Source organism: Anas acuta, chromosome 30 (genome assembly GCF_963932015.1).
Source record: "Anas acuta chromosome 30, bAnaAcu1.1, whole genome shotgun sequence".
NCBI classification, from domain to species: domain Eukaryota; kingdom Metazoa; phylum Chordata; class Aves; order Anseriformes; family Anatidae; genus Anas; species Anas acuta.
In genome coordinates, this window is record NC_089008.1 from 10,478 (window position 1) to 82,566 (window position 72,089).

General features: G+C 45.3%; 1 pseudogene; it reads left to right on the forward strand.

The window, feature by feature from the left end:
* Positions 1-25,402: 25,402 nt before the first annotated feature.
* On the forward strand, positions 25,403-32,544 carry LOC137846079 (zinc finger CCCH domain-containing protein 11A-like; annotated as a pseudogene).
* The last annotated feature ends 39,545 nt before the right edge of the window (positions 32,545-72,089 follow it).

The window sequence follows — 72,089 nt, forward strand, 5'->3', positions numbered from 1 at the left end:
TGGTCATGCACGGAAAGTCCTGGTGGGCAAGGGTGCGAGGTTAGGGGGTGGGCAGAGAGAAGGGGCTTTTGTTGTGTCCACCTGACAATGATAGCAGGGGGCCATCATTTCATGCCAAAGTAAATGAAGCTTGCCTTCCAGACTTCTTACTCTCATTACTGGCCGCCCTCTAGCAGTGGCCGTGATGGCTAGACCGATGGCCGTGACGGCGGGGTAGACCTGACGGCTCCACGAGGCGGGAGGGGGCGGGGGGGGGGGGGGGGGGGGGAGAGCGGGGAGGAGGAGGGAGAAGTAGACCTGGTGGCTCCACGAGGAGGGAGTGGGCGGGGGGAGAGAGCGGACCCCGGCTGCTTCGGGCCGCCGCTCGCTCTGACGTCAGAGGTTCTTGCTCGGCCGCGAGAGGCTCGCCACCTGTGCCGCTCAGTGCGGCTGACTGCCTGGCCGCTTTGCTTTAGCTGCTTTGGAAAATAAATGCTGTTATCTTTATGTTTGTCATTAGTTTGTTCCGTTGCCTGTTTTCTGCTGTAGCTTTAGGAATCCTGTCATTCCTTACCGTCTTTCAAAACCTCCCCCACCCCTCCACTCCTCAGCTCCCCCTCCTCCCTTCCCCCCCCCCCCCCCCCTCGCCTCCTCAGGCAAACGGCAGTTGAGCTCAGGTGGCGGCTCCCCAGTCAGCAGGGGTACTGGAATAGACTTGGCTGGGTGGCCGACCCCCACACCCCCACCTGCCAGCTGCGAAGGGACGGTTGGCGGGCTGTGGGGAGGCCGAATGAGGTGACCCAGCGTTCCCGAGTGTGTAAACACATCAACAGAGCAAAAAAGCAAAGCAGAGTAGGAACAGCAAAGCAGAGCAAAGAAAAGGATTCGGTGCCGGGAATACAAACCAAAACCCCCCAAAAATAGGCAGTTCTAAGGAAAGCATGTCGAAGCAGGTGCAGGAAAAGCAAAGCGGGGAAGAGCAACGAAAAGTAAAGCAAGGAAAAGTAAAGCAAAGCAAAACGAACCCAAATCATTGGGAATCGTGTAATGTCACTTATCGTCCTAAAAAACCTCACCCAACCCCATCCCCAGACGAACAGCAGCAGCGGGACCCACCTGGCGGCTCGCCGAACAGCGGGGGATGAGGAATAGACCATGCTGGGTGGGTGGCCAGGCTTCCTGTCCCCACCCTCCAGCTCCCAGGGGACAGTCGTCGGGCTGCGGGGAGGCCACGGTGTGCGCCTGAGGGTTTATGCCTTCATCAATACACCGATCGACTCATCGCCCAAATCGGTGCGACGGTCTGCAAAAGAAGCCTACCTAGCACGGCAAAGCAGAGCTGAGCAATGCAACGGAAAGCGGAGCGAGACAAAGCATAGCCCTGCCAGGGAAAAGAAAAAGGCAAAAGGAAAAGCAAAGCCAAGAAGGGCCGGGAAAAGCAAAACGAAGCAGGGCAAGAAAAACCAAAGCAGAAGAGGTCCAGGAAAAGAAAAGTGGTGTCACGAATACAAACTAAAGCAAAACAAAGCGAGGTAGGGCCAGCAAAAGCAAAACAAAGAAGGGCGAGGAAAAAAAAAAAAACAAAAAAAAAAAACCAACTAAGCTAAGGATTTCCTGGGGGGTGGGGGAAAGGAAAGCCGTGGTGTCCTGAATACAACGTAAAGCAAAACAAAGCAAGGCAGGGCCAGCAAAAGCAAAACAAAGAAAGGCGAGAAAAACCAAAGCAAAGGAGGTCCAGGGAAAGAAAAGCGGTGTCACGAATACAAAGTCAAGCAAAACGAAACAAAGCGAGGCCAGAAAAAGCAAAGCATGGTGAGGAACAGAAAAACCAAAGTAAAAGAGGGCCAGGAAAAGCGAAGCAGTGCCACGAATACAAAGCAAAGCAAAGCAAAGCAACGCAGGGCCAGGGAAAGCAAAGCAAAGCAAAGCAAAACGGTGCTGCCAAAACAAAATGCGTAGTTAACTTAGCGTCAGTCGAAATCGCTGGGTTATGGGGAGCTGGGCGTTTGAGAAGGCCAGGGTGTGGCAGCGGCCCCCGGTTGCCTCGGGCCGCCTCTCGCTCTGACATCAGAGGCTCCTGCTCGGCCGTGAACGGCTCCCCACCTGTGCCACTCAGTTTGGCTGGCTGCCTGGCTGGTTTGCTTTAGCTGCTTATCATTATATAAATTGTTATTGTCATTATTATTATTATTATTATATACTACTAAAAAGCTATTAGAAATAAAAGTATTAAATAGTAATAGAAATAAGTATCATTAAAACGTAATAAAAATAGTAGTAGTAGTAGTAATAATAATAGTATTTTCTCCATCTGTTTCCCCCTTTAGTTTTAGGAATCGAGTAGTTATTTATTGTTGTTCTCAACCCACACCCCTCCCCAGACGAATAGCAACAGAGCCCACCTGGTGGCTCTCCGGACAACGGTGGGCAACAAAATAGACCTGGCCCGGTAGCCAGATCCCTGTCCCTGCCCGCCAGCTCCGAGGGGACAGCTGTCGGGCTGCAGGCCGGCTAACTTTTCTATGTGTTCATAAACAAGTTTCATGAACTTGTTTATGCATTCATAAAGACAGCAAAGCTAAGGAAAGGAGCACGGGGAAAAACAAAGCGGTGCCAGGAAAGGGAAAGCCAAGGAAAGAAAGCAGTTTGAGTCAAAGCAAAGCACAGCAAGGCTAAGAAAGGTACAGAAGAGCAGAGAAGGTAAAGCAAAGCACTGACAGGAACACGAAACAAAGAAATAAAAAATAAAGCATGACCGCACAAGTAAAAACGTAGCAGGCCCAGGAAAGAAAAAGCAAAGCAAAGCAAAGCAAAGTAAAGCAAAGCAAAGTAGCACAAGGAAAAACACAGCATTTCCAGGAGAGAAAAAGCAAAGCAATCTGAGGTAAGAACAGCAGAGAAAAGGAGGTATGGAAAAGCAAAACGGTGCCAGGAAGAGCAAAGCAAAGCAAAGCAAGGCAGAACAAAGAGAAGCAAAGCGAACGTAGCGAGCTGGCGGCCAGCACTCCTTTGGGTTCCAAGTGTCTGTGGGGGGGAGACCGGAGGGCTCCATTTTGTGTACAGGTGGCAGCCAGACTTGGACAGTGGCTGTACCCTGATCGCCCTCTCCCCAGCCTCCTTCACATCTCCTGGTCCACCGTGACGGTGGGCAAGAACCATGTCTTGCCTTAGCTAGTTTTATATATCTCTATCTATTTTGTTGTTGTTGTTGTTGTTGTTTGTTGTTGTTGTGGATTTCTTCCACTGTAGTTGTGGGAATCATGTAGTTACTTACTGTCGTTGAGAACCTCAGACACACAACGAGCAGTGGGGCCCACCTGGCAGCTCGCCGCATGGCTGGGGACACAGAATGGACCATGTCGGCTGGCCAGGCCTGCTGCCCACACGTGCCAGTTCCGAGTGGACAGTCGCTGGACTGCGGGGAGGCCAAGTTCTGTTTCCGATGGTTTATGCGTTCATAAATTTACCAATCGACTCGGCAGCAAAATCAGTGAGACAGTCTCCAAAGGAAGCCTAGCACAGCACAGGAGAGGAAGGCAATGCGGATGAAAGCTGAGCAAGACAAGGAAAAGCCCTGCTAGGCATAGGGAAAAGCAGTGACCACCAGCGCCTGGAAAAGCAAAGCACGGCCTGTAAAAACACATCAGATAGGTCCAACATGAAAACAAATCATGCAAGGAACATGAAATAAATAAATAAATAAATAAATAAATTAATGAAAAAAAAAGGAAAACGAATAAAAGATGAAAGGCAAAGCAAAGCAGAGCAAAGCAAAGCTAAACAAAGGAAAACATGGCCTGATAAAGCAAACGAAAGCAAGGCCAGGGAAGGCAAAGCAGAGCTAAGGAAAGTAGCACCAGGTAAAGCAAAGCGTAAGCAGGAAAGACAAAGCAAACAAATGAAAGCAAAGCAGTTTGAGGCAAGGCAAAGCACAGCATGGGTAGGAAAGGCAGAGCAGTGCCAGGTCTATAAACCAAAGCTAAACCAAGGAAAGCATGGCCTGATAAAGCAACCGGAAGCATGGCCAGGGAAGGGAAAGCTGAGCAAGTCAAAGCAGAGCAAAGGAAAGTAGCACAAGGAAATGCAAAGTATTTCCAGGAGAGAAAGAGCAAAACACTCTGAGGCAAAGCAGGGGCAAGAACAGCAGAGGAAAGGAGGGATGGGAAAGCAAAACTGTGCCAGGAAGAGCAAAGCAAAGCGGAGCAAGGCAAAACAAAGAGAAGCAAAGCAAACGTAGCGAGCTGGCGGCTAGCCCAGTAAAACCAGTGGGACTGTCTCCAAAAGAATCCTAGCACAGCACAGGACAGCAGAGCAATGCGGATAAAAGCTGAGCAAGGCAGAGTAAAACCCTGCTAAGAAAAAGACCTAGCGGCATAAAGAAAAGCAGTAACAACCAAGGTCTGGAAAAGCAAAGCACGGCCTGTAAAAACACATCAGATAGGTCCAAAATGAAACCAAAAGAATGCAATGAACATTTAAAGAAAAAAAAATAATAATAATAATAATTAAAAAAAAAATAGATGCAAAGCATGTCCAGAAAAGGCAAAACATAGCAAGGCAAAGCAGAGCAGAGAGAAGCTAAACAAAGGCAAGCATGGCCCCATAAAGCAAAACAAAGCAAGGTCGGGGAAGGCAAAGCAGAGCTAAGGAAAGTAGCACAATGAAAAATAAACCATAACGAGGGAAGAAAAAGCAAAGCAGTCTGACGCAAATCCAAGCAAAGCCACGGCAAGAACAGCAGAGGAAAGGAGGGATGGGAAAGCAAAACTGTGCCAGGAAGAGCAAAGCAAAGCGGAGCAAGGACAAAACAAAGAGAAGCAAAGCGAACGTAGCGAGCTGGCGGCCAGCCCTCCTTTGGGTTCCAAGTGTCTGTGGGGGGGAGACCGGAGGGCTCCATGTTGTGTACAGGTGGCAGCCAGACTTGGACAGTGGCTGTACCCTGATCGCCCGCTCCTCAGCCTTCTTCACAGCTCCTAGTCCACTGTGACACCCGGCAAGAGCCATGTCTTGCTTTAGCTGGTTTTATATCTATATACATTTTTTTGTTGTTGTTTGTTGTGGATTTCTACCACCGTAGTTGTGGGAATCACGTAGTTACTTATTCTCGTTGAAATTCTCACTGAACACTATCACCACACGAGTAGCAGTTAGGGGTCCCCTGACGGCTCGCCGCATGGCTGGGGACAAAGAATGGACCATGTCGGCTGGCCAGGCCTGCTGCACCCAGCCTCCAGTTCCAAGGGGACAGTCGCTGGACTGCGGGGAGGCCAAGTTCTGTGTCTGATGGTTTATGCGTTCATAAATTTACCAATCGACTCGGCAGCAAAATCAGTGAGACAGTCTCTAAAGGAAGCCTAGCACAGCACAGGAGAGCAGAGCAATGCGGATGAAAGCTGAGCAAGACAAAGCAAAGCCCTGCTAGGGAAAAGACCTAGCGGCATAGGGAAAAGCAATGACATCCAGCGCCTGGAAAAGAAATGCACGGCCTCTAAAAACACGTTAAAAAGGTCCAAAAGGAAAACAAAAGAATGCAATGAACAATTTAAAAAAAAAAAAAAAAAAAGCAAAACATGGCCAGAAAAGGCAAAACATAGCAAGGCAAAGCGGAGCAAGGCAAAACAAAGAGAAGCAAAGCGAACGTAGCGAGCTGGCGGCCAGCCCTCCTTTGGGTTCCAAGTGTCTGTGGGGGGCAGACCGGAGGGCCCTCATGTTGTGTGCAGGTGGCAGCCAGACTTGGACAGTGGCTGTACCCTGATTGCCCTCTCCCCAGCCTCCTTCACATCTCCTGGTGCACCGTGACGGTGGGCAAGAACCATGTCTTGCCTTAGCTGGTTTTATATATCTCTATCTATTTTGTTGTTGTTGTTGTTGTTGTGGATTTCTTCCACTGTAGTTGTGGGAATCATGTCGTTACTTACTGTCTTTAAGAACCTCAGACACACAACGAGCAGTGGGGCCCACCTGGCAGCTTGCCGCATGGCTGGGGACAAAGAATGGACCATGTCAGCTGGCCAGGCCTGCTGCCCACACGCGCCGGTTCTGAGGGGACAGTGGCTGGGCTGCGGGGAGGCCAAGTTCTGTTTCTGACGGTTTATGCGTTCATAAATTTACCAATCGACTCGGCAGCAAAATCAGTGAGACAGTCTCCAAAGGAAGCCTAGCACAGCACAGGAGAGGAAGGCAATGCGGATGAAAGCTGAGCAAGACAAGGAAAAGCCCTGCTAGGCATAGGGAAAAGCAGTGACCACCAGGGCCTGGAAAAGCAAAGCACGGCCTGTAAAAACACATCAGATAGGTCCAACATGAAAACAAATCATGCAAGGAACATGAAAAAATAAATCAATAAATTAATTAATTAATAAAAAGAAAAATGAATAAAAGATGAAAGGCAAAGCAAAGCAAAGCAGAGCAAAGCAAAGCTAAACAAAGGAAAACCTGGCCTGATAAAGCAAACGAAAGCAAGGCCAGGGAAGGCAAAACAGAGCTAAGGAAAGTAGCAAAAGACGTACAATTTTCCACCATGATGACAAATGAGAACACAACAAAACACAACGGAGACCCCCAAACACCTCAAAAACTTCCCAAAACTTGACGGGACCACCCAAAAAAACCAGAAGATAACCCAAAAATCATGAATCTGCCCCAAAAGTCGCCCTAAACCTACCGGAAGTTCTCCAAAACCCACAATTTACACTTTTCCACCACGATGACCACAGAAAAAACAATGAAAACCAACGGAGACCCCAAAACACGTCAAAAACACCCCAAAAAAGAACGGGATCACGCCTAAAACTGGAAGAAAATCCCCCCAACCATAGATTCACCCCAAAACCATGCTAAACCTTCCTGATGTTCTCCAAAACCCACAATTTACATTTTTCCACCATGATGACCATGGAAAACCCAAGAAACCCAACGGAGATACCAAAACATGTCAAAAACACCCCAAAAAAGAATGGCATAACACCCAAAATTGAAAGAAAATCCCCCAAAACCATAGATCCACCCCAAAACCACCCAAAACCTACCTGATGTTCTCCAAATTCCAAAGGCCACTACCAAACACCAAAAAACCCATTAGGAACTCAACGAAAACCAATGGAAACCCCAATAATACTCAAAAACACCCCAAAAGAGAACCGGATCAGAAGAAAAAACGTGATTTAACCCCCCAAAAAATTAAACCTACCTGATGTTCTCCTAAATGTACAATCCAATCCCAACCACCAGAAAACCCAATGGAAACCCAACGAAACACAACGGAGACCCCAAAACACGTCAAAAACACCCCAAAAAAGATCTAGACGTGAAGAAAAAAAAAAACCAAAAAACATGAATTTCCCCCCACAATCACCCTAAACTCACCTGATCTTCTCCAAATCCCACAATCCACTACCATTTACCTTTACAACCAACGAGAAACCAACGAAACCCAAGGGAGACCCCAAAACACGTCAAAAACACCCCAAAAAAGAACTACATGTGAAGAAAAAAAAAAGCAAAAAACATGAATTTCCCCCCAAAACCACCCTAAACTCACCTGATCTTCTCCAAATCCCACATTTCACTCCCATTCACCATAATGACCAACAAGAACCCAACGAAACCAAACAGAGACCCCCAAAACTTCAAAAACACCACAAAAAAGAACGGCATCACCCCCAAAACTGGAAGAAAATCCCCAAAAAACATAGATCGACCCCAAAACCACCAAAAACCTAACTGATGTTCTCCAAATCCCAGGGGCCACTCCCAACCACCATAAAACCCATTAGGAAATTAACGAAACCTAAAGGACACCCCAAAACACGTCAAAAACACACCAAAAAAGAACTAGACATGAAGAAAAAAAAAAGAACAAAACCCATGAATTTCTCCGAAGAACCACCCTAAACTCACCTGATCTTCTCCAAATCCCACATTTCACTCCCTTTCACCAAAATGACCAACAAAAACCCAACGAAATCTAACGGAGAAAACCCAAAACCTCAAAAAACTTCCCAAAAAAGAAAGGGATCACCCCAAAAAAAAAGAAGAAAACCCCAAATACCATGAATCTGCCCCAAAAGTCCCCCTAAACCTACCTGATGTTCTCCAAAACCCACAATTACCCTTTTCGGCAATGATAACCATGAAACCCAACGAAACACAACGGAGACACCAAAACACCTAAAAACAGCCCAAAAAAGAACTGGATCAGAAGGAAAAATAAAAGAAATTCCCCAAATACCATAGATCCACCCCAAAACCACCCTAAACCTACATGATGTTCTCCAAAACCCACTATTTACACTTTTCCACCATGATGACCACGGAAAACCCAACGAAACCCAACAGAGACCCCAAAACGCGTAAAAAATCAAAAAAAAAAGAACGGGATCACCCCAAAACTGGAAGAAAATCCCCCAAAACCATAGATCCACGCCAAAACCACCCTAAACCTACCTGACGTTCTCCAAAACCCACAATTTACCCTTTTACACAATGATGATCACAGAAAACCGAACAAAACCCAAAGGAGACCCCAAAACACGTCAAAAACACCCCAAAAGCCAACCAGGTCAGAAGAAAAAACGTGATTTAACCCTCAGAAAATCCTTAAACCTACCTGATGTTCTCCTAAATGTACAATCCACTCCCAACCACCAGAAAACCCAATGGAAACACAACGAAACCCAAAGGAGACAACAAAACACATTAAAAACAAGCCAAACAAGAACAGGATCAACCCCAAAAAAGAAAGAAAACCCCAAAAGCCATAGATCCACCCCAAAAGTCCCCCTAAACCTACCTGATGTTCTCCAAAACCCAAAATTTACACTTTTTAACAATGATGAGCAACAAGAACCACACTAAAACCCAACGGAGACCCCAAAACATGTCAAAAACACCCCAAACAAGAAGAGGATCACCCCAAAAAAACAGAAGAAAACACCAAATACCATGAGTACAACCCAAAAGTCCCCCTAAACCTACCTGATGTTCTCCAAAACCCGCAATTTACACTTTTCCACCATAATGACCAATCCAGAAACCCAACGGAGACCCCAAAACACGTCAAAAACAACCCAAAAAAGAACTGGACCACCCCAAAAAAGGAAAAAAATAAATAAAATAAACAGAAGAAATCTCCCAAAACCATAGATTCATCCACAAACAAACCTTAAACTCACCTGATGTTCTCCAAAACCCACAATTTACCATTTTCCACCATGATGGCCAACGAGAACCCAACGAAACCAAACAGAGACCCACAAAGACCTCAAAAACTTCCCAAAAAAGAACAGGATCACCCCAAAAATTGAGAAGAAAATCCCAAATACCATGAATCTGCCCCAAAAGTCCCCCTAAACCTACCTGATGTTCTCCAAAACCCACAATTTACCCTTTTCCACCATCATGACCAAAGAAAAAGCCAACGAAACCCAATGGAGACCCCAAAACACATCAAAAACACCCCCCCCAAAAAAGGCATCACCAACAAAACTGGAAGAAAATTCCCCAAAACCATAGATCCATTCCAAAACCACCCGAAACCTACCTGATGTTCTCCAAATCCCAAAGGCCACTCCCAACCACCAGAAAAACCATTAGGAATTCAACGAAATGCAATGAAGAGCCCAAAACACGTCAAAAACACCCCAAAAGAGAACCGGATCAGAAGAAAAAACGTGATTTAACCCCCCCCAAAAATTAAACCTACCTGATGTTCTCCTAAATGTACAATCCACTCCCAACCACCAGAAAACCCAATGGAAACCCAACGAAACCCAACGGACACCCCAAAACACGTCAAAAACACCCCAAAAAAGAACTAGACGTAAAGAAAAAACAAAAAACAAAAAACATGAATTTCCCCCAAAACCACCCTAAACTCACCTGATCTTCTCCAAATCCCACATTTCACTACCATTTACCTTTACAACCAACGAGAACCCAACGAAACCCAATGAAGACCCCAAAACAACTCAAAACCACCCCAAATCAACCCAGATCAGAAAAAAAAAAAAACAAAATGCCATGATTTCAGCCCAAAAAGCCCTAAAATCTACCTGATGTTCTCCAAAACTCACAATCCACTCCTATTTAACATACTGACCAACAAGAACCCAGCAAAACCCAACGGAGACCCCAAAACACGTCAAAAAAACAAAAAACAAAAAACAAAAAAGAACGGGACCACCACAAAAACAGAAGAAAACCCTAAAAAAAACAGAAGAAATCCCCCCAAACCATAGATTCATACCCAAAGAAACCTTAAACTCACCTGATGTTCTCCAAAACCTACAATTTACACTTTTCCACCATGATTACAAACGAGAACCCAATGAAACCAAATGGCGACCCCAAAAAGCATTAAAAAAAAAAAAAAAAAAAAAAAAAAAGAAGGGGATCAAAAGAAAAAACACCAAAAACTATGAATTTCCACCAAAAACTACCGTAAACTCACCTGATCTTCTCCAAATCCCACAATCCACTACCATTTACCTTTACAACCAACGAGAAACCAACGAAACCCAAGGGAGACCCCAAAACACGTCAAAAACACCCCAAAAAAGAACTACATGTGAAGAAAAAAAAAAGCAAAAAACATGAATTTCCCCCCAAAACCACCCTAAACTCACCTGATCTTCTCCAAATCCCACATTTCACTCCCATTCACCACAATGACCAACAAGAACCAAACGAAACCCAATGAAGACCCCAAAACAACTCAAAACCACCCCCAAATCAACCCAGATCAGCAAAAAAAAAAACAACAAAATGCCATGATTTCAGCCCAAAAAGCCCTAAAATCTACCTGATGTTCTCCAAAACACACAATCCACTCCTATTTAACATACTGACCAACAAGAACCCAACAAAACCCAAAGGAGACCCCAAAGCACGTCAAAAACACCCCAAACAAGAATGGGATCACCCCCAAAAACTGGAAGAAAGACCCCCAAAACCATAGATCCACCCCAAAAGTCCCCCTAAACCTACCTGATGTTCTCCAAAACCCACAATTTACCCTTTTCCACCATCATGACCACGGAAAACACAACGAAATCCAACGGAGACCCCAAAACACGTCAAAAACACCCCCCCAAAAAAAGGCATCACCAACAAAACTGGAAGAAAATTCCCCAAAACCATAGATCCATTCCAAAACCACCCGAAACCTACCTGATGTTCTCCAAATCCCAAAGGCCACTCCCAACCACCAGAAAACCCATTAGGAATTCAACGAAATGCAATGAAGAGCCCAAAACACGTCAAAAATACCCCAAAAGAGAACCGGATCAGAAGAAAAAACATGATTTAACGCCCAAAATAACCTTAAACCTACCTGATGTTCTCCTAAATGTACAATCCACTCCCAACCACCAGAAAACCCAATGGAAACCCAACGAAACCCAACGGACACCCCAAAACACGTCAAAAACACCCCAAAAAAGAACTAGACGTGAAGAAAAAAAAAAAGCACAAACCATGAATTTCCCCCCGAAACCACCCTAAACTCACCTGATCTTCTCCAAATCCCACATTTCACTACCATTTACCTTTACAACCAACGAGAACCCAACGAAACCCAATGAAGACCCCAAAACAACTCAAAACCACCCCCAAATCAACCCAGATCAGAAAAAAAAAAAAAAACAAATGCCATGATTTCAGCCCAAAAAGCCCTAAAATCTACCTGATGTTCTCCAAAACTCACAATCCACTCCTATTTAACATACTGACCAACAAGAACCCAGCAAAACCCAACGGAGACCCCAAAACACGTCAAAAAAACAAAAAACAAAAAACAAAAAAGAACGGGACCACCACAAAAACAGAAGAAAACCCTAAAAAAAACAGAAGAAATCCCCCCAAAACCATAGATTCATACCCAAAGAAACCTTAAACTCACCTGATGTTCTCCAAAACCTACAATTTACACTTTTCCACCATGATTACAAACGAGAACCCAATGAAACCAAATGGCGACCCCAAAAAGCATTAAAAAAAAAAAAAAAAAAAAAAAAAAAAAAAAAAAGAAGGGGATCAAAAGAAAAAACACCAAAAATTATGAATTTCCACCAAAAACTACCGTAAACTCACCTGATCTTCTCCAAATCCCACAATCCACTACCATTTACCTTTACAACCAACGAGAAACCAACGAAACCCAAGGGAGACCCCAAAACACGTCAAAAACACCCCAAAAAAGAACTACATGTGAAGAAAAAAAAAAGCAAAAAACATGAATTTCCCCCCAAAACCACCCTAAACTCACCTGATCTTCTCCAAATCCCACATTTCACTCCCATTCACCACAATGACCAACAAGAACCAAACGAAACCCAATGAAGACCCCAAAACAACTCAAAACCACCCCCAAATCAACCCAGATCAGCAAAAAAAAAAAAACAACAAAATGCCATGATTTCAGCCCAAAAAGCCCTAAAATCTACCTGATGTTCTCCAAAACACACAATCCACTCCTATTTAACATACTGACCAACAAGAACCCAACAAAACCCAAAGGAGACCCCAAAGCACGTCAAAAACACCCCAAACAAGAATGGGATCACCCCCAAAAACTGGAAGAAAGACCCCCAAAACCATAGATCCACCCCAAAAGTCCCCCTAAACCTACCTGATGTTCTCCAAAACCCACAATTTACCCTTTTCCACCATCATGACCACGGAAAACACAACGAAATCCAACGGAGACCCCAAAACACGTCAAAAACACCCCCCCAAAAAAAGGCATCACCAACAAAACTGGAAGAAAATTCCCCAAAACCATAGATCCATTCCAAAACCACCCGAAACCTACCTGATGTTCTCCAAATCCCAAAGGCCACTCCCAACCACCAGAAAACCCATTAGGAATTCAACGAAATGCAATGAAGAGCCCAAAACACGTCAAAAATACCCCAAAAGAGAACCGGATCAGAAGAAAAAACATGATTTAACGCCCAAAATAACCTTAAACCTACCTGATGTTCTCCTAAATGTACAATCCACTCCCAACCACCAGAAAACCCAATGGAAACCCAACGAAACCCAACGGACACCCCAAAACACGTCAAAAACACCCCAAAAAAGAACTAGACGTGAAGAAAAAAAAAAGCACAAACCATGAATTTCCCCCCGAAACCACCCTAAACTCACCTGATCTTCTCCAAATCCCACAATCCACTACCATTTACCTTTACAACCAACGAGAACCCAACGAAACCCAATGAAGACCCCAAAACAACTCAAAACCACCCCCAAATCAACCCAGATCAGAAAAAAAAAAAAAAAAAAACAAAATGCCATGATTTTAGCCCAAAAAGCCCTAAAATCTACCTGATGTTCTCCAAAACTCACAATCCACTCCTATTTAACATACTGACCAACAAGAACCCAGCAAAGCCCAACGGAGACCCAAAACACGTCAAAAAAAAAAAACAAAAAACAAAAAAGAACGGGACCACCACAAAAACAGAAGAAAACCCTAAAAAAAACAGAAGAAATCCCCCAAAACCATAGATTCATACCCAAAGAAACCTTAAACTCACCTGATGTTCTCCAAAACCTACAATTTACACTTTTCCACCATGATTACAAACGAGAACCCAATGAAACCAAATGGCGACCCCAAAAAGCATTAAAAAAAAAAAAAAAGAAGGGGATCAAAAGAAAAAACACCAAAAACTATGAATTTCCACCAAAAACTACCGTAAACTCACCTGATCTTCTCCAAATCCCACAATCCACTACCATTTACCTTTACAACCAACGAGAAACCAACGAAACCCAAGGGAGACCCCAAAACACGTCAAAAACACCCCAAAAAAGAACTACATGTGAAGAAAAAAAAAAGCAAAAAACATGAATTTCCCCCCAAAACCACCCTAAACTCACCTGATCTTCTCCAAATCCCACATTTCACTCCCATTCACCACAATGACCAACAAGAACCAAACGAAACCCAATGAAGACCCCAAAACAACTCAAAACCACCCCCAAATCAACCCAGATCAGCAAAAAAAAAAAAACAAAATGCCATGATTTCAGCCCAAAAAGCCCTAAAATCTACCTGATGTTCTCCAAAACACACAATCCACTCCTATTTAACATACTGACCAACAAGAACCCAACAAAACCCAAAGGAGACCCCAAAGCACGTCAAAAACACCCCAAACAAGAATGGGATCACCCCCAAAAACTGGAAGAAAGACCCCCAAAACCATAGATCCACCCCAAAAGTCCCCCTAAACCTACCTGATGTTCTCCAAAACCCACAATTTACCCTTTTCCACCATCATGACCATGGAAAACACAACGAAATCCAACGGAGACCCCAAAACACGTCAAAAACACCCCCCAAAAAAAGGCATCACCAACAAAACTGGAAGAAAATTCCCCAAAACCATAGATCCATTCCAAAACCACCCGAAACCTACCTGATGTTCTCCAAATCCCAAAGGCCACTCCCAACCACCAGAAAACCCATTAGGAATTCAACGAAATGCAATGAAGAGCCCAAAACACGTCAAAAATACCCCAAAAGAGAACCGGATCAGAAGAAAAAACATGATTTAACGCCCAAAATAACCTTAAACCTACCTGATGTTCTCCTAAATGTACAATCCACTCCCAACCACCAGAAAACCCAATGGAAACCCAACGAAACCCAACGGACACCCCAAAACACGTCAAAAACACCCCAAAAAAGAACTAGACGTGAAGAAAAAAAAAAGCACAAACCATGAATTTCCCCCCGAAACCACCCTAAACTCACCTGATCTTCTCCAAATCCCACAATCCACTACCATTTACCTTTACAACCAACGAGAACCCAACGAAACCCAATGAAGACCCCAAAACAACTCAAAACCACCCCCAAATCAACCCAGATCAGAAAAAAAAAAAAAAAAAAACAAAATGCCATGATTTTAGCCCAAAAAGCCCTAAAATCTACCTGATGTTCTCCAAAACTCACAATCCACTCCTATTTAACATACTGACCAACAAGAACCCAGCAAAGCCCAACGGAGACCCCAAAACACGTCAAAAAAAAAAAACAAAAAACAAAAAAGAACGGGACCACCACAAAAACAGAAGAAAACCCTAAAAAAAACAGAAGAAATCCCCCAAAACCATAGATTCATACCCAAAGAAACCTTAAACTCACCTGATGTTCTCCAAAACCTACAATTTACACTTTTCCACCATGATTACAAACGAGAACCCAATGAAACCAAATGGCGACCCCAAAAAGCATTAAAAAAAAAAAAAAAGAAGGGGATCAAAAGAAAAAACACCAAAAACTATGAATTTCCACCAAAAACTACCGTAAACTCACCTGATCTTCTCCAAATCCCACAATCCACTACCATTTACCTTTACAACCAACGAGAAACCAACGAAACCCAAGGGAGACCCCAAAACACGTCAAAAACACCCCAAAAAAGAACTACATGTGAAGAAAAAAAAAAGCAAAAAACATGAATTTCCCCCCAAAACCACCCTAAACTCACCTGATCTTCTCCAAATCCCACATTTCACTCCCATTCACCACAATGACCAACAAGAACCAAACGAAACCCAATGAAGACCCCAAAACAACTCAAAACCACCCCCAAATCAACCCAGATCAGCAAAAAAAAAACAACAAAATGCCATGATTTCAGCCCAAAAAGCCCTAAAATCTACCTGATGTTCTCCAAAACACACAATCCACTCCTATTTAACATACTGACCAACAAGAACCCAACAAAACCCAAAGGAGACCCCAAAGCACGTCAAAAACACCCCAAACAAGAATGGGATCACCCCCAAAAACTGGAAGAAAGACCCCCAAAACCATAGATCCACCCCAAAAGTCCCCCTAAACCTACCTGATGTTCTCCAAAACCCACAATTTACCCTTTTCCACCATCATGACCACGGAAAACACAACGAAATCCAACGGAGACCCCAAAACACGTCAAAAACACCCCCCCAAAAAAAGGCATCACCAACAAAACTGGAAGAAAATTCCCCAAAACCATAGATCCATTCCAAAACCACCCGAAACCTACCTGATGTTCTCCAAATCCCAAAGGCCACTCCCAACCACCAGAAAACCCATTAGGAATTCAACGAAATGCAATGAAGAGCCCAAAACACGTCAAAAATACCCCAAAAGAGAACCGGATCAGAAGAAAAAACATGATTTAACGCCCAAAATAACCTTAAACCTACCTGATGTTCTCCTAAATGTACAATCCACTCCCAACCACCAGAAAACCCAATGGAAACCCAACGAAACCCAACGGACACCCCAAAACACGTCAAAAACACCCCAAAAAAGAACTAGACGTGAAGAAAAAAAAAAAGCACAAACCATGAATTTCCCCCCAAAACCACCCTAAACTCACCTGATCTTCTCCAAATCCCACAATCCACTACCATTTACCTTTACAACCAACGAGAACCCAACGAAACCCAATGCAGACCCCAAAACAACTCTAAACCACTCCAAAATCAACCCAGATCAGCAAAAAAAATAAAAATAAAATGCCATGATTTTAGCCCAAAAAGCCCTAAAATCTACCTGATGTTCTCCAAAACCCACAATCCACTCCTATTTAACATACTGACTAACAAGAACCCAACAAAACCCAATGGAGACCCCAAAACACGTCATAAGCAGCCCAAACAAGAACAGGACCACCCCAAAAAAAGGAAGAAAACCCCAAATACAATGAATCCACCGCAAAAGTCCCCCTAAACCTACCTGATGTTCTCCAAAACCTACAATTTACCCTTTTCCACCATGATGACCACGGAAAACGCAACGAAATCCAAAGGAGACCCCAAAACATGTCAAAAACACCCCTAACAAGAAGTGGATCACCCCCAAAAACGAAAGAAAACCCCCAAATACCATGAATCCACCCCAAAAGTCCCCCTAAACCTACCTGAAGTTTTCTAAAATGCACAATTTACGCTTTTTAATAATGATGACCACGGAAAACCCAACGAAACCCAAGGGAGACCCCAAAACACGTCAAAAACACCCTAAACAAGAACAGGATCACCCCAAAAAAACAGAAGAAAACCCGAAATACCATGAATCCACCCCAAATGTCCCCCTAAACCTACCTGAAGTTCTCTAAAATGCGCAATTTACGCTTTTTAACAATGATGACCACGGAAATCTAACGAAACAGAAGGGAGACCCCAAACCACGTCAAAAACACCCCAAAAAAGAATTGGATCACCCCCAAAAACTGGAAGAAAGACCCCCAAAACCATAGATCCACCCCAAAAGTCCCCCTAAACCTACCTGATGTTCTCCAAAACCCACAATTTACCCTTTTCCACCATCATGACCACGGAAAACACAACGAAATCCAACGGAGACCCCAAAACACGTCAAAAACACCCCCCCAAAAAAAGGCATCACCAACAAAACTGGAAGAAAATTCCCCAAAACCATAGATCCATTCCAAAACCACCCGAAACCTACCTGATGTTCTCCAAATCCCAAAGGCCACTCCCAACCACCAGAAAACCCATTAGGAATTCAACGAAATGCAATGAAGAGCCCAAAACACGTCAAAAATACCCCAAAAGAGAACCGGATCAGAAGAAAAAACGTGATTTAACCCCCCCCAAAAATTAAACCTACCTGATGTTCTCCTAAATGTACAATCCACTCCCAACCACCAGAAAACCCAATGGAAACCCAACGAAACCCAACGGACACCCCAAAACACGTCAAAAACACCCCAAAAAAGAACTAGACGTAAAGAAAAAACAAAAAACAAAAAACATGAATTTCCCCCCAAAACCACCCTAAACTCACCTGATCTTCTCCAAATCCCACATTTCACTCCCATTCACCATTATGACCAACAAGAACCCAACTAAACCCAATGAAGACCCCAAAACACCTCAAAACCACCCCCAAATCAACCCAGATTAGCAAAAAAAAAAAAACAAAATGCCATGATTACACCCCAAAAAGCCCTAAAACCTACCTGATGTTCTCCAAAACCCACAATCCACTCCTATTTAACCTACTGACCAACAAGAACCCAACAAAACCCAACGGAGACCCCAAAACACGTCAAAACACTCCAAAAAAGAACAGGATCACCCCCCCAAAAAAACAGAAGAAAAGCCCCAAAACCATGAATCCACCCCAAAATTCCCCCTAAACCTACCTGATGTTCTCCAAAATTCACAATCCACTGCCATCCTCTACAAAACCAAATGGAAACCCAACGAAACCCAACAAAGACCCCAAAGCACCTCAAAACCGCCCCAAAATCTACCCTGATTCTCAAAAAAAAAAACAAAAAGGGGGATTTCACCCCAAAAGAGCCCCCCAACAGCATGTGCTCGGCCAGCAAGCCCTCGTCATGGGCCATGCGGGAGGCGATGCGCAGATAAAGAACGGGATCCGAAGAAAAAAAATAAACAAAAAAGCATGAATCCACCCCAAAACCGCCTCCGAATCAACCCAGATCCTCAAAAAAAAAAACAAAACCCCCTGATTTCACCCCAAAAGAGCCCCCCACCAGCATGTGCTCGGCCAGCCAGCCCTCATCGCGGGCCATGCAGGAGGCCATGAACAGGGTGAAGCACTTCTTGCCCAGCAGCGAGTTGTCCCTGTAGCCGCTTCCGAAGGACGCGATGTAGCGCTTGGCGGAGACGTGGGCCAAAAGGGTGCCCTCGGGGTCGCAGGCCACCCGTTCACCAGGGGCTCCGTGAAAAAAAAGAACAGTTTTTGGGGTGAATTTAAGGGTTTTGGGGGGGGTTTGGTTTTTTTTTTTGGCTTTTTTTTGGCTTTTTTTGGCAAGCTACTTGCTTGTTTTGGGTGTTTCTTGGGTGTTTTTGCATCGTCTTGGGCATTTCTTGGGCATTTTTTGGGCGATTTTGCGTGTTTTGGGGCATTTCTTGAGCGCTTTTGTGTGTTTTTGGGTGTTTCTTGGGCGTTTCTTGGGTGTTTTGCGTGGTTTGGGGCGTTTTTGCGATTTTTTGCGTGTTTTGTGGATTTTCTTGGGTGTTTTTGCATGTTTTTGGGCTTTTCTTGGGTCTTTTTGTGCATTTTGGGGCATTTCTTGAGCATTTTTGCATGTTTTGGGGCATTTCTTGAGCGTTTTTGCATGTTTTTGGGCGTTTCTTGGGCTTCTTTGCGTATATTTGGGTGCGTTTTTGCACGTTTTTTGGTGTTTTGGGGTGGTTTTTGGCATTTCTTGGGCTTTTTTGCACGTTTCTTGGACATTTTTGTGCTTTTCTTGGGTGTTTTTGGGCGTTTGTTGGGCGTTTCTGCACATTTTGGGGCGTTTTTGCATGTTTATTGGGCGTTTCATGGGTGTTTTGGGGCGTTTCTTGGGCGTTTTTGAGCATTTATGGCTATTTTTGGGGCGTCTGCGCGTTTTTGGGCGTTTCTTGGGTGTTTTTGGGCGTTTTTGGGCGTTGCTTGGGCGTTTTTGCGTGTTTTTGCATGTTTCTTGGGCGGTTTTGCATGTTTCTTCGGCGTTTCTTGGGTGTTTTTTTCTGTTTTGGGGTATTTTGGGGGCATTTTGTGGGTTTTTGGGCTCACCTCGCAGCGGCAGAGGCCGGCCGACGGAATGGAGACAGTGGACGAAGTCTCCGGTGGCCAGCGAGGGGAAGATCTGGTGGTCCACGCGGGTCATGATGCGCATGGAGGCCATGACGTAGGGCGAGTCGGTGAGCTGCACGCCCACCTTGGCCACGGGTGATGAGGGGGGGGCCCATGCTGAACGGGATGATGTACATGGTGCGGCCTGGGGGACCCCAAAAAAAGGGTTGGAGACCCCAAAAAGGAGACCCCAAAAAGGGTTGGAGACCCCAAAGAAAGGTTGAAGACCCCAAATAGGGTGAGGAAGGAGACCCTAAAAAGGAGACCCCAAAAAGGGTGAGGAAGACCCCCAAAAAAAGTTGGAGAAGAAGACCCCAAAAAAGGTTGAGTTGAAGACCCCAAAAAGGGTTGGAGAAGACCCCAAAAAGGGTGAGGAAGGAGACCCTAAAAAAAAGTTGAAGAAGACGACCCCAAAGAGGTTGAGGAAGGAGACCCTAAAAACAGTTGAAGAAGACCCCCAACAAAGGGTTGAGGAAGGAGACGTGAAGACCCCAAAAAGGGTGAGGAAAGAGACCCCAAAAAGGGTTGGAGACCCCAAAGAAGGTTGGAGAAGACCCCAAAAAGGAGAGCCCAAAAAGGTTGAAGAAGACCCCAAAAAAAGGTTGTAAAAATGAGATGTGGAGACCCCAAAAAGGGTTAAGAAAGACCCCAAAAAAGTTTGGAGAAGACCCCAAAAAGGGTGAGGAAGGAGACCCTAAAAAGGAGACCCCTAAAAGGGTGAAGAAGACTCCAAAAAAAGGTTGAGAAAGGAGGAGATGTGGAGACCCCTAAAAAACATTGAATTGAAGGCATGGAGGCCCCAAAAAGATTGAGGGAGGAGACCCCAAAAAGAAGACCCCAAAAAGGGTTTGAGACCCTAAAATGGGTGAGGAAGACCCCAAAAAAGGTTGGAGAAGACCCCAAAAAAAAGGTTGAAGAAGAAGACCCCAAAAAGGGTTGAGGAAGGAGACATGAAGACCCCAAAAAGGGTTGGAGACCCCAAAAAGGGTGAGGAAGGAGACCCCAAAAAAGGATTGGAGACCTCAAAAAATGATTGGAGACCCCAAAGAAAGGTTGGAGACCCCAAAGAAGGTTGGAGAAGACCCCAAAAAGGAGAGCTCAAAAAAGGTTGAAGAAGACCCCAAAAAAGGATGAAGAAGACCCCAAAAAAGGTTGAGAGAGGAGACATGAAGACCCCAAAACGGGTTGGAGACCCCATAAAAGGTTAGAGAAGACCCCAAAGAAGGTTGAGTTGAAGACCCCAAAAAGGGTGAGGAAGACCCCAAAAAGGGCTAAGGGAGAAGAAATTGAGACCCCAAAAAGGGGTTGAGGAAGGAGAAAATGTGAAGATCCCAAAAAGTGTGAGTGAGACCCTAAAAAAGGTTGGAGAAGACCCCAAAAAGGAGAGCTCAAAAAAGGTTGAAGAAGACCCCAAAAAAGGATGAAGAAGAGACCCCAAAAAGGAGAGCCTAAAAAGGGTTGAAGAAGAAAACCCCAAAAACGGTTGAGTTGAAGGAGGAGACCTCAAAAAAAAGGTTGAAGAAGACCCTAAAAAAGGGTTGACAGAGAAGACCCCAAAAAAGGTTGAAAAAGGAGATGTGGAGAACCCAAAAAGATTTGAGGAAGACCCCAAAAAGGTTGAGGAAGAAAGAATCCTTTTATAGGATTTTGCCCCCTTTTTATAGGATTTTGCCCCCTTTTTATAGGATTTCTTCCCCACTCTTTTAGGATTTCTCCTTTCCCTTATAGGATTCCCCTCCCCTTTTTTATAGGATTTTTCCCCCTTTCTTTATAGGATTTCCCTGGTTTTTATAGGATTTACCCCCTTTTTTGTAGGATTTCCCCCTTTTTTTTAGGATTTCACCCTTTTCAATAGGATTTCTCCCCTTTTCTGTAGGATTTCCCCCTTTTTTTTGTAGGATTTGTCCCCTTTTCTATGGGATTTTTTCCCGTTTCTTTTAGGACTTTCTCCCTCCCCATTTTTATAGGATTTCTCCCCGTTTTGGGGTCTGACCTTCCATGCAGCCCGGGAAGTGCTGCTGTAGGGCCTGCTCCAGCTGCTGGGGGCTCATCCAGTTGCCCAGCTGCGGGGTCCCGTTTTGGGGTCGGGGGGCACGGCATCCCGCTCCCACTCCGTCACCAGCACCGTGCGGCTCTCCACCCGCGCCACATCCCGGGGGTCTGTGCGGGCCAGCCAGCTGTGGGACGGGACACAAAAACCCCAAATCAGACCCCAAAATCCCAAATCAGGGCCCCAAAACACAAAGCAGGGTCCCAAAACCCAAATGGGAACCCGAAAACCCCAAAACCCTAAAGGGAAACCCAAAACCCTAAAGGGAAACCCAAAGACCCCAAAGGGAACCCAAAACCCCAAAGCAGGGCCCAAAAAAACAAATGGGAACCCAAAAACCCCAAATGGGAACCTGAAACCCCAAAACCCTAAAGGGAACCCAAAGACCCTAGAGGGAACCCTAAAACCCAAATCAGGACCCAAAAACCCCAAAACCCTAAAGGGAATCCAAAAAAACTAAAGGGAACCCGAAGACCCCAAACCCCAAAAGGGACCCCAAAGACCCCAAATCAGATCCCAAAACCCAAATGGGAACCCAAAAAACCCCAAAACCCTAAAGGGAACCCAAAAACCCCAAATCAGGGCCCAAAGGGACCCCAAAGACCCCAAATGGGACCCCAAAGACCCCAAATCAGGCCCAAATCCCAAAAGGGAACCGAAAAACCCCAAATCCCCAAAGGGACCCCAAAACCCCAAATCAGGCCCCAAAACCCAAATGAGACCCCAAAGACCCCAACGAGGAACATAAACCCAAAGGGGAGCCCGACCCCAAAAGGAGACCCCAATTTTTATAAGATCACCCCCAAACTTTATAGGATTGCCCCCAAATTTTCATAGGATTTCCCTCAAACGTTTATGGGATTGTACCCAAAATTTTATAGGATTGTCCCCAAAACTTTATAGGATTTCTCCCATACATTTATAGGATCACCCCCAAACTTTTATAGGATCTTCCCCTAATTTTCATAGGATCGTCCCCAAATTTCCTAATTTCTTCCCCCAAAATTTGTAAGATCACCCCCAAATATTTATAGGATTTCCCCCAAACCTTAAGGGATCATCCTCCAATTTTTGTAAGATCGTTACCGAAATTTTATAGGATTTTCCCCCAAACTTTATAGGATTTTCCCCCAATTCTTATAGGATCGCCCCCAAACTTTTATAGTATTTCCCCCAAAACTTTATAGGATTTCTCCCAAACTTTTATAGGATTTTCCCCAAACCTTTATAGGATCATCCCCCAATTTTTGTAGGATCGCTCCCAAACCTTTATAGGATTTCTCCCAAACTTCATAGAATCATCCCCAAAATTTTATAGGATTTTCCCTAAACTTTTATAGGATCTTCCCCAAACCTTTATAGGATTTCCCCTAAATTTTTATAGGATCTTTTCCAGACCATTTATAGGGTTTCCCCAATATATTATAGGGTCTTCCCCAAACTTTATAGAAGTTTCTCCCAATTCTTATAAGATTGCCCCAAAAACTTGATGGGATCTTCCCCTAAACTTCATAGGATTTCTCCCAAACCTTTACAGAATCATCCCCAAACTTTAATAGGATTTCCCCCTAATTTTTATAAGATCTTCCCCAAATTTTTATAAGATTTTCCCCCAATTTCTGTAGGATCATCCCCCAAACTTTATAGGATTTCCCCAATATTTTATAGGATCTTCCCCAAAACTTCATAATATCTCGCCCAAACTTCGTCAGACTTCCCCCAAACCTCCCCGTGCCATCTTTCCCAAATACCCCTGGATTTTCCCCAAATTTCAGCCCCAAAACTCACCAGTTCTCATACTTGGGGAGGGGCAGCAGTGTCCCGTCTTCCTGCAGCCCCCTGAGCAGCTCTCTTCCCTCCTTCTCGGAGCCGTCGCAGAGCCGCAGGGCCCGGGGCTGGCACAGCCTCGCCCCCTCCTCCACGAAAGCGTGTGCTGGGGGCGGCAGCGCTGCCAGGGCCCCCCCGTGCAGCCCCCGCCTGGCATTTTGGGGTGAAAAAGAGAGGAACTGGGGCAAAGGGAGAAAGGATCGAGCCCCTGGGGGTTGCGCAAGGCCTCGCTGTGGCCTTTGGTCCTTGGGATGGTATTTATCTTCCTTCAGCAAAGGCAAAGCTTATGACACTTGTTGGTGTGTATTTCCAGACCCCCAGCTACTGGCACTGTAGTGCATCTCTAATTCTTTGGTACAAAAGGTTCAAAATCTCTTAATGCAAAAATTTTACCAGCACCTTGGAGAAAAAAAAAAAATAAATCTAAAAATCTTACCAACTTCTATTACAGACCTGCTGAGTGCACCAGAGTTACTCATTTTTATTCAGGCTTTCAGGGGCAACTTCAGTTGGTTTAGCGCTTGGATTGCTATGTTAGCAGATGTCAGTTTAAAAAAAAAGAAAAAGCTTTTGAGGTCCTTTTTAAAATGAGACTGCTTTTTTGGAATTTAGGGCTGCAAGGTATCCTTGGTTTTGCTTTCTTCCCATTCCTTAGACCAGATCCATTCAGATTCTGAACAGTGTTCCCGGTCTGTTCAGGAAAATGGAAGGCAACAAGCAAAATGATGAGCTCCTTGGGCAGTCAAAAGAGCTAAATCTGGAGAGTGTTTTGAGTCAAACTTCCATGCTAAGGAGCACCAGTAATTAGAAGTAGATGCAGAGGAACCTGCATAGCACTGGGTGTGTTTCTGAAGGTGTTAAAGGTCCGAAGTGACGATTCCTATCCATACTAAAGAAGAGAAGGAAACCTTGCACTTAACTACTGTTTTTATTCCCTTTGTCCAGCAGTCAAAAGCAGTAACTAATATGAGAACCCAACTTTTCCTCTCTTTATTTTAGATTTGGGAAAATTCCCTGCCAAAAAAATATTTCCTGGAAAATTCACTAGTGTTTGTGTGAGTAAAAGGTTCCAACCTTTTGTTATTAATTTGTAAGAACTATTTTCATCCACTTTTGTCCAGAAGAGTCAGAAATACTTTGCACAGAAATGTGCAGCGTTTTAATGAAAGGATTCAGAATCACTTTAATTTGAACTTTATCTGGTCTGGTTGCAGGTTTTGTGACATTTAGTGTCTTTAAAAAAAAAAATAATCAAAATTTCTGACTTCATATCAGAAAAAAGACAAAAAAATGCTTGTGGCTAAATAAAATCTGTTGCAGCTCTGCTCATCAAAAAATCATTGGCTGTTAAATTGGACCTAAGTCGTCTTCTCTAACCTTTCATGATCCTGCCGCAGTGGATGATGATGGATATATGGATTAGGGAACAGCACGTGATGGCAAACCTGTGGTATTTGCTACAGCGCAGAAAGAAAAACCCAATTGCTTCCAAAAAATTCAACTAATTCAAAATCCTTGGTATCATGCAGCCATGCCACTGGCAAACTGAGCATTCCCCTGCCTCTCAAAGCTTGCTGTACCCTTGATCTGCTGTCTTCCTGCTGTTAATCGATTGCAACTCTACGTGTCTGATTAGGGCTACGAGTTGTTCTCGATATGGAGATAATACAACCTATACTGTGCACGCTTGTGTGTATAGATATGTTTATCCTGTATGCATGTACATACGTATGCATATTTGTGTGCTGGCCCCCAGATCACTCATGTTACAAAGCATTGGCCTCGAAGGCATACTCATCAAAATCTTTTGTAGAGCCTCCATTTTTTTCTAGTTCCCCCAAAATGAGAGAATTTTTACACGCTCTCTGTGTCAAAAAGGCAAAAATTCTGAGTTTCACTGTCACTCTTGCTAACTTTCCCTCATTCCCTCCTTGTGTGTGTATAAACACAGATGTGTGTATGTGTATGCACATCTGTGGATTTATATGCACTGGTATGTTTTTTGCTGTACAGGTAATAAAGACGGGGAAAGGTTTTTGTGTTTTCTTAATAGGTGAAGAAATCTTGAAGACCAGAGATTGGAACATACTGAATTTTAAATTAAAAAAAAAAAAAAAAAGAAAAAAAGTTAAATTGTCCGGCTGTGGAAGATGGAGCCTCATTTTTGCAGCCACTTTGAATCACGAGTTCATCTCTAAATGCGCTGGGTTTTTTGTTTTTGTTTTGTTTTGTTTTGTTGGTTTTTATTTTTTTGAAGAGCTAACTAACCCCGGCTGCCTCCAGTCTGAGAGAGCATTCAAATGGACTTGCTTCCTCTATTAGTTATAAGCTGTTTAAAAGCGCATCCTATGTTTGAATTGTGGATGAGAAGTTCCCTTGGCAAAGTGAGGAGGAAAATTCTTCCTACCCCTTTATTATTAATTCACAGATTCAGTCTTGGTTTGGCCTACAGGAGAAGTTAACTGGAAGTCTTTGAAGATCGATAACTTTGCTGAGGTTGTCCAGGTAGGTGAAATCGAAGACCCACAGTGCCTGGAACGTGCTGTTTAATGCGTCCTAACTGTGTTCTAGAGAAGTTATTTGTAGCTATAGTTGATTATTGACTTGCATGTATCATCAGGTGTTTTTTTAAGGAGTGACTCCGTTTTCAGGCTTCCAGATGTGCTCCAAGTCATATTATTGAGGATGTGGAAGAGAACACTTGCTGACAAAGCTTCTGGCAGCTTTACAGAACTTTAATATTTAGTTAGTTCATGTAACAGCTGATTTCAAGGCTTTGCTCTCTTCGAGAGACTGATAACTTGATTTGATTAACTGAAGAAAGCTGGAAAAATATTCGTTCCTCATTATTTTTCACTTGTTACTTTCTTTAGGGTTACTTTTAAAAAGAAGATTTCACTGATCACAAGCCAGTAGAAGACTTTCAGCCCAAGCAAGGGTGAAGACAGCTCTCTCCAAGAGCAGAGGAAGTCCCTGTGGAGAGAACCCGAGCTTGTTACCAGAACTCGTCGGCATGTCTAAACAAGGAGACGATTGCTACTTCTATTTCTATTCTACCTGTACCAAGGTATGGCTGGCTTTCCTTTGCTTTGCTTTTTTTTCCCATTTTTTTTCAGGAAGGAGTAGATTAGGAGGAGGAAGCACACTGGTCTTTGGTTAACTTAAGAACCAGATAGATTCTGAATTCAGTTGTAACAACATTAGGCAGCAGCATGGCCATTTTTGAGGCTGTACTCTCTTTTCCTTGTTGGTTTCCTTTTGGTTCCAGGGAGACAAATGTGCCTACCGCCACTGCGAAGCTGCTCTGGGCAATGAGACGGTCTGCAAGCTGTGGCAGGAGGGTCGTTGTTTCAGGAATGTCTGCCGATTCAAACACATGGAAATTGACGTGAGTGCCTAATGATGTGTTCTCAAAATAAATCAATAAAAATATTTTTCAGTGCCGTAGGTGTACTGATTGTGCTTTTGCAGGATAGATTTGTTTGCTTCAAAATCATACTGGTTTCTGTTACCAAGAGACGGGGTGGGAGGAAGCAGAGGAAAATAAAATCAATGCCTTAGGTATGTCTTAGCAAGATATTTTTTTTTTTTTTGAATTAGATGCTGACAGTTTTCTCAACAGATGCAGAATAGCTGTTAAATAGACTGCTAAAACCTGCTGGAGCAGGGGGGTAATAAACAGGCTGTTCTATCCTCATGGGAGCAGGCTTGATAATGAACTATCAGGTCTCTTCTGACCCACAGTCCTTCAGATAATGCTGTTCTAGCTGCCTGGGGTAGGAAGTGGGGAAAGTTAAAGGTGCAGAAGAACTAAGTCTCCAAGAAGTAGTTCTAGACAGGGTTAACCTAGGCAATTTCAGATGTTCTTTTTCCCTCTGAATAATCCTAGTATAATCCTAGGTGTATTAGTTTAAGCCACCCTCAACTGATGTCTGAGAGTGCCTGTCTTCTCAAACTGAATGATGACAAATCTAAATGTGCATAGTGGTTACAGCTTATGGAAACTTTGTGAATATGCCCAGAAATACTACACTTAACTGAGAAACTGACCTTTGGAATGATGTTTGAGCACTGTGTTGTGACAGCTGTCATGATCTGGAGCTGTGCATCTCTTTGCAAGCCTCAGGTGCATGTTATCACGAGCTTTTCTTTCTTTCTGTCTTCAGAAAAAGCGCAGTGAGATTCCTTGCTACTGCGAGAACCAGCCGGGAGGCTGTCAGAAAGCCAACTGTGCTTTTCATCATGCAAAGGGACGTTACATCGATGGACAATTCTTACCACCAAGCAAGAGTGAGTTTAGGTCCTTTTTCTGTAAGCGCTGAAGAATTATTTTTGAGCATTACTTAGTGGGTGCCAATCCTGTAGGGGGCATCAGGTAACTGTTCATTTGTGAGTGCAGGAAAAGGTCTGCAGTCATAGGTGTACTGCACCGAGTGTACTGCTGGTGTTTGTTTTCTGCTTTCGTGCTCAGCTTCTCTTTGCTTTGTGTGATGTTTGCCTTGCAGTTTGCTTCTTGTTGTTTCATCTTTTGCTGGGTGGTAGGGAGATGTGTTGTTGTTCGAAGGGAAGTCATTGTTCACGGTGTAAGCAGTGATGGGATGGGCAAAAGGAGATGCTGAACTCATTGTCTGTGCGGGTTATCTGCCTTTCCTACCATCTCTTTGCATTGTGGTCAAAGTTTTAAACTGCCATATTACCGATAATCCTCGTCTTCCTCTAGCTACACTGCCAAGTCCGCCTGAGTCTGCGGACGATGATTTGAAAGTGGCTCAGATGTCACTGCAGCAAAACAAACTTTCTGTCCAGTCAAATCCCTCTCCACAGCTAAGGGGGTGATGAAAGTGGAAAACTCTGAAAATGTCCCAAGCCCTACACACCCTCCAGTTGTAATCAATGCTGCAGATGATGATGAAGATGATGATGGTGAGCATGTTTTGGTTCTTGGAAGGAATTTGTGCTGTAAACGATTGTGTAAATCTTTGGTTCTTGAAGGAATTTGTGCTGTAAATGAATGTGTTAAATCTTTGGTTCTTGAAGGAATCTGTGCTGTAAATGAATGTAGAAATCACAGATGACCTGAGGTCTGACTAGCGATAGGGCAGGCAGTCTGGCCAGGTCACTGATGGCTTTGTCTGGCAGTCAGTGGACAGAACCTGAAACGTTGGAGGAAAGCTTAGAACCACTCCTGGCTTTAGCTGGTCTTTTGTGTAAAGTTCTATGTGAAACTAGGAAGGAAATTTCTTTTTTCTGTCTGAAGAGCAATGTGTTGTGTAGTAGTTAAAGCTGCAGAGAGAATCTAGAGTCCTAGATGTTTTGTCCTAGTGTATTCTACTTAGGAGTTCATCAGGTCAGCGTAGCTGTTTAAAAACAAACAAACAAAAACAAAACATCAACAAAGTTTTTTATATGAACCATGGGCTGAAGTGTCACTGCATGAGCTACGTAATCATGAACAATCTGGTCTATGCATAACTGAACAGATTTTACCCCTTCAGACCAACTTTCTGAGGAAGGAGAAGAAACTAAAACTCCCGTCCAGCAACCAGCTGTGGAAGGCAAAAATGGATTACGGGTGATTTCCACTCGGAAAGGCAGTTCTCCTACTACTAAACAAGGTATTCCAGCACCTTAGTAGGTGCTGGAATCAGAATACTAAATCAGAAGAACTTGACAGTTAACTCAAAAGCAGTGTGGTGTAAAAACACAACAAAATGTAGGGGTGCTGAATGGACTCAGTTATTTCCATGATCACATTTCTGCCATTAATACCATCATGTGCCCATTGGGTCAGAAAAGTGAACTCCTTTTCTTTACTTTTGGAGAACAAAACAGGGCCACAGCATGGAGTTTAAATGGCTGCACGTGCAGCCTTTCAACCACTGTTGATAAGCCATATCTAACGATAGAGGGATCTAATATCGTGTAAATGGATTAAAATTAAAACTACATTTTTAACCCTGAAGGATGAAAGGAGGGGCAAAATGCCATTGGTTCTATGGCTCTTTCACTTGTGAAGAGTGTTGACAGGCTTTATTCTAAATACTTCAGGAAGTTCCTGAGCGCTAAGAAGCCTGAGGACCTGTTGTCCTCAGTGAGTGCCTCTAAGCCTGTCTCATTAACTGTTTCCTGTTTTCAGAGGGCAATCTGAATTTTGGAATAAAAACACTTGAGGAAATCAAATCGCAGAAGATGAAGGAAAAAAATAAGAGACATGGTGGTGAGTTAATATTCCCTACTTTCTTATCCTGTTCACGGCAGATGATGGTGACTGGGAGCTGCTTGAGGGACAGACTTCCATTTTTAGCTGGGGGCATAAAGCAACCTGATTCTCAGCCAGCTGGTATTCTAAATGGGAGTTCAAAGGGCAACCAGAGGCAAATTAGTCACCTCTCTTATTTACATGCTCTGCTTGCTGTATTTTTGACAGTAACAAATAATTTAAAGTTTTTTGTTCTTTGTGATAGTTTTTTATGTTGGGTAAACTTCCTTATGTTTTGGTTGCTCTGAACAGAAGGTTCTTCAAGATCTTCTCTTCGTCCCGTTGATTCTATGATTTTTCCTGCTCCAGAAAAGGAAAATGTCCGGACAGTGGTGAGAACTGTGACACTGTCTTCCAAGAAAGGTAATAATGAATGCTTTTGTTTTGATTTCATTACTCCTAAACTGGAGGGTTAAGCAATAATTAAAACAATTCACCCATGTTAGCCTTCTGGTGCTGCCTTCTGTTCAAAACGTGTTTTTATGCTTAAAGTCCCTGGTTGTACTGGAAAGATTTGGTGCTCAGGTTAAGTGCAGTGGCAGGAGAAAAAAAAAAATGTCAGTATGCAAATAGGGGGGTAACTGAAAAACAGAAGAGTAACGAGAAGAAAGAGCTGTAGAAAACAGTGCTATATAAGAAGCAATTTCTGAAGCATTAAAGAGGCTGACAGTGGCAGGTGTGGACACAGTATGACCGGAGTTTGTGTATAAATTGTTTAGAGCTGTGCAAATGCCTTTTAAAGGGAAAAAAGTGTGGAAGTACTTTTACTCGTAGATGTTCACCTTAGAAAGGAATATTTCTCAGCATTTGTACCTAATAATATTCTGCTTGCTTATGCAGCTTTGTTCTGCACAAAGTATAGCTGTCAAGCAGACTCAGATTCACTCTCTACTATCTCAGCTGGAATTTGAAGCAAGAATTGAGACTATTAATATTTTTTTTTCTATGTTAATTATAGTTAAGATATGAGTTTATGTGGTTTAGCTGTCAAAACAGTGTCTGACTGGGGTTTTTTGGACATGGGCTAACAGGATAATATTTCTGTTGGCTACTGGTTTCTGTGAAATAGAAAAAAAAATTCCCTTTTGTTTTAGGGGATGAACCTGTGGTTCGACTAGATCTTGCTGACAGACAAGGAAAACGGAAAACCTCCGTGGGTAAGAACTTGTTATGAGCTGTTACGTAGGTGCTGCCTTCTATATATGACTGCATTAAAGAGTATTTTTGATGTATGAAAGGAAAATACATTGCAGTGGAGATCTGTGTTGACTGCAGAAATGGCAAAAAAAAAAATAAAATAATAACAATTTAGCAGCTGAAAGGCAATTCTATGAAAATATGCTTGAAAAATAGAAGCTTATTGTTGACTGTTCTCAAACCTTCCTGCAAAGTTCTTACAATATTCCTTGTTTTCTCTGAAGATGATGTAAGTACCCTTCTAGTGAAGCGCAGCCTTGCTGAAAGGCTGGGGAAGAAGGTAGAGGCTCCGGGAAATGCTGACAAAGCACCCAAGAGAGATACAGGTACTAAACGGGCATCTGGATTGGATTCCTGGGTTTTGTATTTAGTCTTTCTGTTTGTCCTTTTCCAGTGATGTTTCTTTTTGCATGTTGGCTGAGGTCGTAATCACTGGGATTCAAAGTTCCCTTTCCTGTCTTGTTTTGCAATGTGAACCTGAAGTTGACATTATGCAGCCTCCCTAATTCATTCTTTTTCTGTTTTGCAGTTCAAGTTCCCAAGTCTCTGAAGGACAGGCTGGGATTACCTCCTAAACAGACCAGTACTGAGAGAGGTAACAGCTAGATATTAAATATACTTTCTCCTCCTTCCTTTCCATGAACTTGGACTGCTTTCATCCATCCCTAAAAACTAATTGAAATGAAAACAAAGAACTGACACCTCTTGCTTGAGTGCTGAAGCTCTTCTGACAGCCACTATCAGAAATCTGGCTCTAGGTGTGTGTTTATTTTCTACTTGTGCCTTGTCAAGGTTTTTATCTACTTCTGTGAACCGTTATATACAATTAGAATAGAACCACTGCCAGGAGCAGGAATTTGAAATGCAGTCTGAAAAAGTAATAAAGTAAAGCAGCATTTCTGTGTAGCAGTTCTCTCTGGATAGGGCTGTTCTTCAAAATACAGGTGGCTCAGAGGAGGAGGAGAATGTTGTTCTAAGGATATTGTTCTAAGATGCGTTATTGGGAACACTCAAGATTAGTTTTCCTTAGTGCTCTGACAAATTTTGGAGACTTAAAATATTGCTGGACTCTCTTTAAATGTTGATGCTTCTCCTCATTTCTTGATGATGACAGGGAAGGCTGCTAAGCCGATGGGAGAGATCCATGTGAAAACACTGGAGGAAATCCGTCGTGAGAAAGCTCTTCAGAGACGCGAAACTCAAGCCAAAGCCAAGGCTGAAGGGCATGGTAAAACTGAAGATTCCAGCACAGGGGCAAGACCTGCTCATGCAGGTCGCATCAAAACTTTCTCTGAAGCCTTGTCTGAAAAAAAGAATAATCGCTTGGTAGAAGAGAAGAAAAAAGCAGGAGAATCCCATACCAAGAGCAAAATTCAGGGTGAGTCCAAGAAGGAGCTCGCTCTGTCCGGGCCCAGCAAAGGGCAGGCGAAGGAGCCGGCAGGAAAAGTCAAGCCAGAAGGAGAAGTGCGTGTTAAAACCTTGGAAGAAATAAAGCGTGAGAAAGCTCTGCGGATGCAGCAGAGTGAAGGAAATGTGCCAGCTCCCTCAGCACAACCCGGACCTGCCCCAGCAGAGCAGAAATCTTTATGGAGCACAAAAAACTGACAGGTAATAAGATGCTTTAATGCCTGCCCCAGTGAGGTGCTTCCCATATTGAGCAAGTTCAGTTTGCTCAGGATCTGCTTCATGGATAAATGCTGAATGGATTGCACATTGTAGCCTTTCTCTCTCTCTTTCATGGGACAAAAGGAAATAAATGCACAAAGGAAACAAGTACCCAGCTTTCTTTATTTCTGCCATTGACAAAACTTTTTTTTGTCTTTTTTTAAAGCACCTGAAAAAGAAGAAAAGAAGGCAGTGGAATTGAACTGGCCTTTTCCTAAACTTTCCTCTGTACCTGATGCACAGGTGAGTCCTCTGTGAAGACACACATACATTCGTACAGTTTCTGATAATTCTGACAAGTTTTGTTACTCACCGTGTGCCACCCTCTTGAGTGTGTTCATACCCTTCAGCACCTGGTAGGAGCTGCAGTGCAGTCTAAATCCTATGGCCAGCAGCATTTCCAGACAACTCTGTAATCCTCAAACTTGGAACCAGTCTGTTTATACCACAGCAACAAAGGAACCCTGTTAGCACCAGCTGAAATCTACACAGTTAACGTGGAGGGAATTCTTTTTGTTCTTACTGACTTGATCTGTCAGACATGAAGGATTTAATACAGAAGGCCAGAGTTCTGTGTTCAAGGAAATCAATCTGTCAGTGTAGGGGAACTTGTATGACTTTCTACTACTTAAAAAGAATGTGATAAACAGATGTACAGCAGAACACCCTAGCTGTTTAAAGAAGCTTGACATAGTGGATATTGCAGATATGTGAGACTGTGTCCATTGTAAAGCATGGCTCTTGTTACAGGCAGAGTTTTATGGGAAAAAAACAAACAAACAAACAAAAACACAACAGTAACCTGAACGATATTAATATGCTGTTCCACATCAAGACCATTTTGGAGGGATTGCTGATCAGATTTTCTTAACGAAATCTCCACGGATTTTTTTTTTTTTTTTTTCCTATTCATGCACTACTTTTCTTTCCTTCTAGCCCACTCAGCAGAGTGGAACTCGTAAATGTCCAGAGAAGAGCTTTGAAGAGAGATGGTGGGAGAAGTGGCAACAGAGAGAACAAGAGAAGCTTCAGAAGGAGGAAGCTGCTGTCAAATCTACTGTTGGCTTCTTTAATACTGAACCAGCAGGGAAAGTGGCAGCTCAATTTCAGAGCCAGGAAGCTAAAAGTAAGTGTTGAAGGTTAAGAGTTACTTAGGTTGTCTTCTGAAATACAGACAGAAGATGAAAATTCTCATGCTGTACCTCTGGCTGGGTGCATTTTGCCACGCAATGCTACAAAGCGAAGTGTGTACTTTCTTTTTCTTAGTTTGTTTCTTTTCCTGCCAGCCAGATGTTACGTAAGGAACGGGAGACTAGAAAATGACACTACAAATTTGGACTTTGTAGAACAACTTAACTGTGGGACATCACTGCAAGGGAGAGGAAGCTGGTACAACAGTTGCATACACTCTTGTCCTACTATAACTGCTGCTTTTTCCTCTCCTAGAGGGAGCAGGACTTTAAATATAAAAGCTGTCTATATTTGTGAACCTAGCTTGCACTTAGGATTGCTATGTGTCTGAGGTTTCCCTTGTCCTGGATTATTATTTACTGTAGCTATTTGGTTTCTTTGTTCCTTTGTATGGATTGTTGGTAGACAGAGTTTACTATATGGAAAACATTCCTGAGAATCCAGGCAATGGTGGTGTAATTCTGCTGGCCAAATGCATTTAACTGTGTAGAAAGACTGTGGAAATGATTAAGAGAACCTGGATTTTTCCTGAGGCAGAGCAAGACTATATCAGTTCTCTCTTCCTTTTACTCTAGCCAATTTTATGACATTTGCGAAGCCTTCGGGTGGGAAAGTCACTTTCCCCAAGAAGAAGGCACTGAAACGTAAGGCACCTGGGAGTTATCCCTCTGCCATAGCAGCTGTGGAACTACGGACTGCCTTTGATGCTGACATGATGGGATCTCCAGCCACAAAAGCAGCCATGGTAAGGCCAGGGGCTAATGCAGAGATGGATCCCTTGTTAAATTTCTACCCTCCTCTAGGAGAAAAGGTGGAAAACTCAAATGTTCTGCAGCCCTTCTGTTTCCTTTTAAATCCAGTAGCTGTCTACAGGATGCTTGTAGAACCCTTCTGTATTTATGAGATGAATGGCACTCTTTAACCGGTACTCTGATGTTGTGATTTCTCTGGTGTGGGGGATTTTGTCCATTAATGCCATGTTCTTAAAAGACACAAGATCATGAGTAACCTCCAGGTGAATGTGAACTTTCTTCAGGAGCACCTTGGTTTTGTATTTTGGCCACGGCTCCACAATGCCAGAGGAGAAGCGGTGTGGAGGAAAAAGCTATTAAGGAATCTTTTACCCATGTGTCATAAATACTGTTTTGCTGCTTTCTAGGGTGTTTCAGACGTGCCGGAGCACGTCCCAGCCATCAGACTTGAAGAAAATCCCCAAAACAGGTGACAACCCCAACTTGTTCTTTTTCTTAATCAGTGTATATCCCCAGGGAAACATAAGTTCTGTCACATGTGGGAAAAAATGAGGGTTCTGAGATAATTAAAGCCAAAATCCATCAAAGGAATAAGTCACCTGAAACCACTTTCTAGCAGCTAGCAGGATTGCTTAATTAGGCTTTCTTTAAATGCTGCAAGTCAGCACAGCTTTCCGGTGACTTCTTGGGTTGTCTGAATATCTGCACGAGGATGAGGTGAAGTTCTACTTCCTCATGAGGTGATAGATGATGAGTAGTGTCCTCTGCCTTTTGGTCCTCAAGAATGCCACCTCAACTCCAGGTGCCCTGGCTTCACAGATAAACCCCCCGACTGAAAAATGTACCTGGTAACACATCAGGCTCTAAATGTAGCCCTGGGTTGATTGATACAAGAAGGACATCGAGGCGCTTGAGCGGGTCCAAAGAAGGGCGACGAAGCTGGTGAGGGGCCTGGAGAACAAGTCCTATGAGGAGCGGCTGAAGGAGCTGGGCTTGTTCAGCCTGGAGAAGAGGAGGCTCAGGGGCGACCTTATCGCTCTCTACAGATACCTTAAAGGAGGCTGTAGTGAGGTGGGGGTTGGCCTGTTCTCCCACATGCCTGGTGACAGGACGAGGCGGAATGGGCTAAAGTTGCGCCAGGGGAGTTTTAGGTTAGATGTTAGGAAGAACTTCTTTACTGAAAGGGTTGTTAGGCACTGGAACAGGCTGCCCAGGGAGGTGGTGGAGTCACCATCCCTGGAAGTCTTTAAAAGATGTTTAGATGTAGAGCTTAGGGATATGGTTTAGTGGGGACTGTTAGCGTTAGGTCAGAGGTTGGACTTGATGATCTTGAGGTCTCTTCCAACCTAGAAATTCTGTGTGTCTGTGTGTGAAAGAATAGAAGGCAGGGCTCAGGAGGAACAGCCAGTGTTGGAAATGAAAAAAAGCAGCCCGTTTCTTCAGAGTCTTAAGCCTATGCTACTAGGAAAAAAACAAAACAAAACAAAACAAAACAAGAGGAGAGGAGAACAACAGTGGGAAATTTACCTATTCTCCAGGTGTTCAATTGCAAAGCCTCCTCTGGAGGATCAACAGCTGTGAACTCAGCGTGCTTAGGAGAAATCAGATCTACATCTGAACCAAAACTATTTCAGTAGTATCACTAACTTATGTTACTCTGAAGAAGCAGTCAGCACTGTTTCTATGTTAGGAAATAGCTGAACAGAGTCTGTTATTCACATGAAGTAGTCAGGCAGGTTTCTTTAGGAAGGCTGGACTTCACTAGAACATTACTAGCCTGTAAGCCTCATGGCATCACCTTCCATCTTGACTGCTAAACCTCCTTGCTCCCTACTATCTTCTTTGCCAAGATACAGCTGTCCACGTTTACTTTTCCTACTTGGCTGGACTGAATTTAAGAAGGTATCTTGCATCTAACAAAAGGAACAAAAGCTGCTGCCCAGCAGTGTCTGGGTCAGGGAGGAGTGAGAAAGCTCTGTGCAGCCCCCAAGGTCCGTGCAGCAGGAGGCAGGAGGTGCTCCAGGCTCACAGCAGCAGTTCCCCTGCGGCCTGTGCAGGGAGAGCCCCCGCAGGAGCAGGCTGTCCCCCTGCAGCCCATGGGTCCCCCGTGGAGCAGATCTCCACACTGCAGCCCCCCTGTGGGTGGAGGAGCCCCTGGTGGAGCAGGTGGCTGTGGCCTGGAGGAGGCCACGGCCTGTGGAGAGCCCCCGCAGGAGCAGGCCCCCTGGGCTGGACTGGAACAGGCTGTGCTGAGCCTGCTTTGCCCGTGATGCTCCTTGTGGAGTGATCTCCATGTTCTTCTGGCAGCCCTTGAGCCCTTTCCAGCCTCTTTTCTCCCCTTGGCGTTGGAGGAGGGGCAGGGAGAGAGCGCTTGTGCTGGAGCTCAGCTGCCCAGCTGAGGAAAACCACCACGGCTCTCTCTTGCCGCTGCTGCAGCATGCTGCTAGCAGCCAGCACCGTCTGTTCTTCGAGCCTCAGCAAGCCCACAGCATCTTCCTTGAAGGGATCCCTTTCCTTCACGCCTGACAGGCACCGCCTCCAGAGGCTGAGGGCTTGTGCCCCGTTTGCAAGCGCTTTCTCAGTGCCCCCTTCCCCAGAGAAGGATCCCAGCTGCTTGGCTTTCCTGCCCTCTGCTGCCAGGCTCCTGCAGCTGCTATCCCAGCAGCGCAGCAGCCAGCTGACAATGTGCTCGCCTGGAGGACAGCTGCAATCTTGTCCCATGGCTCGTCGCTCGCCCAGGGATGGGGATCACCTGCTTCCTGCTGCTTTTCTCTCTGCTCTCCTTTCCAACAGCCTCCTGTTCCCTGGGATCGCCCTACCTTGGGGTAGGCTGCCTCGCCTGACTCTTGCTCCTTCCCCTTCTTGGGAGGACTTTCTGCCCTTCCTAAATGAGATGATTTCTGCATGCATTCCTTCCCCTTGTGTGTATTGGCGCCTGAGACAGCAATGGGGTAGTCCCCGGAACCAGCTCTTAGGGCCTGTGCCAGGCTTGGAGGGGCTGCAGGGAACATGCCAGGGGCTCGAGGGGCTGCAGGGCGAGTGACAAGTCTTTGAGGGGCCTCAGGTCCCACCGCAGTGGTTGAAGTCAATGCAGGGAACATCAGAGTTGTTGGAGGGACTGCATGTAAATTCCCAGGGCTTGCAGGGGCTTCAGGGTGCATCACAGCTTTGCCACTCTCAGGTCAAGACGCATTTTCCTAGAACCATACCTTTCCTCCTGGAGGGGCTGAAGAGCATGGAATGGTCTTCAAAATGCACAGAGCAAACCCCAGCAAAGGTAGAGCTGCTTCTAGCAAGTAGGTAACTTTATTGTTCCTGTTGTTAATTTTGTTTCACAACAACAGATGCAAATATGTATCTTGAGTTGAGGGCAAAGGTGACCTTGGATCTGAAGCACACAGGCGTTCGCTAATGTACCCCATCCAGAGTGAATCCAGAATGACTCGGAAGGAAAAATAAAGTCCAAACCAGTACGTTGTGATAAAGAGAGTTTAATAGGGTAGAAAAGGAATAAAACCAAACAAAATAATAAATAATGATATTTATAATTTATAATATATTAATATATAAAAATATTTAATACCGTTAAATACTAATTCTTGTAATTTTATAATAATAAAACAATGCCATACTGTACAACACAGTCAATAAAGTGGATTTAATTAAATAAGTAATAAAACCAATACATTCAATGAAAATTAAAAAATTTAAATTTAATAAAAATAAAACCCATTTTTCCCATTCCAATGAATTGCTATCCCCATCATCACTTCCCATCCCACTGATCATTTGCTATCCCAAAAACCTCCCAGTTCTTATCCCCTCAGCATCCCAGTGCAAGAAGAGCTGCAGGCAGAGGCCTTGCTGAGTGACCACCTAAGGAGAGGAATTTAATCCAGAAGGCAGGAAAGAAGAGCAATGCCCCAAAAGAAGAAGTAAGTCTTGTCTCTCAGCCCTTTGGTGTCCCAAGCAGCAGTTGCCATGGCCAAGCTTTCCCAGCCCAGCTGCTGCCAGCATCTCCCCAGCTTGCCATTGCCACCTTCCTGGGTGAGGCGCGTGCATTTGCCATTGGCGCTGTTGCCCATCCCTGAGAGTGGCAAGCAGTGCGTAGGTCCAGCACGAGAGAGAGGAGAGGGCAAGCGAGAGGGGCAAGGGCTGAGGAGCGTGGCTGAAGCTGGAGCAGGTGCCTGCAGAGGTCTCTGTGCCTGCCTGGGTGCTGCGGGGGCCGTTGAGAAGCCTGAGGTCGGTCACGGGTAGCCGTGATAGTAGGCTATGGGGTGGTCCTTCTGCTGCTGCACAAAGAATTGCATGGGGCCGATCTTCGTCTGGTGGGCTGCCCGCTGCCGTTCCTCCTGGGCCAGCTTCTTCAGGTTCTCCCGCTCGGGACGCTGCTGCGGCGTGATGGGCACTGACTCCTCCTGCTCCTCCAGTGGCGTGGGCGCCGTGTTGCGGCCCGCCCAGGGCCCCACGCAGGGCACATAGTCCACGCAGGGCTGCACCGGATGTTTCGCTTGGCCCCCCGCGGCTGGCAGGCCCAGCACTCTGGGCGCCTGCTCCAGGGGAGCTCTCCGTGCCGGCGCCGTGCTGCCTGGTGGTGCCAGCAGCGCCTGGGCCTTGTGGCCAGCTGGGGGCCTGGGGACAGCGGGCACAGCCCTGGAGCATGGCAGCGTCGGCCGGGCCCTGGGCATGCCGCTGGGGCCGCTGGAGGTGGGCTGCGGCTGCACACAAGGCGGCTGGCGCATTGGCCCCAGCGCCTTGGCCCTGGCCCCCAGCGGCTGCAAAGTCTCACTGGGGGTCTTTGTCCCCGGCTGCTGGCGCTGCAGCCTCTTGGCCCCGATGGCCTGGGGACAGAGCCTGTCCTGGGGCCGCACGGCACGGGGCTCCCCACTCGGAGTCTCCGGCAGCAGCCGCGCTCTGCGGGGAGGTGGTGACATTGCTCCTTGCTCCCCTGCAGCCCCCGGGCTTCGCGCTCTCTTGCTGGGTGCCGTGGTGCTGTTGGTCGCCGGCTGCTGCTCGCTGCTGCCTGCTTCCCTGCTGCTGCCAGCCACCGTGCTGCTGCCACCCGTCTTCCCCTGGCACGGTCTCTTGCGGCCTTGGCCAGCCTGGCCCAGCAGCTTCTTCCTCTCCTTGCCAGGGGGGTTCTCTATCGTCGGCCTCCTGTGCTGGCAGCTCTGCGCTGTCCCAGGGGTGCTGCTGGGTGCAGGGCGCTTGGCCCCCCGCTTGGTGCCGGTGGACGCAGGGGCAGCCAGGGGGCTCTTGAGGGGACCCAGGGGGCATTTGGGCAGGGGTCTCCTATGGTCACTGTGGCCCTTGGGGTTTGGGCATTTCTTGGGGGAGCTCGGGGGGGATTTGAGCTGGGGTCTACTAAGGGCACTGGGGACCTTGGTGTTGGGGCAGGTCTTGAGGGAATGCTGGGGGGATTGGGTCAGGGGTCTACTAAGGGCACTGAGGACCTGGGTGTCAGGGAGGCTCCTGGGGGGACTCAGGGGTGGACTGGGTAGGGGGCTCCTAAGCGCACTGGACAGGGGACTGGCTGCAGGGCTGAGGGAGGGGCTCACTGCTGTCATGAAGGGGGACTGCAGCGACAGCCCACCCTCAAGCTTCTTGGGGCGCACCCCAGGGGTTGAGGGGACCTCATCGAGGGCTCCTGTGGCTTCCAGTCCCTGCGTGCTCGGCTCCTCAATGTCCTCGCAGAGGTCAGGCAGCTGGGAGAGGAAGCGGCTGAGGGCAGGACTGCTGGGCAAATTGGGGAAGGCGTCCTGGGGCTCCACGGCATCGAGCCAGCTGAGCAGCTCCTCCATGCCGGGGATGGGGATGTCCAGGTCGGCCAGGAGCTCGTCCTACATGTGCTGCAGCTGCTGGCTGTCCCCTGCCAGCTCTGGAAAGGCCTCGGCCAAGGCATCAGGGCCCAGCTCGGGCAGCTGCGGGGGCTCCTCAGGCACCTGCGGGGCTGTCGCCACTGAGGACGAAGCAAGAAAATCCCCCAAGACGGGTGATGTCAGCTTTCCCATGGCCCCTGGGTGTGGGGCCACAACCGGCCGGCTGTGCCAGCCCCAGACTCACCGTCGGGTGTCGCCGTCTGTGTGCTGGTGGTCCTTGGAGCCTGGGCAGGCTCAGGGGGAGTGGGGCCGGGCAGCGGGGGCCCCTGGTCCTCGCTGAGCCCCACGGCGTGCAAGCAGGGCTCCGGCAGCTGCCCAAGGCTGCTGCTCAGGGTGCGGGGTGTGGGGAGCACCTGCCTCTGCAGCGGAGGCCCCGGGACGAGGGGTGGCGGGGGGTTGCGCTGGGCGGGGGCCTGCAACAGGCAGGTGCCTGTGGGGTGCAGGAGCTCCCCATGGAGCACGGCCCTGGGCCCCAGCCCCAGCGCATGGTGGGGCACCAGTGTCCCTGTCACCATGGGCTGTCCCCACTGATGGACGGGGGCACAGGGAGGAGCGGTGTGGGGGAGCTGCCCCACGGCAGGGAGCTGCACCAGCTGCAGCTGGTGCCCCATTGTTGGGAGCTGCACCAGCTGCAGGTTTTGCCCCACGGCGGGGAGCTGCCCAAGCTGCAGGTGGTGGCCCTTGCCTGGGAGGTGCCCCCCAGGTGGCAGCTGCACCCCGGCGGGGAGCTGCAGCACCTGCCCCTGGACCCCCAGCACCAAGTGCCAGACGGTGGCCTGGGGCAGTGCGGAGGGGAGGGTGGGTACCTGCGGGGGCTGCAAGGGCACCGCCGTTGCTCTGGGGAGGGAGGGCAGCAGCCAGGCAGCCACTGTTGGTGACATGGCTGGGACGACGAAGGGAGAGTTTTGCGTCTGCGCAACCCGCGGAAGCCATCTGGGGAAACCCTCTGTGGGAAAAAAGGCGCTGGGCTGAGCTCTGGGGTGCTGGGCTCGCCAGCACAGCTGCAGCCCCGGGAGGAGCGGGAGCTGGCTGCTGGACCTGCCATGGCGGCTGGAGAGTGGGGCGGTTGCTTGGGGAACCCGGGCAATGGGGGTTCCGTCCCAACGGCTGACCAGCCCCTCGCCGACATCTTGGGGAGGACTGCAGGCTTTGGACCCAAGCAGGCTGCCCAGCACAAGACTTGGCCATCCCCAGCAGGCTTGCCCTCCCACGCAGCACTTGCCATGCCCACGACGTTTCCACACCGCCTCTTCCCCGTCCTGAGCATTTCCCACCCCAGTACCAGCTTTCATCCTCATGGTCATTTCCCATCCTGACAAGTTCACATGATAACAGATTCCCATACAAAAGACTTCCCATCAACACAAAGCGTTTGTTCATCCAAAGAGATCTCGTCCCAAAGAATTCCCCTCTCTTGGATGACTTTCCCATGGTTTTCCTACTTCAATAAATGTTACCCACCCCATTCAAGATTTCCCATCCCAGTACTTTCCCATCCCAGGAGCGATTGCCCATCCCAATGCTTTTGCTTCCCAATGCTTTCAAACCCAGAGAACATTTCCCATCTCTTTAATTTCCGAGCCCAATGGCTTTCTACCCCAAGGAAGCCTTCCCATCCCAGCAAGGTTTTTTCCTTCCTTATTGAAAAGGTAACTGGTAGGGGCTTTGTTAGACTAAGGCCTTCAAATCCGAGGGTGAGCAGGTGCCAGCAGCTGCTGCCAGCAGCTCAAGCAGGTCTGTGTTTGCTGTGCCTTTGGGGAAGGCAAACAGGGGCTTCTTGTGCATAGAAAGTGAGGACTTGATGTTGTGAGGGGTGTGTGTGCATGTGTGCATCTTCCTTCAATTTCTTGCAGAGCCAAGGGCTCGGGCTGGACTCTTAGATCTTACTACCATAACCACAAACACTTTCAAATTGTCTTTTATCACCCCGTGTCTAATAAATGAGGCTGTCCACACCTTGCTGAAGTAGAACAGTCTTTATTGTCTCTAGTGCAGACTGAAATCTTAAAGAAGGATGCTTTTTCTTTCCTACATGGACAAAGATTCAAGAGGAAATTGCTATTGATTGAGAGCAAGGTGTTGCTATCTGGTCACCTTGCTGCACTGCTATAGCAGCTATTTGGGTCACACCGGCAGTTTTTATTCAATGGCTTCTCAATCTTCATCCTCAGTCCAGTAAAATGATTATGATATTTTTGTTTCATTGATATTTAAGTGTTTTCAAGGTGGAATTGGTGATTTGGAAACATGAGATAAATCCATCATTCCCACCAGAGATGGCTGGACTGCTGGAGTACTGTAAGATCTTAGTTTGGAGCACAAGAGATGAGAATGCTGCTAATCTGGATATCTTAGGTTTAAGCATAGAAATGGTCAGATGCCGTAAGTCAGTGTCTGCCAAAACCAGACGTTTTGGAAGAAAGCTCTATCTTGCATTTCTAGTGAGCACCTGTCTCTCAAATGTCTCCTGCATACAGGTCAAATTGTTTTCCTAGAGCTAGATTTGTACTGATGTCTGATACACCTTTAAAGCTTTACTTATTTTTCCTCTTTAGCAATCCCATAACATGATTTATGTCGAATTTCACACGGATGGGAAGAATGGGGTAGGGGAGCTAAGAGGCTGTCCCATCCATCTTTTGAGGGCGGTGGATTTTGTATGGTAGCCTGATGTTTTAAATCATCATTGTGTGGCTGTACAGCAGTATTGAGGCAAGGTTGCTCCTGAGCAATTGTTCCTAGGAGACTTTTTCAGTCAGTTCCTGCTCGCTCGTCCTCTCTCACCACCCTCAGCCTTTAACAAGGCAAAAAAGCAGTCATGTATGTTATAGGAGAGAAGTAGATCAAATAAAACCTCAAAGAGATGTCCTTTCTTGTGTATTAGTTTCTGAATGACATGCAGCAAAAGCATCATTTTTGGGAGGCAGGAGGAAGTGCTGCAATCTGTTTTGCTTGTGCCAAGAGCAGCACTTCTATGAAAACTACAAAATGGATCCTTTTGCCTCCTATTTCAGGAGATCTCTTCCTTCCTAGCTGTTCTTGCTGCTACATTGTCATTTGACTGTGCATACCGGTAAGGATGTTAAGTAACATTCAGTGGATGCCTGATCCGTTCTGCTGGCAAAACCCTGTCTCTTAGGAGGGTCCATGCAAAATGCTTGGCTTTTTTGTCTTACTAAATACTTGCTATTTCAATCCTGTGGTTTAGATGGATGTAACTGTACATACCCAATTGTCCAGTCCTTGTGTATTTTTTTTTTTTACCACTTAAGCTTTTCTTGGTAGTGCTGTATATTTCACTTACGCTGCTTTTATTGGTGTATTTTTTTAAGGCAGATCTATAGGCAGTTGCTTGAGTCTCAGCTCTGCTGTCAAATCCTTCTGCCAGCCTGTCGGGCTGATGAGAATTTCCTTCAGACCCCTTTAGTGTTTGTAAATAGGCTTGATGTAAGTCGTGTCACAGTAAAAGCAATGAAAAAACCTTGTATTAAACGTGATACTAGTCCAGTGATCCTGATAAGATTGGTACAACCTTACATCAGTGCAATTTAGAGAAATAGCTGTTGTGAATAGAATTTAAACCAGACATCCCCATGGAAAAAGGGTAGTTAAAATGTTGTTTAAATTGGAATAGCACAGAGAAGACACGGAATATAAATAGACTACACTGATGGAAAACAAAGCTAATTGTGGGGAGCACGGTATGAATGTTAAAGTCCTGCTTTGCTTTTGTTTCTTCCTATGCATTTGGATTGCGTTGGTAATTTTAATTTTACCCGGTGTGAACTTGATGTCAAAATAAATAACACCACATCTTCTTAAATGTCAGAAGTCAGCTTGGCCATAAAGGTTAATCTTTGGAAGTACTACAGTGCAAATAGGGGAGGAAAAATAGTCTCTGTAGAAAGAAGAATTAGGCATTAATAAACTGCAGCATCTTTAGTTCTGTAGCTTTTTTATTGCTTATTTTTTCCTCATCTTTGCCTAGATATTCTTACCTAAGCAGAGAAGTGACATGAATTCGTTGTGTTGCGAGATAAACCTGTGCTGTGTCTTGAACATACTGTGATTTCCTTGCCCCTGTAACACCAGGTAAGAAACAGGGGCCCCAAATTTGCCTTGATTGCTTGAAAGCAGTGAGACAGAGCCTGTGAAAGATAGGTCCCTGTGGAAAATACCTGCAGCGAGGGAAAATGTCCTTTCTGTCTGCTGTGAGGGACAGCTTGCAGCTGGTCATCATGTACACAGGCAAGGATGGATGCGACTAAGAACTGCCGTGATACTGTGTGCCGCCCAGACAGCTTCTGCTTGTTCTTCTCAAGTCCTGGTCATCACTCCTAATTTATTGTGTCCGAAAGGATTACTGTCACCATGCATCAATTCCTACCTGGGCTAGGTTGATGCAGAATTTCCTCCCTGCTCCCAGGCTGAAATGGCTTCAGCTAAACAATACATATTAACCAACCATGCTTGTCACTTACACTTCAGCTCTCCCAGCTTTAAATAAATGTCCAAGCTGAGCAGCTGGAGCTCCAGCTTGTCACTGGTGAAGTCTTACCTCAGAAGAGTCCAGGGATGCTGTGCTGCTGATCGCATTGGGTGGCAGAGAGGGCACTTGAGCACACAGCTTGGATTGCCCTGGGTGCCAAAGCTTGCCCTGTGAGCCTGTGGCTTATCCTGGCTTGCAAAAAAACATTGTTAGGGCTTTACACTTCATCTTGCAAGTAATAAGGGATCAGCACCTTTATCAACACTTGGATAGAAGACATGACAGATCATATACTGAGAAAATAAGGTGGTTCAGTTTTTGTACCTGCATTTTCCTTGCTCTGTGTCATGCACCATTAGGTTTACAATATGTTATTGATCGAGGGGTATGACCATAATACAATGACCAAGTGTAAAAGCTATATTCTATATGTTCTACCTACCTCTCCTGTGTCTGATTAGACATTCAAATGGTGAGTTACAAATGCTTGCAACAAAAGCCTCTATCTCTTTTATGGAAATGCAATATACAGGCTGGTGGTCCGTTCCAAAATGCAAAAGGACCGTAATTGCAGCTAAAGGCACCCGAAGGAACCCAAGTATACCACCTTGAGCAGGGGGTTTCTTTACTTTATTTCCTACTCAGATGACAACTGGCTTTGCAGTCCTTGTTGTTAAACCAGGGGTGCTCAAGATTTAGGTTTAATAGTGTATCAAGCCAGTATTTTGTACCATGGCCAACCAGAAGCATAATGTCTCAGCTGGATATAAATATTTCAGCAAATACCAGTTTAAGGCACTCCAGGAATCTTTCGGTATCCTGTTAGCCTAAAAGGTTTTTATATAATCTCCTTTAAAGGAAGCTTAAAAAAAAAAAAATCATTATTATTTTTTTAAAGAGAAAGTCTAGATAGAAATATTTGTACTGGGAAAAAAAAAAAAAAAAAAAAGAGGCTCTTCAGGGCCTCTTTGATGTCCTTCAGGCCTGTGACTGATGTATATATCAACAAAATGCATTCAGCATATCTTGTCCTAGCTTCCATGACTGTGAGGTTATATCGGAAAGGTTGGATACGATTCAGGGAGAAAGGAATGGCCAAGTATTTACTGATGTAGCTTTCTTCAGATGTGCATCCAAAGCAGAAGGTCTTCAGCAGCGTGCTGGCTGTGGGACGAGGCAGCAGGAGGACCTGAGTTACCAGCAGGAGGCTCCCATGGATTTCACTGCTCTGCCCTCACTGATTTCACTGCTCTGCCCTCATTGCAGCGTTCACATCGAAAAACAGTTTGGGAATCTGTGTCTGAAGGATCCTCAAACCTTTAAGTGCCAAAGGCAAGAGTGGGCAGCAGGACTGATGAGCTAGGCAATGGGAAACTTGCAGAATGACATGGGCAACTTGAAATATCAGTCCCCTTACTTCTCTTTGAATGCTTTCCTGGTTTCTCTGGTGGAGAACTGAGTTTTTCATGCAGCCCTACACAGAGGATAAAATCTGGATACTAGCAGAAATTGCCCAGAGAACAAGCAGATAATGTACAAGCTGATCCTTGATTTCTCTTTCTGTTCTGTTGATTTGTGGAGACTTCATTTCTCACTTGGAATTGTAGCTAGAGAATGAATCCCAAATGCTCAATCTCTGGTGAAGCTGTTAAAGGTGCTCCTGTTCTTGGCGAGGGGAGATTTTGTCCCATGCTTTGGGTGAGTAACCTAGTGATGCCTTCCCTAGCACACTTCATATTGCACTCTTGAGCCTAAATATATGAATTTATAGGGAAAGTTTACTGTGTTTTGCTGGACATATATTTATGATGGTATATCCATGGAAAATGCATTATAAGTTAATGAAAGTGAAAAACGGCACTGTTACAATCTTAATCTTGCAGTCTGTTAAATGGTATGGATATGAATATGATTCATAATTCTAAGTGTAAAAGTCACTGCAGTGTTTGCACACTTGCTGTTGGACCTTCATTTATTTCCCTGTGGAACGTTCCTCAGTTTTTCTGATGCTGACTTGGGACTCTTAAAGCCTTGTGGACATCTGTTATATTCTTGTATGCCTATTTTACTGGTTTTTGGTAGACTGAATCCATGGATTTCTTATTTTTTTTAATGTAAGAGAACGCTTAAATTCATTGACTTTTTCTCCTCCAGATTTTCATAAACCAAAGCTATGATTCGATCATAAATAATCCCTAGTACTTTTAAAATTAATTTTATTGAACTTTGGATTTTGGAGCCTTGGAGAAATGCTGTTTTCCTCCAGTTATGACAGCCAATGTGAGGGCTCAGCTTATTTCCTTCTGTTGTGCCTGAAGTGAAATTTTCAAACTTTCTCATAGTTGTAGGATATGAGAAATGGATTTTGAGAGAGAGGTCAAACTCTTCTCAAGTAAAACTATGAGCTTCTGTCGCGTTAAAGGGGTGTAGCTGATTAACCGTTACGGGCCTGGTCAGATTCAGGGTACTGAACCAGTCGGACATTCACCAAAAACACATTAACCGTCTGGGGGTCCAGTCAGACATTCACCAAAAACACATTAACCGTCTGGGGGTCTGGTTGGATTCAGAACACTGAACTATCACGGATAACCACCCTCACCCTAGTTGCACTTAATGAGAGCTATCACAATGCAATCAAGTATGGTTTATTACAGCAACAGATAATCAGGTTCTTTTGGATTGCTGGCGATAGTGACTGTCTGCAAAAGCAAGTTAGTATGCATGAAATACACAGGTGTTATAGGTGTTACAGATGTTATAGGTGTTACAGGTGTTATAGATGTTACAGGTGTTACAGGTGTTACAGGTGCGCAGCCTAGAAATAAAACTCCTTAAAAGGATTAAAGACTCTATAGAGGTTTATAAGCAAGTATTCAGATCTCACCCAAAGGCGTCCCAATGGGGGGGGAAGAGAGGCTCAGCCCGTCGACTGATCCCAGGAGTCAGGAGGTCCTAAGGATGTTGTATGTCCTCAGGATGGTATCTCCCCTGACGGTGGTATCTTCCCTAACATCCCCTCTCTCTTGGGACAATTTATATTATTTTCTATCTTTTAGGTGGAGCTTGAGTGGCTCTAGTCAAGCATATCTTAGTTATGATCGGTGTAAAGTTTTCCTGTCTCCGTTTAAAGTAATAGGCTCCAAGAAATTCAGGGCGCATGCTCAGTGAGGGGTGGTCGCACCTTGGAGGCGGGTAGCTTTTGGGATGGAGGTGTGTTTTGGTATTATAATGATATTATAATGAGCAAAAAGTACACTAGGGTACAGCATTTGTCAAAACATGACAGGTCTTTGGCTCAGAGTGGCAAAAAGTGCAGCTTTGTGCACAAGAATAATCGAGGCCCCACCTGATTACAGAGCCTAGCCGTGGTGTCTCCACTCCACTCTACGCTCCGTGCTGTTCCTTAGGGCTAGCACACCAAGTTTCCCCAGCGCGATAGCATCTAAGGCTGGGAGCCTAGGAAACGCTCAGGTAATGCAGTTATGCCCTACCCTGAAAGCCTTGTCAATGTTGTACCTTTTCCTTAAAAATGTGAATGTTAGTTTTATTTTCCTAGTTACTTCAGGCAATTACACCACAGCTTCAGGGAGAAGTTGTGTGTACAAAATGCCATAGAACTTGTTTTCAGGTGACTGCAGTACCAGTGCAAATGAGCATGATCTCGATGTTGATTTGAAGCTTTGCTTTTGCTTTATTCACACGTTTTCAGCAAAATCCCTGTCTGAGGCTGGTGTGGAAGCAGCTAGAGCTTGTGCTGGATGACAGAGCAGCACAGAAGAGGAGGCAGGCAGCTGACATAACTTATGCCAATATATGTTCCCTGGGGATAAATCCTCAGCTGGTACGAATTACCACAGCTTCATTAGCGTGAGTGAGGGATGTCAGCCTGTGCCCAGCTGACGATCCGGCCTCGTGGCTGTAAAACCTTCAGAGGAGAAGTATGGCTCGGTGTGTTCACACACACACACACACGTGTGCAAGGCATGAAGCCTGGCAGTTTCAGCCTGTGCAGCCCCAGAGAAGGTATTCCAAGCTCTTTGGTTTGCAGTGCCTCAAAAATTCAGGCTCGGGCTGTGGGGTGGCTGCAGCCATACCACCTGAGCTGTGCCACAGTCTTGTTGTGTGGTGGCAGGTACTGCTCAAGGAGAAATAGGCTGAGGTCTCATCTGGCTGGGGCTCAAATGCCAACCCTTTTCCCTGGAGATGACAAGCTAATGGCTTGTCCGCAGAGCCGTGCAGTTTTTCCTAGTTCTCCTGGAAACAAATGGAGCCAGAGCAGAATTGTGTGCTGCTTTGCGATAGCGTAATGCTCTTACAGAGCTATTTGTACGGCAAGCTTCTTTCGTGGACCAATTAGACATGCAGAATTTCCAGATTTTGCCTTATTCAAATTTTAATTAACTCTGCGTAATAAGCTGTAAGCACATTAATATCAACCAAATACTGCATATTGTATCTGTTAATACTCAGAAGATAAAGCCAGAAGTATTGTTTTCATACAAAGACCAGTGAAGCTATAAATAATGGGGAGCTCTTTCATGAAATTGGAACACGCACTAGGAATAATCCTGCTTTTTCAATAGCAGATCTCAAGCAATAAGCATGTAGCCAAAGGTGCTTGAATGGGGTTTTTTAATATCACATGCATCGTTTTAAGTTTATATTTTAAAAATTGATAGATTCATTTGCATTCCCTAGCTTGGACAGATGGTGTGATCCGTAACAAAATACTCAGCAGCATACTAAAAAGGATCATTTTGGCACCTTTTTGCTGCAAGCACGTCTCATCCAAACAGAGAGGGAAAGCTTTTGAAATGAAGCATGCTCACGCAGACCGCTTTAAGGTGAAAACATTACCTGGGCATCCACAGCTACCAGCTGGATGGCTTGTTGCGCTTGGAAGAAACGTCTGTGGATGCCAGTAGGAGACATCCTGGAGAGAAGTCATGGAAAACAGGAGCCCTGGCTTCTGTTTGAGGCTGTGCTCTGACATTTGTGGCAGTGGGGCATGAGCTGGAGCTCAGCCTACGGCTGCCTATCTCGCTCCCCCCAGCCTCCTCTGCCAGCTGCAGATGCGTTCTTGCAACTGTTTGGAGAATCTGTATTGGAAAATGTTGGAAGGAAATGTTGGAAAACACCAACTGAAAAGGAGTCCACTCCTTCATTTGTTTAAAAACCTTTCTTTGGGAGTAGGGACTTGCTTACCTGACATCCAGAGCAGCTCCTGATGCGCTTAACCACACGGCCAGGGGTGCTCAGTGCCCCCACCCTTGGGTGCTGCTCAGATGAAATGAGCAGCTGTGGGATGAGGGCTCCCGAAACTGCTTTGGGCCACTGAGCCCAAAGGCATGTGGCTACGCTGGGGTTTGTATCCCTGCAGTAACATGGCCATGTTTTGATAAGCTATTTTTGGCTGTGTGCTCAAAATTAATTCTAAGACATACTTTGTAAGAGTTCAGCTTTCTTTTATTTTAAGGAAAAAACATTTTCTTATGTTTAAAAGGTAAGTGGGAAGTGCTAGTTATTGTATTTTCTACCACTCTGCTTAGCCCAACCTGGTTTCCATCTGGAGAATTTGGAATAATTCTAAATTTGGAGCCGGTCTCGATGACCTCTGTGCCATGTCATTGGTATTGTGGCTCCTTTTTACATGGAGACCAGGCAAAGCCTGGGGATTTTTGAAGAAAGCCCTTTACAGAGGACAATTATTTGAGTAATAATTGGAACTTATTTAGTAAAAACACCACTGGAATTCTACTGCAGAGGACATCTGTGGTTGCAAATGAGAGAGAAAAAAACTTGTTTCAAACCCTGCCAGTTGAGCAAAACTGCAATATATTCTGAAAGTCAAGCTGCGTTTTCTCATTTTTGCACATCGTAACCAGTAATAAAAGTCTTTGGGGCTAAATTAGGTTCTCTGATTCACTTTGGAAAACTCAATTGCTTTTCTATTGTCGGCAGCAGCACCAGCGCAAGCCAACCTACAGAAAATACAATTGCAGCAAAAGTTAGTGCAGGGATAATTACGGAATTGCTTGGAAAAGTTTCAGCTGGTACAGGGGTATTTCTTGTGAATTTTACCCCCAAAACGTAATCTATGCCTCTCGGTATACTGCAAGCAGTAAAGAAAAGGACTTTTAAATCTCCAGGTGTTGTCTTAAAGAAATGACTACTATTTTTAAGGTATAAATCAGCCCTGGAGAGCTGCATGCTCATGCAAATGCATATTTTGGTATTGTTGCTTTTTTTTTATTTTTTAATTTATTTATATTTTTTTTAGAGGAACAGAAGTTCAATCCCATCAATTTTTGTGCAGCTATCTGGGGAGGGCTGGGAGCTGTAGATACCAGCACCGGGATTTCTCAGTGGCAGGCTGAGATCAGCAATGTTTTACTTGGTTAGGAAGGAAGTGCCTCGGTTCAGGAATAAATACTGGATTGCATTATAGCAGCAGTTAACCTATTAGCATTAACCTATCCATTTTGCTTGCCCAAATAACTATTAATGGAGATATAACTGTCTGCAGGTTGGAGCAGAAATAATGAGGGCTGGGAAATAATTGTTGTACGGATGTGCTGTTACATAAAACTAATAATAAAAGCATTTAGGATGGGAACCTGGAGAGCTAGCCTTTTACTTGCAGGAAGGGGCGTGCGCTTAAGAAGCTGTTTGTAACATCAAGCGGTGATTTGGGCTTAGATTGGAAGAGTAGTTCTGGGTGCAAGGGGGTGCAACATTCAAGGAAATTTGAATGATATGGAGTCTGAATTCTGGCCCCGAGGTTGATTCTCTTTGTAGCATGGGCATTTTGGGCTGCAGCACTTGATGGCCTTGTATCCTAAAGCTGATCAGAAGGAATCATAGAATCATAGAATATCCTGAGTTGGAAGGGACCCTTAAGGATCATCAAGTCCAACTCTTGACACCGCACAGGTCTACCCAAAAGTTCAGACCATGTGACTAAGTGCACAGTCCAATCTCTTCTTAAATTCAGACAGGCTTGGTGCAGTGACCACTTCCCTGGGGAGCCTGTTCCAGTGTGCAACCACCCTCTCTGTGAAGAACCCCCTCCTGATGTCAAGCCTAAATTTCCCCTGCCTCAGCTTAACCCCGTTCCCGTGGGTCCTGTCGCTGGTGTTAATGGAGAAAAGGTCTCCTGCCTCTCGACACCCCCTTACGAGGAGACGATGATCTCTGTTTTTTTGCAAGCCCGTGTTCTGTATTTCTCTTGCTTGCTCCAATTATGAATGGGAGGCTCAGCCGCTTGGTTGTTCTGCAGGCTCCTGCTTGTATGCTTTAATTTGGATGAAGTGCTTTGGCAGCTGAAACGCTGAAGTCAGTGGTAGGTACTGATTTATTATCCAGATGCCACCAGTTTCCTGTATGTGTGAACATGAAGATTAATCTTAGCCGTGCTGTGCGAAGACCCAAATCATAGGAGTTGTCCCAGGATATTCAGTCCCTGTGGCTGCTGTCCCTCCCAGGATCTGCTGGTGCTTCACGAATATGGAGAACAGACCAAAGGCCGGTCTTGATCACAGGAGTCTAGGTTGGGTTTAATGAAGACACACGTTGCTGTGACTCCTCTAAATCTTGATTCCCAGAAGTCAGATCTTCCCAATTCCTGTGGAAAGGTCATTTTGAGAAGTGCTGGCTCCCCTCTCGCCACGACACAACAGTTTCAGGAGCTGCCCCTGGTGGTGCTGAGGGGCTGCCCAGCACCATGATGCATCCCAAATGTTCTTGTTTATGAGACATGGTGTTCATAAACCATTACAGTGCTAATAGGCGACCTCCTTCCTGTAATATTTTTGATCAGAAAAGATGTTTTTGTAAATGAGAGTAATGCAAGCTGCTTCTTGAGCCTGCAGTGGCTGACCCCGATGTTCAGGGATCACAGTGATGTCTCAGGCACTCAGGAGTTGTTTATGGGATTCCTGTACCATTTGTCAAATTGTTTTTTCTAACAGGAAAATCACATTTCTGCGGGCATGCTGTAATGAGCCTTTAATGGCCGCGTAAGTTTCAGGATGTGAAGCGATGCCGGTTTTTTAATGTATCCTGAGCCCTGAGTTCCAGTTTGGCCGAGTTGGCTGTGCCAGGCACTGCTGCTCAGGATTTTAGTGACCACAACTCAGAGCAGAAAGTACACCTAACGGCTTTTAACATTGCCTCATAGCAAATTAAACATGACAACTATATCACCTGAACCAGGAGCAGGAAACGTAACAATGCCACAGCTTTGAAATCTTCAGCTGCTTTTCAGCAGTGTCTGAAATGCTCAGGCCTTGCCTGTTCCTGATGCTTACGTGCTCTATCTGTGAAGTAGTTTGTTACTCATCACCTTGGTTTCCAAATGAAAAAATGTGTTTTTTCACCATTGCTTTTACCCGTTTGTCTTACCCATGTGTCTTTGGGTTTTGACACAGTTCTGGCTCGTAATGTAAAAGAGAAAGTTGAACGTTGCTTTTTCAGCATATCCGCTTGGTAATAGCATTCTGGTATGTGTTTGGTGGTAGATTTCCAGATTAACATATTGAACAGCCTTAATTTGAAAGCCCATCTAGGTCAGCTGTTATCTGCTGCTGGCACTCGCATCAATTTTTAGCTGTTGTTTGGGCCTTTTGGTAGTTGTAACTGCAGCTCCTGAGAAGCACAGTGGGCCAAGGGTTTTGGTGCTTGCTCCTGCCACCCAGAGAAATAATGAGATCAGCGCAGCAACAGAAGAGCCTCCACATCAGGGAAGCAGAGCCTTACAATTAAGTTTTGACAAGGGTAAAGGCAGAACATCTCTACTTCTAAAACCATGTTTCTATGGCTAGAAGAATAAGGATATTTAACAAAGGTTTGTCTTTTAGGAGTTGAGCTGGCTGTAAGTTCAAGCAAAGGTGCTTTCTTATTTCCAAGGGAGGTGCTGAACATGAGCTCTGGTGATCTCGTGCTGGCTGCCCCCAGGCTCCCTCTGCAGCGGGGCAGGAGCCCGCTCAGCCCTGGCTGTGTCGAAGCCTGTGACAAGGCCACCACTGAGCCATAATTTCATTTGCTGAGCTTGATTGTGACTGAGACGATGCCAGCTTATTGTTAAAACCTGTTATTACAGCAATAATAACCTGGTGGTTTTGCTGTTGAATATGGCAGGATTAGTACTTGAAGTGAGAAGGGGCTATCGTGTTAACACGGTGGTATAAAGTCATGGTTAAACTTAGAAGTTTCCCCTCCTGAAGGGAAAGAGGCAATTGTCTTGCAGCCTGGAAGCAGGTGAAAACCTGGAACTTGCCCTTGAGTAAATGAAGATGAATTATGCTGTCCTACTATGATTTGGAAAAAAGAATGCTGTTATCTATGGGCTGAACAGCATGTCAGAATGGAACTGACACCTCCCTTTTCATGCAGTCTCATCACTGAGGAAACCCTGAGATGTTCCCAGGATTTTGCATTAAATTTCTCCTCTGCAGGCACGCAGCTAGGTAGGTCTGTGGTGTGTGTGGATTGCGGTGCTGGGATGCGTCATGAGAAGTAAAGGATGCTCAGTGCCCTGGAAAGCATGCCAAGACCAAAAATCAATGTTATTGTCAATCAATTGATTTGACAAATCTATTGGTCAGGCAAATCAGGATCTTTAACATCTGATTAGTGGCCTTTACGTCAAAGAGAATATTTAAATTAAATTAAAATAAAATGTTTTTGTGTCTGTCAGGTGAAGGCTGTACTTTTCTTTTTCCCTAAGGTAAACGGAGCTTGCTTCTGCTCTCGCTCAGTGATACAGAAAACAAACTTCAGCTAAAATGCCTTCAAAGGAACAGGGATGAGCGCGGGACTTAGGCTCTGTGTCCTCTACAAAATAAAATGTGAGAAAGAAGAGTTGCCATGCTCAATAATTAGGTCAAAATTAGGCTTGCTGGTAGCATCTATCTATATATGTATGTATATAGAGAGAACAGCAGCAGATGTGCTGGGGACCTCACGTTCTTTGTATCTGCCACCAGCATGCCCTCGCTTTGAGCATCTTCTTGGTGTTAAGTGTGGCACTAATAAGAAATGTTTTAGCTATTTGTTCATAATGTGTTCATCCAACGGAAAGTGGCCCTGCAGGTGCCGCAGGTGTTAACCACAGTGCTTCTGTGTCTTGAAGAGATCTAAAGGATGCTTAAAGTGTGCTCTGAAGCATGCAATGAAAATTGAGGCAAATTGGAATTTCAACATCTACACGGTGCGTTCACGTGAATTCTTACTGCCATGTTCTTTAAGAACTTATAAGCCATGATTTATAATGAAATCCTTAAAGAGGAGGACATGTGGTTTGGATGGTAATAATGCTTCAGAACAGTAACTATGACAGATTTTTGTTTTGTTATTAGATATTTACTATTTAAAAAAAAAATGTGAAACATGTTTTCACAATGGTCCATGTCATAAACACAAATCTTTGTAAGCACAAGAGTCTATTTGGGTGTTAGTTTTCCATGGTAGCTGCATCTTCATGGACTAAACCTTTGAGGATCTTGGAGTCCATGGAATGCAGCTTTTGGGCTGTCAGAAGCAGGGTGAGAAGTATGTACCATTCTCAAAGAAGCCATGTGTCCTGGTTTCAGTTAGAACAGAATTAATTTTCTTCCTAGTAGGGGATGGTTACAGCAATGGAAGCAAAACAACTGGCAGCGTAGGGGCAAACCCATCTGGGCTGCTGCATTGTGGCAAGATATTGCTGCTCGGGTAGAGAACCTGGCTGTGAAAGTACACCACGTAGATGCTCATGTGCCCAAGAATCGGGCTACTGAAGAACATGAAAACAACCAGCAGGTAGATCAGGCTGCTAAGATTGAAGTAGCTCAGGTGGACCTGGATTGGCAGCATAAAGGTGAATTATTTATAGCCCGATGGGCCCATGACACCTCAGGCCATCAAGGTAGAGATGCAACATATAGATGGGCTCGTGATCGAGGGGTGGACCTGACCATGGACGCTATAGCACAGGTTATTCATGACTGTGAAACATGTGCTGCAATCAAGCAAGCCAAACGGTCAAAGCCTCTTTGGTATGGAGGACGATGGCTGAAATATAAATATGGAGAGGCCTGGCAGATTGATTACATCACACTCCCTCAAACTCGCAATGGCAAGCGCCACGTACTTACAATGGTGGAAGCAACCACCGGATGGCTGGAAACATATCCGGTGCCTCATGCCACCACCCGGAACACCATCCTGGGCCTTGAAAAGCAAGTCCTATGGTGACATGGCACCCCAGAAAGAATAGAGTCAGACAATGGGACTCATTTCCGAAACAACCTTATAGACACTTGGGCCAAAGAACATGGTATTGAATGGGTGTATCACATCCCCTATCATGCACCAGCCTCCGGGAAAGTTGAACGATACAATGGCCTGTTAAAGACTACCTTGAAAGCAATGGGCGCTGGGACGTTCAAAAACTGGGATACGCATTTGGCAAAGGTCACCTGGTTAGTCAATACTAGGGGATCTACCAACCGAGCTGGACCTGCCCAATCAAACCTGTTACGTACTGTAGATGGGGATAAAGTTCCTGTAGTGCATGTAAAAAATATGCTGGGTAAAACAGTCTGGGCTACTCCTGCCTCAGGAAAAGGCAAACCTCTTCGTGGAATTGTTTTCGCTCAGGGACCTGGATACACTTGGTGGGTGATGCAAAAGAACGGAGAGGTCCAGTGTGTACCTCAAGGAGATTTAATACTGGGTGAGAATAGCCCATGAACTGAATTGTACCATGTTAATTAGTATATTATACTGTATGTTATCACTACCATGATTACTATAGGTGACTAATTAGAATGTATGGAAAAGAGTGTAACCTGAGCATGACATAAAGGGTATGGAATAAGGGGTGGATAGATGTCCTGATTTCAGTTAGAACAGAATTAATTTTCTTCCTAGTAGCTGGTGGAATGCTGTGTTTTGGCTTAGGATGAGAAGACTGCTGATAACACCCCAATGCTTTAATTGTTGCAGAGCAGTGCTTATACTAAGCCAAGGACATCTCAGCCTTTTGCTCTGTCCTGCCAACGGGCAGGCTGGGGGTGCAGTAAGAGCTGGGAGGGGACAGACCCAGGACAGGTGACCCAAACTAGCCAAAGGGGTATTCCATACCATCTGACGTCATGCTAAACAATATATAGGGGTGGCTAGCCGGGGGGAGGGGGCCGGACTGCTCGGGGTTAGGCTGGGCATCGGTCAGCGAGTGGGGAGCAATTGCATTGTGCATCACTTGTTTGTACATATTATTATTACTTTCCTATTATCACAATTGTATTATTATTATTATTATTGTTATTATTATTTTGTTATTATTATTTTCCTGTCTTATTAAACTGTCTTTATCTCAACTCACGGGCTTCACTTTCCATTTCTCTCCCCCGTCCCAGAGAGGGAGGGGGGAGGGTGAGCGAACGGCTGCGTGGTGTTTAGCTGCCGGCCGGGTTAAACCACGACACCATGATACTTTCTTTATATCACAGTGTCACAAAATGGTTGAGGTTGGAAGGGACCTCTATAGATCATCTTGTCTGACCTGCCTCCAAATCCTTGACTTTTCTTGATATCAGCAGGGCCCTTTTGTGGTTTGAATAGAGAGTAACTAGCATTGGTGTTGAATTTGATAAAAACAAAAAGTTAATAATATACCTGTTTCTCGGTCCAGTTTTCTGATGCCGGGGCTGACTGCTCTTTCTGAGCAGAAATGTCTCCTCATTGTCCTAATTGTTGAAAGGTAGTGCTCTTTGTTCAATTCTTTGTTTTAATTGTTGAAGAGTAGGGGCATGAAGTTTCCATTTTTCCACTCACCAGTGACATCGCCTGACTGCCAGGACTTTTCAACTATGATGGAGAGAGGCTTGGCAACTCCATCAGCCAGTTCCCTCAGGACCTTGGGATTCATGTCATCAGGTCCCATAGACTTGTACTTGTTTAGATTCTTCAGGTGGTCTCGAACCTGCTCTTCACTTACAGTGGGTGGGACTTTGATCCCCCAGCCTGCATCTACGGGTTCAGGGAAATGAAAAGCTTGGGAAGCCTGTCTGCCAGTGCAGACAGAGGCGAAGAAGTTGCTGAGTACCTCAGCCTTCTCCAATTACTCGGATATAGAAACTCACTTCTATTATAAGAAATTAGCCACCTATAATTGCTTATACACTAATATTTTCACCCTTTAGTCTATTTTCACAAGTGTTAAAGGTAACCCATGGGGACTCCTCCTGTCACCCCAGCGCAGCAGCCCAAAGGAAGCTGGGTCCTCTCTTGTGCTCTTCCTCCAGGCTCTGTGCAGGAGATGCCACCTCTCGCGCAAGGGCTGGGGGATGGGAAAGAAGCACTCTCACAACCTCTGAGAATTGGCAAGAGTTGTTTATTGCCAGGACATTCTGCAGGTGAGCCTGCAGGATGTCCGTGCTGTTTGGTGGCCCCAAGCTAATGCTTGGGGTGGAGCCGGCGCAATGAGTAGGGAGCCGGGCAGGCACTCCTGCGCCGCTGTTTGTGCTCTCTGATGGCAGACAGAGAAGCCATGCCGGGGCAGTTCTAGGTCTGTTCTGGTGGAGCTGGGTCCACTTCCATTGCTTCCTCTGCCTCTTCTGCTGGACCCAGCTCCATGGGCTCCACAGCATTTGGCAGCAGGACCAGCCAGTCCTTGCCTGGGACTGCCCACATGGGTTGCCTTCTACCAGGAGTGTTTTCAGGCCAGGGGGGTCCGCACCGGGGGGTCGTCCAGTTCCGTGCCAAGGACCCACGCCGCTGTCCGGTTCTTTTCCATGCAAGGTTTCCACGCTGCCGTCTTTTTTACAGCCATGGCTGGGTCCCACACTGTACTCCGGACGACTGGCACGCCTCTGCTCCCCACGACTGTCTGTCTGGCGCCCCTCCTTTCGCTCCACACCACCGTTGTGACACCAGGAAGGCCCAGGCCCCCTGTCACTGTAAAGCTGAGGGGGTGGCCTGTTCCCCGCGTCCTCGCGGTGCCAATGGTACTGCTGATAGTAAGTGTACATGGGCTGCACGCCTGAGGTCTCGCAGGCGCTGGTGTTTCTTGTGCCATAGGCGCAATCCCTTTGCCCATTATACTTCTCTTTCTTGTTAGCTGCCTTTCTTCTTGGCGCTTGCTTGGACAGCATTGCTGTTCGTGCACACCAGTGACGGCTGCCTCTCGCCTCCTTGCTCCTGCTCTTCTTCCTGCAGCACCAGCTGGCAGTCAGAGGGCCTCGAAGCTCAGCGAGTGGCGGGCCAGTGGCAGGGGGCCCCCTTTTATAGGGCCTGGGGCAAAGGCGGGGCAGGGGTGGCCACTGTGACCTCAGCAAGGCTCTGTGGTGGAGTGGCCCATGCATGGCCAAACGTGGCTGTGTTGGGGGCAGCCTACAAGATGCCCTCACGTGGAGGAAGGAGGAGGGTTGAGGGGCTGAGGGCCCCTTTTCTGGGGCTGGCTACCCCGAGCCATTTGGCCTGCCAGAGAGAAGGGCTGCCCCATGCGATCCTGCCTCAACCCATTTTTCTCCAGATCTCCAAGGGTTAGGATCTCTCATGAACAAAAGAAAACAATGCCAACAAAAACATAACAGGCCGATTCAAAAGGCTAAAGCAGTCAAAACTGAAGTACCCATCATGATTGTTAATAACTTGCAAAAGTTTTTACTGCACGTTTGGCATGTGACGGTAAAATTCTGCAACACGCACAGGGTGTGGGAGGAACAGAAATTACGTTCAGAGTCTGAGTCTGGAAATTTGTGCCTGAACAGGGAAAAGCACGGGATGTGTTTGATCAACAGGCACAAGCACTCTCTTCTTACAAGAGAGTAAAAGACAGCACTTCAACTTGATAACTCCTTACAAATAACAAGTGAGGAATAAGGGTAGGACATCAGCATTCCTCAAGAGGGAGAAGAAACATGAAATGGAGTTAAACAGGTCCTTCACACACATGCATGCACTGTGTTGTAGAGTACAGCGTGAGTGCACATCTAGTGATTTCCCTACCTGCACTCCCAGTTGGGTTACTGGTGTCTCATCTCTGCGCCCTGCACTACACCCGGTTATAAATCAAATCCTTGATTCACCAGGGGGGTTAGGAGCTTCAGCTGGGAGTAGGGTCCTCTGGTGGGACTCGTTAGATACTGCCCACTCTCTTTGTAACACAACAGCATTGAAATGAGTAAGAGGAAGGAGACTGAAGCACTAAAAAGGGGAAACCTTTTTTTAAAAAGGCTTTAGCAAAGCCAGGAACAGCAGTCAGGGCATCTGATCTGCAGCCTTGTGCCCTTGGTAGGAGAGATCAAGCAAGCAAGGTTGGTCTTGTGTCCTAGCCTGCCTGTCACCCTGTAGCTACGTGTTCACTTCAGGTATTTTTGATGGGTCAGAAAGGTGTAATGCAAGTTGGTTGTCTGTTTTTATGGTCCACTCAGAGCTGTGGAGTATCGTGTGCTTCTTATACTCCTTTCCCTGACGTTTTCAGTAGTCAGCTCTCCTGTTGCTGGCTGAAGCACTTTCCGTGCCCTTACAAACCCCTCAACTTACTTACAAAATGCAGTAGGAGTGCTTACCAAATGGAGGTTTTTCAGGCATGCTCCTTCTGCAATAAGATAGTAATTTTTTTAAGTGTGTTTTCCTGTTGGTTCCCCCCCCCCAACCTGCAACATATTTGGCACAAGTAGGCAGAGCTTTCTTATCTATCCCTTATTTTCCCAAGCACGGGGACTGAACCTACTTTTATTGGAGTCTAACATGGTCTTGATTCCTCAAACTTTTGTGTAGCTACTGGTAAGGCACATGTGATCGTTTTGAGTAACATAGTGTTTTGCATGCGGTTTTGCTGACTCCTAGCAATTTCTGAAAGCTAGATTACAGCTTGTTATTGTATTTGATTATACATCTGTTTTCAATAGGTTAAAAAAAAAAAGGCAAAAGAGTTGTTCTGTTTTCCTTCCCAGAGTTTTGTGGTCCAACTGAGGTAGCTCCTTGCTGCACTGCATGCTGTATTTATTGTTAATTCAGCCCATCCAGGAAACCAGCATGAGGTGCAGGGTATGATTCTGGTTATCTCGATTTTGATGTTGTTACTGTGTATGTGGTTCCTTCTGGGGCTGCATGTAACCCACGAGAAAACAAAATGTCTATGTTGTCCGTTCTGGGGTTTCTGCGAAAGCGCGGCTCTGCGTGGGTGACCAGCAAAAGTCACGCTTCTGTATTTCTCTGAGTGTTTATGGGGTGAGGGACTTGTAAGAGTTTTCAGGAGGAAAAATATTAAAAACAAAACAAAACAAAACAAAAAAAGAGCTGTCTGGTAGAGAGGCGTATGGCCCATCCACCCACCCTGCATTTGCTGAGAGCCTGGGGCTGCCCAAGCCCTGCATCACCTCCAGCCTCGAGCCTCCCATTCCCCCTTCTCTTTCACCTGCAATGGGATTTTACTCGGTTCCTGCTGGCAGCGTGGATTTTGGGGTTTTAGCTAAATCTGTCTTGCAAAACATGATGGTTGGGTAAGATGCGATTTTGCTTTAATTATGATTAAATTACTTTATGAATTAACCAGAGGATCTCATGAGACTGGAATCTTTTGACACATGAGACAATTGCCTTTCTTTAACAAGCTGCTTCAAGCATGCAAGGTAATATTAACATTTTTCAGTTATAGCTCCAGGGGATTAAATAATAAGGGGAAGTATTGTACCTACAATTATGTGGTGTGCATGTGCGTGCAACAGTCTTAAAACCAAGCAGACACCGAAGAAATCAGTTGAACTACTGAACCCGTGACATTTTGCAGTGCAAGTGTGAGTAGGGATTTTTCTTTCTGAAATTGCTTTATAAGATGGGTCTTTAAGACAACCTGCAGATATCTGAAAAATTGTGTTTCATACACGTGTAAAGGTTGTCATTTGAATACAATTGGAAAAAAAAAAAAAAAACAAAGCCTGACTCGATACACCTGTTTCAATTTCAGGATAATGACCTGAACGCAACTTTAAAGGGAGGGAAGGGGAATTTTCATATGAGCTGTTTTGTTTTGAGGAGGTAGCAATTGCGGTAAAGTCAACAATTTGACCTCAGGAGATGTATTGTGTGATTAAGCTTCTTGTGAAGTAGATGTGATAGTATGTGGTATCTGTACATCCCTGTAACACACATGTTGCATATGATGCTGTCTTCAAACTGTGGTATGCCTCTTTTAATGCCTCTAAAGGCATGCTTAAGCCGAGTGTTTGTTTAGATGTGCTCTGTCTGAAATTATTGAAGGCTTGGCAGCAATCAAAGGTGTCTACTTCTAAAAAATTATGGACAAGGAATAGCAGAAGAGCTTGCGTGCAAATTGAAAAGGAATCAGACAACTTGTGTGCCTTCTGCTTGTTTTACTCAATGTGGCCTTCGGAGGGTTGCTGCTGGCTTGTGGTGTCGAATGCACCGAAGTGGAAAATTGACACTGAGGGGTTCAAGCCCTTGTTATCATGGCCACAGCTATTTGGTTGGTGTTTCGGTGACAGAGCTCAGTCGTGTTCTACACAAAGCCATCAGGTAACGGCATTCGGTGAGCTTGGGGAAGTCAGGGGTAGTTACAGAAAAATATGTAACTGTTGCACCATTCTTGCTTTACAAAGAAGGTGTATGCGCAATACATGTTTTATAGATGAGTAAATGTCCACCAGAAAATGCAAATGATATGAGTTTAGGAATCAGTGACAGAACCTTGGGATTTTCACGTCTGGATTTGTCTGAAGTACTAGCCAAAGCATTGTGCCCGTGACACAGCATCCAAAAGTGGGGTTTGTGTGCAGATGCTCTCAGCAGCACAAGCTGAATTCAGTATCCATAGTCTCTTGATTGCTTATGGTCAAACTTAATCTGAAACTTGTATCTGCTTAGAAGAAAGGCGTGTTGATTTAATTATTTTTTAATTGTTCTGGTAACTGTAGAGAGTACTCAAAGCTCATATAGAGGAGGAACAAAGCCCTGTAGTATGTGCATGATGCAAAACAACTGTTTAACTTTCTTGCTCAGGCCCTTTCTTGTACTTCTGAATTGCGTCTTGCCCTTTGGTTGCCACCAAAGATTCGCTAGATGGGAGCTTTATGGAACAAATGGATTTAAACCGACCAGAAGTTTGCAATCAGCACAGTAAATTGGCAGGTACCTTGGGTAAATATTAGCTATGACAAATTGAAATGCATTTTTCTGGCATTCATATGCTCCATCTCACAGTGGTAATTGCTGTTACTGTTACTGCTTATACTTGTTGTGAGGCACACATTCATAAGCCAGTTGCTCAATTCAATTTAAAAGAACTTTTCAGGACTTAGAGGCTACATTTCCCAAACATCACAGCCACTCTCACCAGCTGACCTGAGTCCTGTCGCTGTGGGTTTATTTTATTTTTTGATATAATTGCAAAAACAAGTGGCAGTCAGGTTGCGTTTGGATGGGGTCTTGTGCTGCAATGAAAGCCAAGGCTCTATTAAAAAAAAAAAAAAAAAAAGGAAAAGAACTGCACTGGGGTGGCTGAGCATTGATTATTTCACCATCACCAGTCCTTCAGCCTCAGAGCCTGGCTACATCATGGTGCCTGGTTTGGCTGGGGTCTATCAGCTGAAGCCGAGAGCACCTTAAATGACTGTACGCTCTGACAAGGCCTTGCGTGGGTTGTTACTGACAAACTGTTTTTATTTTTCCTCTTTGACAGTTTATATTCAAGCTGAAATAATCATCTTCCTTCACACTTGTCCCCCGCAGCTGGCCCTGCTGCTTTGCTTCTCCCTTGGCTGTTGTTTTAACAATCCTCTTCAGGGTTTGCGAGCTGTAGGTTCATACAAGTTGTCGTTCTCGGTTACATTTTGAGTGCTCGAGAGGCTGTCGTCATGGTCCAGCTCCGGCAGGGGCAGGCACAGCAGGACGGGTGGTGTTGGCAGGGATTTCAGCTGCTGGGGATGATCTGTAGAGAAGTCCTAACAACTTAGTAACTGCACTCCCGAATTAGTAGTTGATAAAAATGTAGCAGCAATATATTTCATAACAGGAGCAGTAATTGGTTTGGATTTTAATAAAATGGGGACAGTTTACTCCTTAGCTGTATGTTATGTGATGGCAGATTATTGAAGAGTTCCAACATTTGCATCTTCCTTACTGGAAGCTAAGAAATAAAAATGAAATGTGCTGCACATTAGCTGTCTGAGTATGGAGCAAAAGATAATTTTTCTATTGGCAATAACGCACAAACTTGGGATAGCTGTAAATACTTTTATTCAGAGTTCGCTGATCTCTGTTGGCTTTAGATCAGGTTGAAGGGGATAAATCACTTCTGCAGCAATTATTTTCACGGCTCTTAAGTGTACAGGCAGGCTGCAAAATCTGTGTATGTAGTCACACTGCTAGGATATACTGGAGACCTTTGACTAGCTGATGTGCCTTTGCAGTGCTGCAGCAACTGGCTTTCTTGGCAAACAGTCACTTGAAATCAGGGCTGGACAACTCTCAGCAGTCAGATGTGACATTACTGGGTTTCTTCTTATGCTTCTGAAAAGAGCTGTGACATTTCATGTACAGAGAGAGAGAGCTCTGCAGTCTAAACTTGGATGAACTTAAAGCTAACCTTCCTTACCCTGGAAAAGTTTTTTCTTTGTTTGTGTGGTTGGTTTGTTGGGTTTATTTTATTTTCTTATCCCTCGGTGAATTCACCCATCCAATTTTCTGTCGAGCCCTGTGAATTCTTAATGACATGGCAGAGAAAATGGGGCGAGGGTAGCAGCAACTGAGCCCAGGCAGGCTGCCTCCTCTGCCTGTGCTGGCTTTTGCTGCCTTAAACTTACAGGAATGTGTGGCAATACTCAAAACAGCTTGTTGTTTTGTGCAGAAATTGGGCTGTATGAGATGCGTAAGGAAATTCTGGAAATTGTTCTATCTTCAAAGCTGCAGGAAGAAACTGGAAGCACCACGTAGGAGGTGTTGGGCATCAGCCCCTTGCAAAATGCATCCTGTGCTGTGGAAGCCGTGTCTGCCGTGTGGGTGCTACGGGGAGCACTATGAGGAGGATGGGACGGGGAGTCAATGCTAAAAAAGGCTTGAAATGTTACCAAAAGTGTAAAATGCTGTCTGCAGAGCCTTCACCATTACTACTTGCAGCAGAATTGCCCTGCTACACAAGAGCAGTGTCTGGTGCACAGCTGTAATGTAGGCAGTGTGTCCTGGTGCATTTTCTAGTGTTTGACACTGTTTTTGGTGACAGTAACGTGGTTTGCGGTGGGCAGAGATAGGACTGCCTGCAGTTTGTGTCCTAGCACCTGATGTTTGCTGTATTTCCTTTTTAAACTTGGTCCGTGCCTTCCAACAAGCCACAGCTTCCCTTTTCAGATGAATTACTCACATTGCCAGGAAGTGATTCATGCACTATTTTACCTGTGCCTAAAGGAACTTTTCCCTCTTAGGTTAATCATTGAATTAGATGAATTATGCTGATTAGACACCAGCCCTGACTCATGTAACTCATCACTTCCATCATAGCTGTCCGGAACGGGATGATTAAATCTGCTCCAGACCCAGCTGGAATGAGCTGCAGGAGTGACTCCAGTGCTGCAGGATCTGCACTGGGAGCTGCCTGGAGCACTGTATTTTCAGGGTGGAAAGCCATAGCATGCAAGAGTCCCCCGTATTTCCTTTTCCTGCTGCATCCTGCTTCTGGGACGCTCCTTTCGAAGGCTGGGCTGGCTGCCATCTCCCTTGTGTGGGCAAAGCCATCCTTTGGGGACATATGGAGAACCAGTCTTTGTTCTCTGCCTGCCTGCAGGAGCACGAATGAGCAGCTGAGGGCTTCTGTGACTTCTTTTGGCTTCTTTCTGTGCCCTCTGGGGACCTCGTGCCAAAAAAGGTACCGCCAGTGCCAGGTTCGTGGGAAATGACAGCTCACAGCATGTGATGCATCTCATTCCTTTCTGGGCTGCCACATGGTACTGAAATGTTTCTGTTTCAAAAATAAAAATAAAAGAAGTGTGCAGAGGCTTTCCTAATTACCTTCTGATTCCTGGATCGCAGGAGCACTGGTTGAGACTTGAAGGTTGGAGCTGGTGCCAGGAGCCCATATGCCCAGTTCCCAGCTCTGCAATTGCTTGCATTCTCATGTGTTTTCAGGATTTGTAGAGCCAGGAGCTTGTGAAACCTCCAAATGTGACAGGATTCATATTTAAAGCCAGGAGAGTTGATACTAAAGTAATCAAATGGAAAATCAAGCCAGTTCTCTAGATTTCTCGGTGAAGTTCTTCTCACCTTCCACTGACACATTGCTCCTCCTATAATTAAAAAAGAAAATTGATACAGGTCTCAAAAATCAGGTCTTTACATAGGTAATATCTGAACTGGGTTCAGGTTGCATTACAAAGTGCAGGCTGGTTTCTTGTTTTTAAGCTTACGTGGAGAGCTTCTTTATTCTAAGTCCCACCTGATGGTACATTTCCCCAGTGCAGGGCAGGATTAGGTTTGGAAAGCCCTGCATTTTGTTGTTTTACTCTAGTTTTCAAAGCCTGGAGCCCTCATCAGAGCTACCTTGAAGTAACAAAGTTTGGGACGTTGGTCCTAATTATTCACAGTAAAACATAATCCAGATTTCTCTGGGTAAACGTGCCAGACACTCACTGACTGTTGTTATTTGCAGGCAGGGCAGCATTGCAGGCCAGCAGGCTGTGTGACGGGTGATGCGTTGACTGTCCCTGGGGGTTACCCTTCCCTTTGTTGCCCTGCCTGCCTCCCCTGGGAAGCGAGGAGGTCCCTCTCGGGCTGCCTGCTTTGCCCCAGGTCAGTGCTCGTGAAGCCGAGGAACTGACAGCGTCCTGATGGATGAGGTGGATGTGGGGAAGTGATCCCAGCCCTGAGTGTGTGTGTGTATGGGAAGCAGGGGGAGATGCGGCTCTGCAGCTGCTGGAAGAGCTGCTCAAACCACATGTCCCTTTGGTTTATTCACTTTTCTCTCGTGTGCCTCTTTCCTCAAATCTCTAATTTCTCATCTGAGGCTGTTTTACTGCTGTATGGCAGGCCGATGTTTATTCAGTTCAGAACAATACTGTTTTCCTACAGTCTGTACTTCCTTGTTATTCAAGTTGATGTAGCTGAGGAGCAGCAGAAAGCATCCATCTGGCTCCATCCCAAAGGCTGGTGGCCAAAGACTGGCATCCTCGCTTGGCAGCACGTGGCACAGGAGCGCGCTGGCTGCCAAGGGAGCAGCAGAAACGTGGCTGGCAGAGGCTGATTCACCAGCTGAGGGCAGCTCCACGGGGCTGGGGCAGCGCTACCGCTGGGAGCAGGGCGTCACTATCGGCGGGTACCATATGCTGTTGGTAGGAGAGGTATTACTTACAAGGGAGAGGAACAACTTGAGTAGATAAGCCTGGTTTCCTTTGGTGATGCTTATACGACAGAGTATGTACGGATGGATGCAGCGTTTAAGTTGCAGCAACACAAAAATATATTAAAAGACAAATCAACCAAACCCTGTTTTTACTGAATAGAAGTCCTAAGACTGGTGAGGTAAAATCAAGTAGGAAAAAAACCCTCAGTATCTAATCATGATGAGGGAGCAGGTGAACGTTTGTGATACCACAATGAAAACAACAATAGCGACTGGGGTGTAATAAAACCCCAGTTCTATAAAATAAAATTGGGGTATAATAAATGATGCTCTGGAGGTGGGACACATCACATCAGTGGGTGGAAAAACTTGGCCTCAAGACTTCGAGCCCTAAACAAGTTCTTACCAGCTGAACATCCTGAAATCAGAAGAAAAAAAGTAGCTGGTGGCTTTCACACAGGGGACGCTTCCAGCTTTGTGTTAACCTTGTTCTGCTCACTCGATTGAGCGTATGAGGAATTCTCTGAGAGAAAACAAATGAGGATATGAAAATGGCTTTGAACATGTCTGGATCCAGATCCCAGGTTCCACCCTGTGGATGTTTTTGGGGTGGTGTGAACATTTCATGTCTGCTAGACCTTCCTTAGCATAGGATTTCAAGCTGCAATGCTTCAGGAGTCTGTGTGAGTTGTTAATCCAGGTGGTTCCCACTTCTGATTCCCTGCATGACTTTCAAGCAATGGTATCTACGAAACTGCGAGCAAAGCTAGTTGAAATTCCTAGGAGTTAATTATTTTTAGATGTAATTTTTTGTAAACAGGTGTTATGAAAGGAGCTTGTGTGATTTGAAACTGTAGCTTCATGTTAACCTGCACCATTCTTCTTAATACAGTACCTAAGATGCTGAGGTACGTGTTCATTTATTTTATACATTTTTTTTTAGTTAAATATGTGAAAGAAGGAAGTTTCCTGTCTGTCATGGCTCCTGTTGTTAATGTCTTAGTTTAGCTCGTTATCCATCATGTAATACTGATGTTTAATATGTGTGTTTTAAATGCCATAGCCGATTTTGAGGAGGAGTATGGTTTCCTCCTAACAAACCAGCAGTGGGACAGCAGCCACAACGAAGGACTTAGTGCCCTGCTGCCCTGGGGGTTGTATTCCTCTACCTCCACTCGCCTGGCCTGAAACATTTAGGTGTCCTCTTAATTCACAGCAGGTAGGGATTCAGGGCAGGTTTTCTGGGATGTATCTGAATAGCCACGGCATTTAGGATGTCAATCATCAGTTTAAACATTGAAAGCAGAAGAGGGTATATATTTGAACAAATTATAAGAACTTTGATTTTTTTTTCATTAAGTCTCTATGAGAATGTTTCCCTTTATCTGGACTCTTGCTATAGGCATTCTTAATTACACACCCAGAAATAGGCCTGGTTTAATCAATCACATGCTCATGTTCCTGGCAGGAACGTAGCAGTCGTCTATCTAAGGAGGTTGTGGGCGAGAATATTTTTCATAAGAAGTAGGATTTGAGCAAACTTCATAGTTATTATTTGAGTCTGTACTGCGTGAAGCCATGCATACTGCATGAGGGCATATTACACGGTGTTCGTGCCTGGTGGAGTGCCAGGAGTTGACCGCTGGGGCTGTCAGAGGAGAGCAAGGTCATGCCGGGCAGCTTACCCATCACGCCAGGCAGCTTACCTGTCAACATGAGTTATTGGGCTGGGGCTTGCTGCCTGCCTCTTTTTGCAAACCTGGTCAAATATTTTGGTCCTTTTCTCTTTAATCTGTAGTAACTTTAAGGTAAGCCAGGTCCCTTACAGTGCCATTTTTGTTCAGGTGGCTGGAAAAAGAGGCTGAGGAGAGACTACGGTGCATATGATCACTGCAGAGGAAATGGTAGTGATGTGTACGACGTGGAAGGCAAAAATACTTCTTTCAGTGGTTGAATTTGGTTGAATTTTGGTTGCCTAGAATGGTTAGCACCCTTAATTTGTGAACTGTTAATACTCTGCATTTCAGATAGGATCTGTGGTGGTGTTATCTACAAACTGTGAGTAAAATAAAATCCATTCTTGGTAACTTAGAAATTTGGCTTATAAATTATTCATCCTACATTATTCATCTGGCTTTTGTGAACAAAAAAGTCATCCTGATACCTAATTCCTTTTGTTCAAACTGGTTTACTCATCACTATATTTTAATGGCATTAGAAATGTTTTTTTCCCTCATATTTCATTTATTCTTGCCTGCATAATTGGCAATAAAATGAGTAGTATTTCATGTTTCCTCTTAAAAGCATGAACATTTAGCTGAGACATTGCCAGCATAGTGGGATGCTTCTGTCCAGTTCTGTGCAGCTCCAGGCTGGGAGCTGATAGACTCTCATTCACCACCACCCAGAAAATTAGAAGTGAATAACCAATATCAGAAAAGCAAAAATGATCTGAATTTCTGCAATGTGTACTCCAAGCTGTTTCTGAATCAGTTTAAAGGCAGGACCACATAATTACATTGTCACGATAACCAAATTTTAGATCATGTATTTATAGATTTTTTTCTATGTATTGAAAAAATAATAATGAAAAAATCTTGGTATGTCTTTTTGAGATTGAGCCTCCATTCAGCAACCACAGAGATATAAACCTTGCACTGTTAATTAACAAAACAAACAAAAAAATCTGAGGAATAATTTTGTGAAGGTTTATTTCCCAAAGGAACTATCAGAAGCAAACTGGGAAAATAGCCTTTTTTGTTCAAAACCCTATCATGCATTGACTTTTGGGTACGGGAACTGGGCTCAGCGCCCTGCTGCTGACACGTTTGCGCTTGTTTTGTTCTGTTTTTCCCCCTTATCCTCATCGTTAAATCCAGAAGACTTGTTTCCTTTCATGATTGTGACAGCAGAACTGCTGTAAATATTACACGGCATAATATGCTACAGTGCAGATAAAGATTCATTTCCACTTTAGGGAGCAAGCATCACCTGCATCTCAAGTTGGTTATGGAGACGAGTATGTATGACTACAAGTCTGATGCCCGCTGAAGGAAATGTTGGTGTACGGGTCAGGTTTGGACACCCCCATGTCTGTGTGAGCTGCCAGGGGCCTGCCCAACCCCAGGGGGACCCCACTACTGTGGAGACATGGCTGAGACCTCCAGCATCCCCCAGCTCCATGAGCCTCCCCCAGTGCCCATAAGGGTACCCCCCAAATTTTGAGCGCGAGGGCATCCTGCCTTGGGGCCATGTGGTGGCAGGTTGCTGCTGACCGTGAAGAGGCCACTGTGTGCAGGCCCTGGAAGTGCAGGGAGTTTGAGGAGAAGCTGGTGGAGCTCCTGGCTGGCTTCTGCGTGTCGCAGGGAAAAGCTGCCTTGAAATCTGCCACGTTGAAAGTGGGACCCAGGGGTTTCTCTTTGGACTGGTAACAATGTCAGAGGATTTGGCACTGATGAGGTTCAGATGTGTCGAATGTCCTTTTCTAGTGCTGCACTGAATAGATTACGTGTCATAAACAGCGCTGGCACTGGCTGAGCTTCCCTCGGTGTTTGTCTCCAATATGTTTGAAGACGTTCACTGTTTAAAAAAAGCAGTGTGGCCTCTTCAGCATGCCTAACTGGGTGTTTTTTTTTCTTTTCAGTTACCTTTTGCTTAGTGGAAGGCAGCAACATCACAGGTAGATACTTCTTTTTTTTGTGTCCTCAACGTGTCTACCTTGTCAGATCAGAGAGGCTCATGCAACCGGAATGTCTTCTTTAACAATGAAATTATTTAATGAGGTAATGACCAAGTGAGGCAAAGACAGATTTTGTTAGAGCCAAAGTTGTTTTCAATTATAGAAGACAAGTGTCCATTTTGAGAATATTTTAATATTAAACCCAGTAGTGATTATGAAGGTTATTCAATTCAGCAGCAAGTCAACATTGACAGTCGTATCTGAATAAGTGGGAAGGAAGTCAGAGATACAGTGTTAGCTGATTATTTTAACTACAAGGCAAATAAGAACTAATATTTCCTTTCAGCTACACTATTGACTTCTCTACTGATAGGTACAAATTAAAGTCATTGAATCCCCACCTGTGCCCAAGTGAGCACAATTCCTTGTAACATGCTGAAATGCACGGGTCTAACATTTTCTAGGGCTGTTACTTCTAATGGATGTGGACTTGACATTATTTTCTTCAACAGCGGAGTATGTTTCCATTTGTAGAAGACAACTGCATCTTTATATGGCTCACTTGTTTCCAAGTCCTAAGTGGAAGAGGAACGATAATAATAATAATACAGAAGTGTCAGTTTTAATCAGTATCTTCAGACATTATGGGAATTGAATTCTACCTGGCTGCTAATATATTAGGTATATACTGCTTTATCTTCTCTCATAGAATTGATTTGCCACTATTCAGTTCACTTGGCTCTTGTCATGCAAATTGTGGCATTTCTCCCCCATTGACTGCACAAACTGAGATTAGATTTGAAAATCGAGTCTCACTGACCAGCTGCTGTGTATTTTTCATTTGATTTCTGCCTCCTTCACTTCCCAGTCCCATTCCCTTGTTTTCACCTCCTTTACTGGTAATGAGCTGATAACGCGGTCCCGGGGGAGGAAGCTGGGGGCAGGCTCACTGAAGCTGGGGCTGGAGCTGCCGGCCGGCTCCCGCACACCCGTGTGCTAGGACGTGCTGCTCACTTCCAGACACTTGTGCTCGTGTCCCTCTCACGTCTGGGGGAAGGTGCAGATGGTTCTGTGCTCAGAGTTTGGTGGGTAGCGAGGTGGGCTAGCCAGCAGCAGAGTTTATTTCATCTTTGTCTGGGGCCAGGACTTGGGAATG